Raw genomic sequence first — 72089 nt, 5'->3', positions numbered from 1 at the left:
CATTTTATTAAGCAACCAGGATAGCTTTATAAATGCTTGAGAAATGCGAGATAGTCACGTATTCACAGTGGTCAGGACAAACTGTTTTCTATACTTAGGGCTACACCTTCCTGTGTGATTACAATGGTTAAACTGTCATCATGCGTCTGCCAGAGATCCCCTGTCCCATGCATGCAACAGGCTTCCTGAGTGATCTGGGAACATCTGTCTGGGCCCAAGTCCAGGGATTACTGTGGCACTTTAAAACAGACCAAAAGGGGCTTTTCCCCCAACACCATTGTACTATCTTTCCACCTCCTTAAAACCTTGTTTTTTGAACTGCTTCTTTATTTAAAAATGTGCTGGAAATTTTCATTAAAAATGTAAATAAATTAAAATGAAAATATATTTACTAAAGTTTATTTGAGAGTTTTATTTTCTTATCCCATGTACAGATTCTTCTCATAAGGTTTTAGATCATCTGGGGAAATAATTTAATTAAAAGCCTATTGACAAATTGATGGTCATGGGAAAGGGTAAACAAAAAGAATCCTCTCCTTGGAGTAGTTTCAAACCTAGAAAAGAAAGAGTCAGGAAGAAGAAGCCACTGGAATTTTCAGTGACAATGGAAGAAGTCACTGGAACACAAAGATGAACAGAAAAGGATAGGATCTTTGATTGAGGGTTGCTGCACTGCACAATCCTAAGGATGCCTGGAAATAAATATGCTGATCTCCTCTCCTCCTCGGGGAGAATACATGAAAGCAGTGAAGAAGAATGAGAGAAATGCGGTTAAGTTTAGGGGACTAACACTAAGCCGAACACAGGCCTGTTGTACCAGAATACTGTATTTGTCAGAAGTTCAGAACTAATAGTAATAAAACTCATGATGTAGTAATTTGTAGCAGTTTATTGTGCATACAATACAAGGTGGTATGAAAATCTGAGCATTCAAACCAAAATAGGAGTGAGGCTGAATGTTATTATTAAGCAGTTTCTATATTTTGCAAGAATGGTAGATGGTCCTCTTTGAAGTTCTTTCCTGGCATTTTGCTCCTGCTAGAGCTTTTTTCTCTCAGAGTTGAGTCCCACCTTCTCTGGGTCTCTTACTGCCTTCTTGTGAGGATCTTATCAGGCCTCTGTTCCTATGCTCTCAAGGTGGGTTCTGAGAGCCTTAGGAATATTGGTTTTCATTATTTCTCAGAAATTCTATTGCTCCAGGGTCCTTCCCTGTCTACTTGCCCACATCACATACAACAACAGGTGATGTGAAAATCTGAGCATTTAAACCAGAATTGGGAGGGAGCCTGCACATTATTATTAAACGGTTTCTGTAGTTTGCAATGTCTGTAGTAAGGAGGTAACGACTGTTTTTTCTTTAAAGCATTGGTTACAGTATTTGTGTTTACTTAAGTAGAAAATATTGGTTATGGGTCACCACTTCTTAACAGTTGTAAAGTTTTTTGCTGTTGTTTTTTTTTTCCAAACCCAGTGGTACTTGGGACTCTGTCTATTCCTGGTGATAAGCATATAGGTATGAGAATAGAACCACGATTATGTATGTGCAAAGCAAGCATTCTACTATCGCTCCAATAGACAATTTAAGTTTTGAGTAGGATTTCCATAGGCACAAACAAACAATGACCCAGGTCAAGTTAGTCTTGTAAAATAAACTAAGCCAGGCTTTGTTTGTTTGAGTAAAACGGCTTTGTCTGCTCAGGGAATTGTCAAGATTCAATCTGGTCTCCATAGTTACTTTTGTTTTTAAAACATCTATTGCTTCAGGCTTTAAGGCAAAGAATAGATGTTTGATTCTTTCATTACTTCCTAGGAATCTGGGATGCCTTCCGTAATTTCCTTTTTATTCTTAAAATAGTAGCCTTTTAAAGACACTAAATGCCTTTATAGTTTAAGAACTGAAAGCATTGGTGACTATAGGTTTTAATAACGAGGACTTTGATTTTCCTTTTGGCTCTCTTGAGGAAGTATCTGGTGAGGATGTGAATGTCAAAATAGTATGAGTTGGGCAAGAAATATGCTGTTTCCTATCTTACATTCAGTAATCCGATTAGTGTTTATATTTTCTGGGATTATTTTCTGTTGCTTTATACTAAATGCACAGAAAGGACCCCAGGTACAGTTACATATCAGTCAATAAAGGGGAATATTTTCTAAAATGAACCATTAGATGGTTGGTTTTATTATGTGACTGTTTTAAGGTGAAATTACACAAACTTAAATGGCGTGGCCTACAAACACCAAGGATATGTGGTAGGGCGATTTGGTATCTGCTAGGTTCTGAATTTAAACATCGAGTAACAGGAGCGATGCTGTAGCTGCATTTTCTTTTGCTCACACTCTCTGACTAGGTGTGGAGTATTGAGCAACTCCTGCAGGAAATCCTGTCTTTGATAGTCTGTGGTATCTCTGCAGTTGCCTCAGGCCAAGAAAGCCTGACTGAGTGGTTAATCTGATATGTTGCCTCCAGTTTATTCACATTTTCCACTTTATTATGTTCTCTTACACCTTATGTATTTATCTTCTTTTATTACCATTATAACATTTCTTCACCTATTTATCATTTTACCAGAACTATCTAATGGCAAATTTTGAACATCTTTGCTTCTTAAGAATACTCAAAAACTAGGATTTTTATTGTGTACTGTCAGATCACTCCAAAGCACCTGCTTCCTTTTCTTACGATTTCCGACTTGATCAATAAAATCAAATGTTTATATATGTCAAAGAATTCCACCACTGGATCGTGCACACACTATGGACAGAGTATTGTTATCTACATACAGCCAGAGGTAGCAGAAAGTTTCTCATTGCCTCATGATCATAGCTCTACCATTTTAGTTTTATTGGAGATAGTGACTCTGCTTCTATGTCTCAGATGCATTTATCAGACTGAGGGACTGATCTTCTGATTGGACGGCATGCGAGGGAAAAGGGGGGCAGAAAGGAAAGGATGCAGAAAGCTTAAATGTAACTCACTGTGGCTGCATCACCTTGGATCTCTTAAATAAATTGCTTGCATGGAGCTCAGAGACAAAATCTGTTTCTTCTGTATACCCCAAACTAACTGAATTGAAAATAGCCAAGTCAAAGTAAGCTAAAAAGAGTTGATTTTTACCCCTCTTACCAGATGTGCAGGCAGAGCCTGGCAAGCTCCCCGTGATGTATTTGATATGCCAGATACAGTAACAACAAAGTCTCCAATAGAGACGTTACTGGGCCCGCTCAAGCAAATCGATGATCAACGGGAGGGCCTTTACTTTTACTTACTTTTACCAGATGTGGAACATGCTGAAAGAAGGCAATGGAGAGAACAACAACAACAAAAAGGCTTAACAATTTAACTAAATGAAAACTAAAATCCTATGTGAGTAGGACTGAGGGTTAGCATAGAAAGACATGATTGATAACAGAAATTTTCTAAACCTGTTGACATTTTGGGAATATTTTAACTCACTTAATGTCACTAAAACATAGAAACAATAGGTATGCCATCATCACCCGACAGAAGCCTTTCTGAAATAAAGTAGTAAAGGTGATCAAGAGGATTCTGTTCTCATACCCTGGTTCCTCCTTTATTCCTCTTTCCCACCTTCTCCTTTTTTTAAAAAAATTTTTATTAGTGAAACACCATGAGGTACAGTTATAGACTTATAAATTTTTGTGCTTGGGTTTCAGTTATACAATGATCAAGTACCCATCCCTCCACCAGTGCCCATCCTCCACCACCACGGGACCCACCATCCCCCCCACCCCCCATCCCTCCCCGTCCCACCCTGCCTCTGTGGCAGGGCATTCCCCCTTGTTCTCTCTCTCTTCTTTTTGGTACTGTGTTTTGCAAGAGAGGCATTGAGTGGCAATCATGTTTGGTCTATAGACTACTTTTAGCATGCTTCTCCCACCCTGGGAGGGTCCTCACAACACCCTTTATTTGGTGCTCTCTTCTCTATCTGAGCCTCCTTTTCACCTAGCACGTGTGGCTGGCCTTCAAGTCATGGAGCAAAATTCGTGGTACTAATCTCAGCCATTCCTGGGTGTTAGTCTCCCTTTTTGTTGCTTTATGTTCCCCAGATGAATGCAATCTTTCCGTGTCTATCCAGTTCTTTCTGACTCTTTTCACTTAACATGATACTTTCCACGTAGTACCACTTGTATGTAAATTTCATAACTTCATCTTTTCTAACAGCTACATAGTATTCCATTGTAAATGTACCAAAGTTTCTTTAACCAGTCATCTGTTCTCGGGCACTCAGGTTTTTTCCAGATTCTGGCTATTGTAAAGAGTGCTGCAATGAACAAACAATTGCAGATGTCACTTCGACTATACCTTTTTGCCTCTCTGGGATATATTCCCAGGAGTGCAAGAGCTGGGTCAAATGTGAGATCAAATTCTAATTTTTTGAGAATCGTCCATACTGTTTTCCAAAAGGGTTGTACCAGGCGGCATTCCCACCAGCAGTGAAGGAGGGTCCCTTTCTCGCCACATCCGCGCCAGCACCGGTTGCTTTTGTTCTTGTGGATGTGGGCCAGTCTCTGTGGTGTGAAATGATATCTCATTGTTGTTTTGATCTGCATCTCTCTGATGATTAGTGATGTAAAGCATTTTCTCATGTGCCTTTTTGCCATTCGGATTTCTTCTTTGTGATATTACTGGAAGTACTTGCAATAGCGATTAGGCAAGAAAAAGATATTAAGGGCAATCAAATAGGGAAAGAAGAAATTAAGCTCTCACTATTCGCAGATGATATGATACTATACTTAGAGAACCCTAAAACCTCTACCAAGAAACTCCTAGAAACTATAGGCTTGTATAGTAAAGTGGCAGGCTATAAAATCAATACTCAAAAATCCATGGCTTTCCTATACACAAATAGTGAAAGAGAAGAAAGTGACATGAAGAAAACAATCCCATTCACAATTGTGCCCCAGAAAATCAAGTACCTGGGAATCAGCTTAACTAAGGAAGTAAAGGACCTGTACAAAGAAAACTACAAAACGATACTTCAGGAAATGAAAGAGGACACGAGGAAATGGAAAAATATCCCCTGTTCATGGATGGGGAGAATCAACATTGTCAAAATGGCAATACTTCCCAAAGCACTGTACAAATTCAAGGCAATCCCTATAAGGATACCCATGACATTCTTCAAAGAAATGGAGCAAACACTCCTGAAATTTATATGGAACAATAAGCCCCCACGAATAGCTAAAGCAATTCTTGGGAAAAAGAAAATGGGAGGAATGAACCTCCCTAACTTCAAACTCTACTATAAGGCAGTAATAATTAAAACAGCATGGTACTAGAACAAATGCAGAGCTGCTGACCAATGGAACAGAGTTGAATATATTGTCATTTCCTCCCAAACATATAATTATCTAATCTTTGATAAGGGGGCAAGAAAAGTGAAATGGAGCAGGGAAAGCCTCTTTAATAAACTGTGCTGGCAAAACCGGACGGCGACATGCAAAAAGTGGGCTCATATCTCTTCCTAATGCCATGCACAAAAGTAAGATTGAAATGGATTTATGACCTCAACATCAGACCGGAATCCATAATGTTTATTGAAGACAAAGTTGGCAAAACTCTCCATGATATTGAAGCTAATGGTATCTTCAAAGATGTCACACCACTGGCCGAGCAAGTGAAAACAGAGATAGACAAATGGGACTATCTTAAATTAAGAAGCTTCTGCACCTCAAAAGAAACAGTGACCAAAATACAAAGACAGCCTACAGAATGGGAAAGGATATTCACCAAATACACATCCGACAAGGGGTTGATATCAAGGATATACAAGGTACTGGTTGAACTTCACAAGAAGAAATCACCAAACCCCATAAAAAAATGGGGCGAGGAAATGAACAGAAACTTTCCCACCTTCTCTTGTGAAGCTTTATTTTTGGAATCTCTGGAGAAGTGGATGAAATACCACCCCACACAAAAACGCACATACTGTGGAATGGGAAAGGGAGCAGGGGTGGCAATGGAGATAAACCCCCACCCAAAAGCAGTGATTGGATTGGAGTTGGAGCAATAGCACAGCAGGTAGGGTGTTTGCCTTGCACACGGCTGACCTGGGTTTGGTTCCTAGCATCAGATATGGTCCCCTGAGCATCGCCAGGGGTAATTCCTGAGAGCAGAGCCAGGAGTAATCACTGTGCATCACCAGGTGTGACCCAAAAAGAAAAAAAAAAGCAGTGGCTGGGATTCAAACTGGTTTATCTGTGTGTGTGTTTTTGTTGTTGTTGTTGTTCATTTTTGTGTATTTTTTCTTTTTCAGTGATGAGAATATTAACTTGGAAGGGGACAAAAAGTACAAATTGTGAAATATTCGACCTGCATATCATTTTTTTTAAAGAATCGCCTGAGTGATGATATCTGAGTGTGTATTTGTGTGTGTGTTAGGAAAATAGGCTTGGAGAGGGGGAGAAAGAAATTTAGAATATTAAATTATTTGTTGTTTTTTCATCTGGGGATGGTGCATGCCCAAACAGTTTCCATATTCAAATACTAAAGCTTGATTTTGAGTCCCTGATGTCTTTCAAGTTCTGTAAAATGGTTACTTCTGTGTGAACTTTCCTATTCATTTTCTTGTGTGGAATATTCAAATTTATTGTGTTGGATATTGACACATTTAATTTTTTTCAACAGTTTTTGGAGGATGTACTCAAGGATTATACCTGAGGGTGCTGGAAATTGAACTGGTTTCAGAAGTCTTATCCCTATCTCTGTCCACTCTCCTAACCCCCACTCCCCACCTTAGAGTTTGGTGTGTGTGTGTGTGTGTGTGTGTGTGTGTGTGTATGTGTGTGTGTGTGTGTTGGCTTTTTTGGGTCACACCCAGCGATGGTCAGGGGTTACTCCTGGCTCCACACTCAGGAATCATTGTCAGTGACATTGGCAATCATTTGATATAAGGCCATTTTATAAAAATTATTTTGTATACGTTTTAGTAATTTCTAGTTTGTCAACTTAAGAGAAGATAGAATTTCCACTATGTTCTATTAATTTGTAATATAAACATAATGAAAATTTTTGTTGTAAACTTTCTTATTATCTTAACACATAGATTTAAATCTTATGTACTTTTAATTTTATCTACCATGTAATCTGTGAAAAACAGATTCTATGTAGTTACTGAAAAACAATTGAAAAACATAGATTCAAAAAACAATTCTGTGTAGTTATAGTATTTCAATATGTGTACTGTAAAGAGAAACATATGAGTCATTCTTGCTATCATTCTACTCTATAAAAAGAAAATTATTATATTGGAGAATCACGATCACGATCATCCTGTTGTTCTTCAATTGCCTCGAGCAGGCACCAGTAACAGCTCCTTCGTCCTAGCCCTGAGATTTGAAAAGTACCATATTCAAGGCTGTCCCAGGTTTAGGAGAATGAGACCCATCATTGTTACTGGTATTTGGCATATTGGGTACGCCACAGGAAGTTTGCCAGACTCTGCCATATATTGGAGAATATAAATGAAAAAATATATAAGTAAAGGAGTAAGTTTGAACTGTACTTTCTAACTAGATTTGGGTTCATCTATGTCTTGTATATGTTTCTTTATATAGTTGAATTTTTGTTTGAATTTCATATGACCAGTGGATGTATTCCAATAACACTGACAGATTAAATGAATTTAGTCTCTTCTTCAACTCTCTTGCATTTATTTTGGGAACAAACCTTTTGTTCCAATTTTATACTTTACCAAAGAATATTTGATACTTAGCTGTTCAAATTATGAATACTGCAAATAGAAAACTCATTTTTAATTACTATTTATTTTATCATAATTTTCCTCAGAAGTCAGATTTCTCACTATTCTTCATTTTTTTATTATGTTTCATCTAAATTATTTTCAGCATTTTTGAGTATATATAATTTTGTTTTTATGGATCAACTAACACTGAGAAAAAATGTTTTACTGATGACTAAAATGTGCAGAAGGAATTATTTTTAAAATCTCCCCAGTACTGCTATATGTTGCATATAGAGTAGAAAATTCAGTATGTTGCTAAAAGGGCAAAATTCAAAATATATTAATATTTACAATTTCAACAAATAATTCAATACTATACTATTTGTCACACAAGATTTAGGATTATTAATTGACTGATTTTGACACTTTATTTTGATACTAAATATAACTATTTATAAGTGTTTATAAAAATTGTTCATTGAAAAATGGGCTAGAATATAAACTGTTATTTTCATTGTATTCAATTAATTCAAGCAGAAAAAACTGTTATATGATTTAGGCATATATTAAACTTGGTTAGAAGGACAGACAAATAGGTACGACAACGAGTATGAGGGAAGAAGTTAAAGTAAGTGAGGAACATGAGGGGTGGAAGAGGATGGAAGGAAAGTAAGGAAAGAACATGAAGGGAGAGGGAAAGAGGAAGGGAGAGGAAGGAAGGAAGGAAGGAAGGAAGGAAGGAAGGAAGGAAGGAAGGAAGGAAGGAAACAAGGCCATGTTATATAAAATTCGTATATGAATTTTTATAATATTAAAGATTTGTTTGGTTTGATTGAACCAGACATAACTTTGAAAATGATTTTATACTGATAATAATACCCAAAGCCACCTCTTACTAAGTCTTCGCCCATCACCAAAATAAGAAGTGTGTCCCTGTTTACCTTTCTCCACCTTTTTCCAGACATACCATATGTAGCATATTTTCATTTGTTTATTTATGTGAAATAATGCAGTATTGTGTCATCGTGGTATTAAGGAAATATTATTGGGATGATTAGCATGAGGGAAACTGGGGACATTGATGATTGAAAGTGTACACTGTTGAAGAGAAGAGTTTTGAAACGTATGACAGAATTCCAACCATGAACAACTTTGTAACTGTATCTCTCAGTAACTTGAGATATATATATATATATATCATACATAATAATATACATATATATATTTGATTGCTGCTACCATTGTGGCTAATATTGAAGAGGAATAAAAATGAAGATGAGAAAGTCAAAGACTGAAGAAACTCAATAAATACTGGTAAAATTCTATTCTGATTATGCAGTATTATGAAGTGCAACACGCAGAAGTGATCTATTTTACATGTGTAGTGAGTTCATTCTGAATTAACTCAATGACATAATATTATGATGGAGAAATTACTTAATACCATTCATATTTAATTAGAAAGTTCCATCCAGGTGCTGTATTATATGGGAGAAGAAAGGAAGGAGATTCAAGAGGTACAGAGAACTTCAGGAAATTGAAAAAGAAAAAATCTGTACAGAATATAGAGAATAGTTGCTATATGGACTTAGCTAATCACCCTAGCCAATGTTTTACTTTAGTTGTTACACCATTTTCTTGAACCAGAAATGAGATTTATATAATGTTAAGGCATCAGTTTGATAACAAATACAATACAATATAGAAAACTATAAAGATAATTTTGCAGTTCATAAGTAAACTATTTGGAAAATGTCAGTGACAATGATTTATAAAATACCACTGAACAACAAATGATCTTCGTTTTCTCTTGACTTTTATGATTCCTTGAAGAAATCTTAGCTCTAATACATAAGTTAACTTTAAGACACATTTATTGTACTGCAAGAATGAATAAAAACATTTTTTTCTGAACTATCTTTCAGTAAAATTTACTTCCCTATATGCTATTAAAACAAGTTCTCTGCCAGAATAATGAGAGGTAACAGATGGCTTTTTCTCAAATTGCTCAAAAATACTCTATAACAGTTTAGGTAATATAGTTATAATAGGGTTCAAGTTTGTAGTATGATGTATAAAGTTACTGCACCCCATCACCATGTTACATTCCCACTGTCCTTGTGTTATTTTTGGTATTGTCTTCGTTCTACAGCATCCCTCCCCTGATTGGTAATTAGTTTTATTCATTTCAGAGCTTAGTGCTTAGGATATGGAAACAACCCAACTGCTCACTATAGATGAAAAAAAAAGGAGTCAAAGCAGAAGTACACAACAGAATACTGTGCAACTCTGTAAGAAAAGCAGTATTCGTAGAGTTTTCTGCAACATTGATGAAACTAGAGTGTGTCCTTTTAGGCATAGTAAATCAGGTAGGACAACTAATGGATGATCACACTCATATATGGAATACATTACATTTCCAAATTAAACTGTGGAATTTATTTAACTAAATTTTGGAATTTATTAAACTTATACAATTAAATATTTTGACCAAATATTCCTGTTTTCATAACACTAAGGATCATTTTCTTTTTCTACGGAATGAAAGTTTTTTGGGCCTCATAAAATGGTGCTCAGGGGCCGTTTCAGGCACTCTGCTCAGGAGTCATCCCTTGAAGTTCTCAGGGAACATGTTCAGTGGAGGAGATCCAACTGGATATCTTTCGGATACAAGGCAGCAACCTCTACCCCTATACTATCTCTGCAGGCCTGGAATTCACTTTTAATGACATTTCATGAGACCAGATAGGGAACATCAAAAAATCAAAAATTATTGTCAAATCATTGTTTCTAAAATATCTATTTAACAAATCCCAGTTACAATATCTGACATAATAATTCACATGCTGTTGGAGTCTAGGAATTTTTCTAAAGACTGTGCAAGTTTTTGTCTAATAAACGCATACTCATCCTAGAAAATATGAAATTATACCAGACACTGAGAAATCGATTAATAGAATAGTCATTAAAGAATTGAAAACTTAGTAGGAGAGACTTTCAGCAAAAATGCTCTATAATAGTAAGTGGTATCATATGAAATGTACAGTGGAGCAAGTTTGGAAGACAAAAGAATGTTTAGCAGATCTCTGAGAGTAGAGAAATAACATGCATGTTGACGAGGCTTATTATTTGAACATTGCCAGTCAATATTCAAAAACAAAAATTAAGAGTGCTGTTGGGCCAAAGAGAATACAGAGGATAAGGTGATTATCTTTCATGTTGCAAACTCTGATGTAATCTCTGGCAGGACATATGATCCACTGAACAATGTCAGAAGGAATGAGCACAGAGTCAGGAGTAAGCTCTGAGCACAGTTGGGTGTGACCACAGTGCTCTTTCATCCCCCACAATTATTTTTTTAAGTACTGTAGGAAGCATGAAAAAAAGCAGAGAATGAAGTAAAAGAAATGAAAACATTGAGGGAAAGAAACCTGGGTGGTTGTGGAGAGTAATGTGTTTGTGAGCCAGACAAAAAGGAAAAGGACACTAAAATTAGAATTATGCTAGTAGTAAATGTTAGTGAAGATTATTTTATAACATCCATGGAAGTAATTAATTCAGAGTTGCTAAAAATGTAACAGATAATAATTTATTTTTCAATAAAGCCACATAGTAAATATTGCATACATCATGCAGTTCTATGTTAGAAGCCTTTTAATTCTTTGTGGGAGGTGCATTTTCTCAGGGGATTCTTGGGCAAAAACAAAAAATATACATAATATTGTACTATTTTCTATGACCTAGCAACAACTATCCTTCTTTAGGATGGAAGTCAGAGCTTTTATTCCACATAGCAGTTTTTATAATAAGGTATTAATGAATATCCAGTGTGGAAATTGACTGACAGTTTCAAGCTTGTTTCTGGGTGTCATGATGCTAGCCAGATTATGTGGAAAGCAGTTTTAAGGGAAAATAGTCTCTACACGGATGGTGCAGATCTTTTCCTCAGTAACAATCAGTTTCAGTGACTTCTATTTTAGCCGTAAAAAAACTAAACAAACATTAATTATAGCATCTCAGTAAGATAAGAAGATGAATTGACTTTTTCTGCTTCTCCATACCAGTATCTCGGTGGTAAAATAAAGTATTTTTCCTCTGGTCTCTTTTAAAGGGGATTATTTTGTAGAAGCCTAGTGCTACCAAGAAATTGGTAGTGTTTATTGCTTGTCTCTAATGGAAATTACATTTTATGGGGAATTGAGATTGATTACCCTTATCTTGACAAGTGAAGATTGAGGGCGTATACTATGGAATTGTGTACAGTCTCAATTGCAAAGGGGAAATGTTTAACACCTTAGTTACTAGGTTTTTGAAACCAAGATTATAGACAGAGGCTGCTTGATACAATCATTTACAACTTTTAGCATAGCATTATATAGAATGCATATAGTAAATCATGTACTTACTGATTTACTGTATTAAAAGTAAAAAGTGAAAAGTGTTCCAACTATTCATTAAAATTCCAGTCTGAAAATTTATTTATTGAGAATAATAAGGGAAGAGGTAAAAACATAAAAAATTATTATCATGAGAAATAGCCATTACCCTAAAATCTGAAGTGAAACCTTAAAAAAGTTATGATACCAGTTTCTGTGGAATATATATCGTAATCAATAATCTCACCCTATCTTCTTAAAAGTTAATAGTAAGAAAGAAAACATTTTATAATAGTGCAAAATTATTCTCTCTATTATATACCTAGCATTAAACAATAATGTAGAATTAATATTGTTATTTACATATACTAACCCATGTTGGTGGTGTTGGTGTCCTTGTCAACACGAACTTGGCCATGAACATTGATTCAGTCAAATGGCTAACAACCAAAATCAGACAATTACACTTGAATAGATGTGACTCACAGACAGATGTTTCTATCTTCGTTGTCTACGCACCAATATCTAATTATGAAGAAGAAGAAATTGAGAAGTTCTACATAGAGCTGGAGAAGTTCTATAAAGAAGACTATACCTTCTACAAGATCATTGTCAGTGATTTTAATGCCAAGGTAAGACTGAGAAGATCAGCCGAAGAACTCCACATCAGGACCCATAGACTAGAATGGAACAAACAAGGTGAGACACTATCTGAGTTCATCATCTCAACCAAGACCATCCATGGCAACTCAGTTCCAGAAGGCTGAATCTAAATGTTGGACATGGGAGTCTCCTAGTGGACAATTCCACAATGAAATTGACCACATCATATTCAATCCACAGTTTTGCTCACCGATGTTGCTGTTGTCCCAAAATTCCAAACGGGATCAAACTACCATCTCTTTTGCGCAAAATTCTACTTCATGGAGGGAGGAAAAAGGGCTGCAAAGCTTAAGAAGAGAACTCTCAGAATGACCACCAACTGGGAACTCTTTGGCACTAATGCGGCAACAGAGCTTGCAAAGCAGTGCAGTGAAGCAATCAAGGAAGACCTCAAGGAGAGAAAAGCAGCATTGCTGGCAGATGAGGCGGAAGTGGGGAAAAGCATGTGCAATTCCTGCCTGTCCTTCACCAACTACAAGACCAAGGTGACTGCCCCCCGACATCCTGATGGATGTATCACATATTCCAGAATGGCCATGGAGAAGATTATCTATAACTTGTACTCTGATCACTTCAATAGCCAAGTCCACCTACCCACATACCAAATTCCACAGGATGGATATTTTTTCCCCAATGTTCTACCATCCGAAATCCAACACGCCATTTTGTTGGTAAAGAAGCAAACAGCATTCAGGACAGACAAGGTCAGATATGAACATCTGAATAACCTGCCATCAGTACTCATCAATACACTGGCTCCGCTCGTCACATGCTACCTGTCTGAATGCAAGTTTCCATCCCAGTGGAAAACCAGCAGGACTGTCCTACTGTACAAGAATGGAGGCATCCACGACAATGGCAACTATTCCCCGATCTGCCTGTTGTCTGCCTGTACACTGAGTCATGAATAGGATTGGCAGAACACTAGATGAAGGACAACCATGCGAGCAAGCCAGGTTCCGAAAAGGATTCAGCACAATTGACCATATCCACACAATAACCAATCTCATTGAGGTTTCTCAGGAGTTCAAGATGCTACTCTGTCTAACATTCATTGATTTAAAGAAGGCCTTTGATTCTGTTGAGAGGGAAGAGGGTCATCGAAGCCCTAGCCTATCAGGGTGTTCAAACTCAGTACATCAGGATACTCCGTGAGCTGTATTATGAATTCACTACCAGGATCTCACCATTTTACAAGAAGTGATCATTGATGTCAAGAGATGGGTTCAGTAGGCTGATGCCATTTCACGGAAACTCTTCAGTGCCACCCTACAGAATGTCATGCAGCGACTGCAGTGGGAAGAAATTGGGAGTGAAAATAGAAGGTCGACAACTACATCACCTGTGCTTTGCTGATGACATTGTTCTAATAACACCAAACATTAGCCAAGTGGCACAAATGCTGGCCGACTTCGACCATGAGTGTAGAAATGTTGTACTGCAGCTGAACCATAGAAAGACAATGTTTATGAGAAACTGTGTCGTTCCTGATGTTCCATTCACTCTCAAGGGAACGAACATTTATGAATGAAACAGTTATGTGCACCTAGGTCGAGAACTCTACATGATGCATGACCTGGCACCTGAGTTTTGCAGGAGAAAGAGAGTGACTTGGACTGCTTCAAAAGCATCGAAGAAATAGCTAAGAGGACAAAGAACAGCCAGCTCCAGGCACATCTCTTCGATTCCACTGTTCTTCGTGCATTAGCATATGCCTCAGAGATCTGGGCCCTACAGAAACAGGATGAGAACTCTATTCGGGTCTCCCAAAGAGGAATCGATAGAGCTATACTTGGAGTATCACACTTCACTTATGTGAGAGAAAGAATTGGGAGTTCTGACCTCCATCATTGATTGAGAATCAGGGATACTGTCTCATTTGCTAAGGTGTCGAAAATCAGATTGGCTGGACACATAATGTGATTTGGAGGCGACTGGTGGACTAGAGCTGTTACTGCCGGGATTCCATGGGACGTCAAAAGATCGTGTGGCCACCAACCTACGAGATGGTCAGACCTCTTTGTCAAGACCCTGAATGATCGGTTTGATGCTCTTCATGTTTCTGGAGCGAGCAGACGCCATTGGGCTATACTAGCACAACAGGGATGAATGGAGATGCTACTGGCGCCCTTTTGAGCAAATCGATGAGTAACAGGATGTCAAGTGATCAATGATCAAGTGATCAACCCATGTATGGATATATTTATCAACAAAGACCCTAGACCCTTATGTTTGTTCTCTAATATTGATAACTAAATTATTATTTTAATTTTATTTTTGTATTTGGGTCTGATCTGTTCATGCTCAGACCTTGCTCCTGGCTCTGCACTTGAGAATAGCTACTGGTAGGGATCAGGGGACCTTATATGGTTGACAGGGAGCAAACTCAGTTCAAGTGCATTCAAGGCAAGCAGCTACCCTTATGTACTATTTATGTTCCTATCACTCTTGGGCGAGACACATATATGTGTGTGTATGTCTTTATATGCAAAACTGAGATTACCTAAGCTTTAGAGGAAATGCTGGATTCTATTGACAGTGGTAGAGGGATACTGGCCCTCGATGGTGTCTTTGATTGTTGTAACTTCATATTCCTAAAAGATGTAAATTTTTATTCCCTTATAAAGTGTTATCTCAATAAATAAAACATATGATGTTCATTCATATTGATAATGAGTTTTTGTGTTTTTTATAGTTTCATTGTTGATCTGGAAGGGATCAAATAAAATTCTGAGGATTATCCTTGAGGAACATTAATTAGTAGAGTTGGTGTATAGATCTTACCATCTGCTTTTATAAGGAAAGACTCATGAAGGTATACTACACTGCTCAGGAATCTCTTCTTGTATTATAAAATGTTCTACTAAACCATAAGCACTCTGATGTGTTCTTAGAACAATTTAATAAAGTTTGTATAATTTAATTATCAATATGCTTTCCCACTAACAATTATTGTCTAGTGAGTGTGTACATTTAATAAGGGAGGAGCGATAAGCTTGAAGCACAAAACATTACCCCCAAAGCATTCCCATCTTGAGGCACTTTGCAACCAAAATGTAGCAAAGGGACACTCACCCAGCTGGGAGTGAAAACAAGAATCAATGAGGTAAGTCAGAAAAGATGTGAAAATATGGAAGAAGGATAGTGATTACCTGGGCTATTTCATGATTTTGCCAAAGGCAGGCCTCGACCCCAAGTTGCATAAGTATGTTCCTATCATTGTTGGACGAATCATAATCTATAATGCTAAGTTATTTTATTTTACTTACTGAATAAGATTGCTTCCTTCCTTATCTTTGTAAATATAATATAATACATGAATGTATAACACATAGGGTCAGAGAGAAAACTGAACCTGTGGGAAATCATTTGGCTTAATAGCATTTTATCTGGAAGATCAATGTACAAATCTCTTTGAATTTAAATTATTGACCATGTTTGTGATATTAAATATTTATCATTGTTCGAAAGAGAAGATTTACTGACCATTTATATTATTCAAGCTAGAGATAATTTTATTACACAATATTAAAAGGATTTTCTTTTTTGATAAAGAGATATAGTCTTGAGACAGAGGAAAATATATTTGTAACTACACAGAGCTGGTTTGCAATCAAATTTTTTCATATGTGTATTATTTACTAACTTTCAGTTTTATAAAATTTCTTACATTCAAAAGGTATAATGTCTTTTTAGCAGAACTTCCATGCAAATGTATCTCAATTTTGCTATTTTAATTGCACTAAAATGGTTTAAATACTGCCGCTTTTGGATATATCACCCTACTTATAAAAGTGATACTATACTTGTATGTTGTACTAGAAAATAATAAAATTGATTTAAAAAACAATATCTAGTGTTTTCAAAGTTAACTTAATAACAAAATGTGGTATTTCAAACTGCACACATACACAGAATGCACTCAATGTTTATTAAATGATAGTGTGTAAAATTGGTAATTGAAAAATTTTATCTAGATGTGTTATGTAATGTCAATACTGACCAATAACATTAAAGCCCTAGAATTAGAGTCATATTACATAAAGTTAGAATGCAATTTGATCATGGTAGTGTATGGGCTTAGATATTTTATCCTTCTTTTGGTTACCACTTCAAAACCTAGTTATTTCTTATTTTCATGTATGAATGTGAGTAAATGTAGTACTGACCCTGTAACTATTGCATATTCAACTTTATCCATCACTGCTCCTAGTGATTATTTGGCTCTGAGGATTAAGTGTATCCCCTTAAGTATACCCTTTTCAGTACTTTGTGAATGCATTAGCCCCCTGACCTTTCCATACTGATCAGGGACACAGTTGTAAGTTGCAAATTGGGAGCAATTCTTTATTTCTTTGATGTTTTCAAAGAGATTGAATAATTTCATGCTGAGTGTAAAGTAACTTGAGGTAAAGAATATTTCAAGCCATGAGTACAAAAAGATCTGAGATGCTTAACTAATGTTTCTTGTTAATAATGTATTGTGCTCACCCCAATTACAAGCATTCTGTCTTGAGAAATTCTGTCAGCTCTACTGTTCATGAAATTTTACATAAAATATAAAACAAAATTCATAATAATTTTGTTATAAATTATTATATAAATTGATTCCAGTATATCAGTAAAGAATATTTTTATATGGGAAGAATATTAACACAAAACACACAAAGGCAAATTTTAAAATGCAGGGTTGTTGGGATCAGAGATAATATAGGAGTTAAGACATTAGCTTTGCACATGGCTGATCCCAGTCTTATTTCTGACATCATAAATGACACCCCAAAACCCACCAGGAGTGAACCCTGAACACAAAGCCAGGAGCAGAGCCTGAGAACTGCTCACTGTGACACAATACTCCAAAAAAACAGTTAAGAAAATTATGATTATTAATAAGACATTTTAGTAAACAGGCAGATATTGAAGCTCTAAAGGGAAAAAAAGTAGTAACTTTAAACATTTTATTTCACTTGAATTAATTAAAAAATTTTATTGAAATTCTGCTGTTTGCAATGGTATTAACTATGTTTCTCATGCACATAATTCCAACACCACAGAAATCACCACTTTATCCATATCCCTCTCCAAGGACCCATATCTCTCTCCCAAGGACCCCAACACTTTCCCCAATCCAAATCAACTGTGAGGTTCAGTTCTCACATTCTTATCTTCTTTGCTACCTTGCTGTGTATCTTTAAGTCCTATATATATATGAGAGAAATCATTATCTATCCCTTTCCTTCGAACTGCTCAGCATGAGAACCTTTAGTTTCATGCATATTGCTGCAAATCCATGATTTCATCCTTTCTTACAACTTCATGGTATTCTGTGATATATATAGGTAAAGGTAAAGGTAAAGGTAAAGGCCCTCCCGTTGATCGTCGATTTGCTCGAGCGGGCCCAGTAACGTCTCCATTGGAGACTTCGTTATTACTGTGTCTGGCATATCAAATACTCTCGGTAGCTTGCCGGGCTCTCCGAGAGGGGCGGAGGAATCGAACTCGGGTCGGCCATGTTGGCCGCTTGTAAGGCGAACGCCCTAACCGCTGTGCTATCGCTCCAGCCCACAGTGATATATATATATATATATATATATATATATATATATATCACCAAAATTTCTTTATCCATTCATCTGTAGTAGGGCAATTCATTTGTTTTCTGTATCTTGGCTATTATATTAAGTGCAGTAAAGCACATAGACATGTGTATAGCCTTTTGGATTATTTTTTCTCTGTGTGTGTGTGTTTCAGGAATAGATGACAAGAAATGATATCACTAGACAATATAGTAGTTCTATTCCATTTTTTGAATAGTGCTCCATATTGCCTTCCATAAAGAATCACCTAAGTGACATTCCCACTAATAGTGAGTGAGGTATCCTTTCTCACCACAGTTCTGCCACCACTGGCTGTTTTCAGATTTTCGGATATGTGCCATTCTCACAGGCATGAGATGATATTTTATTGTTTTGATTTGTATTTCCCTAATTGTGAGTGATGAGCATGTTTTCATATGCCTGTTGGTCGTTCACCTTAACTTTTAAAATCATTTTGAAAACAACTTTATGCTAATTAGTCAAATTGACTGTCCATAAGCATAATTTAAATTAATATAAAAGTCATGATTATTTAGCTGTATAGTTTAATTATCATAAGTAATTGGAAAGAAAGCTATGCTCTTTATCATGTATTCAAGTATATCATTGCTATTAAGAATCTGTATTCAGGGGCCAAAGTGATAGCTCAAAGGCTGAAGTGAACATTTTCCACACATCTTTGTTCCATCCCTGACACCACTTTCTCCCTGAAACATTGCCAGGAGCAACCTCCAATCAATGAATAGGAAATAAGCCCTATACATTGTCAAGTTTGGCCAAAAAAAACTACCAAAATAAAAACATATATCATTTCCTATTGCTATATGGAGGTGTTATTGATTTCTATAGAATTGGTAGTGCACTTGTGTTTTAGGGCACTACAAATATTTTTTAGGGCACTACAAATATTTTTATATTTTAAAACCATATATATTTTGTATATATATTTTTAAATTATCAACAAATCCTTAAGCAGAAAAACTCATTTTCTCCATTTAAATTTTAATTATTTGTACCATCCCCATTAATTTGCCACTAACAAGCCAATATTGTGTAGCATATCCATGTTATTTCTCATTTTTTGTAATAATTAGATAACCTAAAATTTATCTTAATTCTTGTCCATATTTATATAAAATATTCTTATTTTCCATAAAAGATTTTAAATAAATATTGGAAAGAATATATTCTTTACTTACAAAGGAATATTTATGGGGAAAATGATGACTATTCTAAAGAAAATGATATATAATTGCTAATGTTTAAAAAAAAAGTGACTGTATGTACGTAAGAGTATTTCTATGGTATCCTGCATAATTTCTAATTTTCCCAAGAATCAATTTTATTTTAAAATGACAGTAATTTATTACCATTGAATCTTGATGGGTGTTAATTGTTTCATCACTGTGGTAATTTTCTTATTTAGCTCTTTTAATGGTACTATGCAGTAACTGTGAATCAATGCTCTAAACTGTTACAAACCCTGACCATAGTACCTAAAACATAGTAAAAATTTAAACTATATGCCATCTGATAATAAAATTGATTTAGTTTCAGGTTCAAAACTCCCTTCATGCAGCAAACCCCTGTTCTATCTCTGGGAGCACATATGAACCTCCTCCTTCCACGAGCTCTATAAGAGTGATCCCCGATACAGATTTAAGGTAAAACCGTTAACACAGGTGGCTGTTTTCCCAACCAAAGAAGAAAGCAAAAGGAAACAAAAACGGAAGTACTTCCCTTTTTCCAATGTCTATAATGTTACAGCTCTTAAGTGTGTAATGTTTTCAACTGTTAGTAATATACATTTCATAGTAAAACACACCCAATGAAATCCATAAAATTAATGCTGCATTATATATTATTTACTGTTACAAATCAAGTAGCATTTCTTTATAGATCTTCTTCATTATTTTCTATTTTAACATTATACCGGGCCAGGGAGATGATTCAAAGGGATGGAATACCTGCTTTGCATATAAAATTCATCTGTGAGTTACATTTAAGTTGTAGTATTTTATTATGCACTTAGTGTTCACAGCGGTAGGGCGTTCGCCTTACAAGCGGCCAACATGGCCGACCCGAGTTCGATTCCTCCGCCCCTCTCGGAGAGCCCGGCAAGCTACCGAGAGTATTTGATATGCCAGACACAGTAACAACAAAATCTCCAATGGAGACGTTACTGGGCCCGCTCGAGCAAATTGACGATCAACGGGAGGGCCTTTACCTTTACCTTTTACTTAGTGTTCATGTTTTTTATTATAAAAATACCTTACATTAATACCCATATTTTGCATTGTGAACTTTCTTTTCACGTTTATATCTATTTTTAATTTTATTATAGTTAAAAACAGTAAATAAACAGTGTTTATAACAATCATGTTAAGTATACAGTTCAGTAATATTAATTATTCATATGAAAAACATAACATATACATATAATAAATATTATTTTGCATTATGAAAAAAGTCACATATAAAACATGGATAAATTTCAAGGGCACTGTATTTTATTTAATGCTGACAATTTACTTTTTCTTATTGCCAATATTTTACTCAATGTTATAATGGACAAATTCGGAAATATCACTGAATTTTCTGAAAGTACTTAAGCAAATTATGTGACAAGATATCTATTTATCTTCAAGGAAGGCATTGCAAGGGAGAGTTGATTGGATTATTTTATTTTCTTGGTTAGGAGTTATAAAATTAGAATGTGTGCCATCAATATAAGAATCTCTATCTGTGTTTCAAAAGCACATTTCCAGAAACTGAAAAATGTAGTTGGAAAAATGTAGTTGGTTATTATCAAATATGGTCAGACGTAAAATCCTGTTGATGGAAGAATGCTGAAATTTCTGACCAGCTGAAATTCTGGCACCTAGATACTTATTTTTTAATAATTACCCTGAAATCATTTTCCAACTAGGATTGTTATGTTTTATACAAAATAGGGAGACAAAACAGTTTCCCAACATTTATTCAGATTTCTATTATTTCCTAAATTTTCTAATATTTAATGAGTAATGATGAAACAATAATGAAATTACGATGAAAAATAAGATTTTAAGCTCATATTTAGGTACTAAATTGTTTTATACAATGATCTTTTCATAAATATTTCATCATCAGCAAGCAACCTCTAATCCAACTTCTATGCATATCATTTTTGTACCTCTTTGGTAGTACCAGAGATATATTTCATAATGTAAATTTTCTAGATTATATTGGACATTTTGATCCAAAAGTCCAAATAAATTTCAGTTTTCTAATAAATAAAAATCCTTGAAAATAATCAAGGACATGCTTTCTCAAATAATGTTATTTATATCGTGTTAAGCTAAGATTAAGGATATTGCAATTTTTATGATTCATTAAATTAGTGAAGAGTTACTATGCTGTTTACATATTTTCATTGAAATACAGTCTATTGAATTCAATAAAAAAAGCTAAAATAAATTATTTATTCAGACATAAAAATGAAAAAAGCTATACCTTACTCCCCCAAGGACTATAAACTACAGACAAATAATTGCTCCAGGAAGCAGAAGTGAACTAAATAAATCTCAGGGCAAAGTGAAAAATGCATAATTTTTGTTAAGGTGGGGATCAGGAATAACACTGACTAGAGGGTAGAAATTAATCCATTACTATTTTCAAAGATTAATGTTAGTTGTTTGAATGTTTTAATGGAAAAATGAAAAATCTGAAAATCAAATGAATATCTAAACTTGAGTAACATTATATTCGTTTTAACAGAAAGGAAAACTTAAACTGAGTTTAGTCTGTGAGCTATCAAAAATATTGATTATTACTCGAAAACTTTGGGAAAGATAGAACTAAATAGTTTTTTCTTTCATATATCAATTGTATTGATATTACAGTTGTATAATTCATATTTTGGCTTCTAAAATTTATTTGAATTATTTTAATATATGAGCAAAGCTTTATTATAAACACAATTGCTTTCATTCTCATTTTTTCCTCATAAAATGTTATGTAAGATTAGTGGAAAGGCTAATGTCATAATCTTTCTATTATTTAGCTCATTACTGTATCACTGACATCTCATTGATAGTGAAAATACTTGAGAGGGTGCCAGTAATGTCTTTATTCCTCCCAGCCCTGAGATTTTAGCAGCCTCTTCTTACTCTCAGGGTCAGGGGAATGAGATCTGTTGTCGTTACTGTATTTGGCATACCAAATACACCACTGGGAGCTTGCCAGGCTCTGTTTGTTGTGGGCGGGATACACTGGGTAGCTTGTGGGGCTCTCTGAGAGGCATATATTTACATATTTTTCTCTATGATATTTAGCTCATAAAATTTATATAAGGAGTGACTTGATGTAAATATAAGATTGAAAATATAACTTTCTATAAAGTTCTTTGAATTGAATCACCATGAAATACTCAGTTACAATGTTGTTCATGATTTGAGTTTCAGTAATACAACATTACAATACCCATCAATTCACTAGTGTAAATTCCCCATCAGTATTGTCCCATTTCCCTCCACTCACCCCTAGCCTGCTTCTATGGTAGACACCTCTCTCTGTCTCTGTGTCTCTTTGTCTCTGTCTCTCTATCTCTCTCTCACATATGATTTGCAATATAAGTACTCAGAAGTTATCATGAATATCACTTTACCTCCTTTCACCACTCAGTTTTTGCCCAGGGTGATTATTTCCAACTATTATTGTGACAGTCCCTTCTTGGTCCTAACTACCTTCTATCCTTCTGCTGTAGACAATTCTGAGACTTCAAATCATGGACCGTTTCTACTGTCCTTGGTTATTAGTCTCTTACTATGTTTTTTACATCCCACAAATGAATGCAATCATTCAATGTTTGTTCTAGTTTCACTGACTCATCCAACTCCATCAAAAAGTGGGAAGAAAAACTGAACAGAAAGTTATTCAAAGAAGAAGTTCAAATGACCAAATCAGCAGAAAAAAAATTACTCTACATCAGTAATCACAAGGGAGATGCAAATCAAAACAACAAAAAGATACCATCTCAAACAACAGAGACAGGCACACATCAAAAACAACAACAACAAAGTGCTGGCACAGATTCAGGAGAAAGGCGCTCTTGTTCATTTTTGATGAAAATTCTGATGGGGCCAGCATTTTTGGAAAATAATCTGAGACTTTCTCACTTTCTCAAAACACTAGAAATTGAGTTTCCATATGACTCAGTAATATCACTCCTGGGAATACCCTAGAGGCCCAGAAACACAATGCAGAAAAGTTTTGCACTTTTAATGTTCATTGCACCACTATTTATGTTCTGCACTTTTATGTTCATTGCAGCACCATTCACAATATCCAGAATCTGAAAACAACCCAAGTGCCTGAGAATAGATAAAAAATATGATACATCTACTCAATTGAATCCTCCGCAGGCACCAGGAAAAATGAAGTCATGAAATGTGCTTATAAATGAATCGAAATACAGAGTATCAAGTGGAGCAAAAGTTGTCTTTTTATAACTTTATATAAATTTACAATATATAAATATAGTGTAACCTGAGTAATCTGAGAAGATATATAAAATTCAATAATTTATATATATACAAAATATATATATATACATATATATTCCGCAGAGCCTGGCAAGCTGTCTGTGGTGTTTTAGATATGCCAAAACTGTAACAATAACGGGTCTTATTCCCCTTGCCCTAAAAGAGCCTCCAATATGGCAGCATTGGGAAAGATGAGTAAGGAGAGACTGCTAAAATCTCAGGGTTGGGATGAATGGAGATGTTACTGGAGCTCGCTCAAGAAAATCAATGAACAATGGGATAACAGCTATAAATATATTCTTGCATGTATTTATACATATTCTGTATTAGAATTACATCAAAAATTTTGGAAACTAGGTTCTTATTTTTACAGTAGAAATTAAATAAATGAATTTACTGAATACATTAATAAATAACATTATTCAGAAGTTCAAAATATCCCTGCCTTCTTTGGTCAATTTAATTCTCTATTTCCATGTTACCCAGATCACAAGGAATCAATAATCTTGTAGGAAAAGGTGGGCCTCTCAAGTGTAGGACTTGTGACATAGATATCTCTCCCTAAAATCTAGTCATGAATATTAACAGTGCTTCAATAACTGACATCAGCTGAAGCCAATAAATACACATTCTTGGAGCTGAAAATAGAATAATTTCCATTGTAATTAAAGACATAAAATGAGAACTGCTCAAATTTCTTACAGCAAAACCAACATCATATGGTCAGAGAGAAAGGAAAGAAAAACTCAGTAACACAAAAGGCAAACAGTATCAATTCTAGTGAACAGCCATATTCTAGTAAATATTTTTCTTCAACTGCTAAAAGGCAACTCTGAGGCTGGAGCAATAGAACAGCAGGTAGGTCATTTGCCTCGCATGTGTCTGACCCAGGTTCAGTTCTCAGCATCTCATATGGTCCCCTAAGCACCACCGGGAGTAATCCTGAGTGCATGAGGCAGGAGTAACCCCTGTGTAAAGCCAGGTGTGACCCAAAAAACACAAAAATAAAAGAATAAATTAAAGACAACTCTGTTGTATTTCATGAGTTTGGCATGTGGAGGCTTGGGCTGATCCATCTATGCTCAGGGTTTAGTCCTAGCTCTATCCTCTGGGAATATTCCTGGCAGTGCTCAGGAGCGCATTAATGAGCCTTCTTCACTTCCGTTTTCACTTATTGAGATTAGAGGGCTTCTGTGCAACTTTCCCATCGAATTTGCGGTGCTCCTACAGAGCTGACAGTATTGGGGAATTTGGAGGTGTTAGCACGACTGCCGCATACATGGTCTTGAGCTCTTGAACTTAATGTCATTTTTTCCCCTCCTGACTGTGCTTGGGGGACGATAAGGGACACTTAGGATTGAAGTCCGGTCAACTTAGTGCAAGGCAAATGCTCTGCCTACTGTACTATTGCTCTAGCCCCTTGGTTGATGTCTCTTGAGGTTATTCATAAAGCTGTGAAGATGAGCCATTTATATGCTGGAGGGTGTGAGGTGCTGGGGCTGAAGCAGAGCAGGACTAAGGCCCCGCTGACCTCCACCACCCCCCCCCCCCCCCCCCCCCGACCACACACGAACTACTCCCAAGACAGTTCCAGGGTTTTGGAAGACTGACTTAGCTTCTCTTCTGAGAGTAGTCGATTTTTATGTTGTTTTTCTATAACTCTCATGGAATAAGGAACTTTTCTTATTTACCTGGATCTATAGTCTCTTTAGTCTTTTTTCTCACAGGGTTTTTCTAACATTCTGAGAGAAATTTCTTGAGTCAAATCTTATTTTAGATGAATCTAGATGGAATTCCAAATTTGGTCCACAAATGAAAGACACACTGTTAGATATTTTATCTTGCTGTTGTTTAAAGACCTTTTGTTTTTCCAGTATAAATCTTCGTTTTCTCACCGGTCAACTTTCTGGGGTTGACACCCATATCCTCATACCTTGAGATTATTTAGATATTGCTTATGAACACATTTATTATGTCTTGTTATTTCTAGAGGTTATCATATAAACTGCAGAGGAAGTTTCCTTCAAACATTTATTAGTACCTTTCCTTTCCTCTATAAAGTAGTGAAAGCTATTAGCACTCTCTCAAGATATATATGCACTCTGGCTGGAGAGATAGCACAGCGGATAGGGCATTTGCCTTGCACGTGGTCGACCGGTGTTCGATTCCCAGCAACCCATGTGTTCCCTTGAACACCGCCAGAAGTAACTCCTGAGTGCAGAGCCAGGAGTAACCCCTGTGCATCGCCAGCTATGACCCAAAAACCAAAAAAAGAGAGAGAGAGAGCAATATGCACAAATTCTTGTGTCTTTCTTAGATTCCCACTGTAAATGGTTCCAAGTGATGAGAAATACATTCTGATTTATGATATTCCCACTTTATTCTTTCTATTTCCCATTGCAACATTACTTGTTTCAAAATAATTTTAGAATTTTAGTGTCAACTGTTAACTACATCTGTTTAAAATTTTCTACTTATGCTGTAGTTAGAGCAGCACTGATTGAAAATAGCAGGACAATGAAATTGAGGACCATTCTCTGCACTATTTCTTACATTCTAATTTTCTGTCACATGCAATACATGAGATCAGATCCATATACTAGATTGCTAGTTAGGTAAAAGGTAAAGGCCCTCCCGTTGATCATTGATTTGCTCGAGCGGGCCCAGTAACGTCTCCATTGGAGACTTTGTTGTTACTGTGTTTGGCATATCGAATACGTCACGGGGAGCTTGCCAGGCTCTGCCGTGCTGGCTAGATACTCTGGGTAGCTTGCCGGGCTCTCCGAGAGGGGCGGAGGAATCAAACTCGGGTCAGCCATGTTGGCTGCGTGTAAGGCAAACGCCCTACCGCTGTGCTATCGCTCCAGCCCTAGATTGCTAGTTAAAAATTGAAGTTTGTTGACTACCCTGTGAGTCTTGTCTTGTTTGACAAATTTTAGTTTTCTTTGTCTTTTTGAAGTGACTTATGCCTATATACTAAAAGTGCTTTAGCCTTACAAATGAGGCAATGGAGGCACAATAATGTTAAATAACAATTTAAAAAATCAAACACATATGGCAAACCTCAGAGTTCAATTTAGACAAAGGGCCAGAGTGATAGAATGGTAGAAAAGGTTCTTGCCTGGCTTGCAGCCAACTCCATTTACATCTCCTAAGCACTTCTAGAAGATATCCCTAAATACAGAGCCATGAATAATCTCTGAGTACTGCTGCATATGTACCCAAACTTCACCCGCCTTCCATTTCATTTCTTTTAGACAAAGAAAAACATAAATTTGGGCCTATGTTTCCAGAATCAAAATCTTATCCAAGAGTATTGCTTCCCTCTAAATGGTCTAAAAAAACTATATTTCTCGATATATTTCATGTCATGTAGAAATAAACATTGCAAGGGAGTGAGTTTTGTGTAGTAGATAAACTAAAGTTCAGCAGAAGAGGAAGTTTATTTATGACCTCTTTTTATATTCATTTTAATAATCATAAAATTAACCTTTTCACTTTGAGTTCCACAACATTCTAGCTAAGAATTTTACCCTGTAATTTAGACTCAAAGTCTTGAAGGCTGATGCTATAAGAGAGAATACATTCCTAGTGAAAATGTAAGGAATGACTCCTGAGTTTCAGCCAAGCACATGTGTGACAGAGACTCATCTTAGAAGCAAGACGCTCCACCTATTATTTCCCATGACAAGAAGCATTGTTTGATTAGTGATAACTATGTGATTTAAAAGTTCTGTTCTTATGAAGTGAAACGTTTAAGTAAATACAATTCTTATCATTCTGAAGAGTTCAGGGGCTGGACATTCTTTTCTCCTGTCACACAAATAAAATGTATGTCATGTAACATGAGCATCTCTTGTTCTCCTTGCACACAAGTTGCAATTAGGGTCATATCATGTCATATTCTGTACGCAGGGACTGTTTAATGTTGTACTCCAGTGCTGCGCTAAGTACCATATCATTCATCCTAGATGACTCCCTTGAAAATTGCTTCTAAAAGTTTGTGCCAAAAATGCTCATGAAGCGAACAATTTACTATCCTTTAGCTATTAAGATACTGGAAACTGTCACTTCGGGAAATTGGGTACTGTACCTTGTAAAACATGTTGTTCTAAAGCTTTGCTTCAACAATTACTACCTAGCATCCGTCAGTCTGGGAGTGTTCTGTTTAGTCAGTTGTTAAGTTTAATACTATAATAACATTCAGATGTCAGGACAAGAGAAACACTAAATCTCATGCAATGTTTATCATCTGAAAAAAAAAGGAAGTTGCTTTTGGGCTATTGCTGAATTTTATCTTTTCTTCTTTAAGTTATTGATTTGGTCAAGCTGTTTAAAGGTATCTGCAGGCTTGTTTACATTTTTAGTTTTTGAATTGTAGTGAATGCTGTGTTCAAATCATGTACAGAAATTATTTATTGATAACTAAGTTTTTTATTAACAGGTTGATGATACAATTCAGTTGTGAAGTGTCTACCTTGCTTTTAGGAGACATGGGTTTGATCACCAGTATTTAAAAAAAAGTTTTTATTGGATTCTTTAATATATAAAAATTTATGAATTTTTATGGTATAAATAATTTTAAGCAAGAGTTCACCAAGTTTATTTTCTATCCAATTTAAATGCAAATATATGCTTATAATAAGCAGTGCAATATATATATACATATATCAATAATGCTAATTAATTAAAAGGTAGAATAAAAACCTTATGTACAAGGATAATATTCAAAGTTAAATTAAAGTTCTGTTCAAGCTTTACCTAACTTTTTTACCTAAAAACCATAGCACTTAACTTCTCATCTGATAAGTACTCTGGTAATTAAGAACAACTACTGACATATTTTGAAGTATGGTATTTCCATTTACCGCATATATAAATATTTCATATTTTAAACACAATAATGAACATACTTAAATTGTAGCTTTTTACAAACTCTTCTGGAAAATAGAATTATATGATAGATATAGCTATGGCTCTGGATAAGTCAATTAAAGTCTGACTATTTAGAATAAAAAATACTTTTTTTAGTAAGTCAATAAGCTCCATATATGTTAATAATAATACTATAATAATAATAATAAGCTCATATATGTTCAATAATATGACATTAATGTTAATTTCAATGAGTCTTAGACATTTTATAAATTTCTCTAAACATTTCTGTAATCATCAATATTTGTGTATGTCACCTATAGAAATCCCTCATTTCTTTTTACAGCCTGTTCATGTCACTGTCCCATCATGTGGGGCACCAACTCTATGATGGCGACAAGAGAAGACAGTTTCTGCTTCCTCTTGACTTCACATGAAGAATCTTTAGAATCTTTAATGACTATATTATTTTCATAGTATAGCATCTTTAAGATTCTTCTGTTTTTCATATATATGTCTTATACATCTGTTTTACAGGCTGATTGTCGATTTATGTTTGCCAAATTAAAGTAATTTGTTGATCCCTTCTAACTTAAAATTATTTTCCATATTTTATGACATTTAGATGTTTATTTTTTATATTAAATATGCAATTTAACTTATCTTCAGTAAATTAGTGCATTTACTAAGTCTTGGGTGAATATACTATGTTAATATTTACAACAACAGAACAGAACTGTTTATTGCTTATGTGACTTTGCTAAATCTCATTCTTGGAATTCTATAGGTAGAACCATAGGGATTTTCTTTTTTTTAATGGGTGTGTGTTTGAGCCACACCTGTCAGTGCTCAGGGCTTACTGCTGGCTCTGCTCTGAGGGATCACTCCTAGCTGTCTTGAGAGACCATATGGCATGCAAGGAATTGAATCCAGGTCAGGTACCAGGGATCACAGTCAGGCACAGCAAGCAACTTATCCACTGTACTAACAGTCTGGCCTACATCTTAGGAATTTTCTAATACCTTTTTATTTTAAAATGGAAACTTTTAGTTTTTCCTTATGCAATTTATTTGCTATTTAATTATTTTATCAGTTAAGTATTTCTAGTGCACATTTATTGTGGATAGAATTAATGAAATATTATGTTATGTTTATATTGCATTGTCAAGTATGATACTAATTATAGACATTTTATATGTAGGTTTTCACTACTTAGAAAGCTTCTATGTATCTAAATCACTGAGTGCTTTCTATCATAAAAGTTTGTTAATTTTTTCTATATTTTCTGAATTATTAGAATAAATTTTGTTATTTATTGATCACTTCTACGCAGACTCTGGGGAACATCTACAATGCTGGGAACTGGACTCAAGAAGAAGATTGCACTGTACTCAGCCCCCAGGCCCAGCAGTTTGAAAACTGAAGTGACCTCTGGATGTAAATTGCAGATGATCTTATTCAGGTGACAATAGATGCATTCTCTGATGTATATTGTTAATTAGCATAACTGTGCAACACTCAGAACAGAAAGAATAAAAAAGTAATATGAATTTTTATTCAAGAATTTTAAATTTCAGAAGGAAAGATACCTAGGACTGTGAAAAGCATAAGGGTGTTTTGAAGAAGTAGTGGACATAACTACAAATTGTCATCATCACTTGTGTCAGCCTGATTTTTAATTTCTAGATTTTACCACTGATACAAATAATTTTATAAAAATTAAAATAGTCATATTTTCCATAAGTATCAAATGATGCAGGCAGAGGACAGAGATATCAATTAATATATTTCTAAGAGAAATAAAGGAGCATTAGATTTTAGTTAGTCCTAAAAAATGCCAGTAATGAATCAAAATAAAAACTGTATCTTTGGAGTATGTAGTATTCCTTTGCAGGAAAGTTTTGTATTGTGTTTGGAAAGAAGGATAAAATGTTTCTTCTTAGATAAATTATTTCAAATTTTAGAAGAAAGCAGTGGGTTATAGAAAATGGTATCTTATGCCTTTCCCCATCCTGTACTTGCCTGACCTCCAGTGAATATTGAGGCCACACAGGAATGTCTTTACTTCAGATAACATGAGTGCAGTTATAATTATACTTGTTTATTTATGATGACCCTGAAATTTGCAGAGAATTTTTCTTTGCTATCAGAAATAACAGTTACATGAGTCACTGTCCAGTCTCAGGGAAATAACTGTAGCTATTTTCAGTTTGAATTTGCTGCTTCACAGACAGCCGGGGGTATATTGCTCAACCATGCCTCTCTTCCAGGGTTTGGTGTATCAAATAGAGGCTGCAAGAAAAGCAAACTGGATCTAGTATGTTACAGTTGACATGTTTCCGAGTTTAGATAGTATTCACTTCACTGATTCAGAGTCATCCAGTAGAGGAAGGAGGGGAAAAGTAAAGAAAGCAAGTGGGGAGAAGTAATTGCTTCCCTTAATTGGAGGTGATTTCACTGTGCATTAGACCAGTAGCACGTACTAGAGTCAAAGAGCAAGGTCAAGGATGCTCATTGTTTGGAGCACATAGAAATGCAGCACAATAATAATAAAGACAGGAATTCTCAGGTATGATGCTATAAACGGCAGACAGAAATCAAGTCTCTCTATTGAATTTGAGCATCTCAGGCAAACGTGCTTTGAATCCTCATAAAAATGCTCAATAATTCATCAAATGTAGATTCATATGATTTAAAATATAGAACTGAAATCCATATGAAGTACCCAGCAAATTTTCTGAAGTATTGCTTTTCAACAGAAAAGTACCACGCTCTAGTAAATTTCTGAAAATTTGTAGGAGCTATTTTATTTTTCATAATGGCTGGGTGTGCAAAGTAAGTATCTTACCACTGAACTTTCTGGCCCCTCCAAGCAGTATTCTGAATAAAAATCATTGCTGTAGTACTGGTGATAATTACATAACCTTAAGGAAAATACACATTTGCTCTTTTAAGGAAAATACACTTAAAATAGGGTGCATCTTCCTTTTCTAGCAGAGTGACAAAAAATTGAAATTCAAAATGAGAGAATAGAGGTAATTGAAAGGAGGGAATATTGAAAAGTATAGTAATTGCCTGGAGCGATAGCACAGTGGTAGGGCGTTTGCCTTGCATGCAGCCAACATGGCCGACCCAAGTTCGATTCCTCCGCCCCTCTCGGAGAGTTCGGCAAGCTACCGAGAATACTCTCGCCCGCACGACAGAGTCTGGCAAGCTCCCCGTGATGTATTCGATATGCCAGACACAGTAACAACAAAGTCTCCAATGGAGACATTACTGGGCCCGCTCGAGCAAATCGATGATCAATGCGAGGGCCTTTACCTTTACTTTTTTATAGTAATTGCCAAGCAGTAGAATAGGAAAATAAGTCTATGTATTTCTTAATGGGACTACAGAAACAAATATACTTGGTACAGCTAGAAAAGAGAAGTAAATTATAAATAAACAATTATTAGATTAACAATTGTTTAACTTGTGAACAGAAGCAGGGGCTCATCTGATTGGAAGAAATTAAATCACATAAGAAATTCTGGGCTGTAGCAATAGCGCAGCAGGTAGGGCATTTTCCTTGCATGTGACCGACCTGGGTTTGATTCTCCCCGCCCCCCCCCCACCTTCGGAGAGCCCAGCAAGCTACTGAGAGTATCTCACACTCCTGGAATAGCCTGGCAAGCTCCCCATGACGTACTTGATATGCCCAAAACAGTAACAGTAAGTTTCCTAATTTGTTGTGAGACATTACTGGTGCCTGCTTGATCAAATTGATGAATAATAGGAGGACTGTGCTACAGTGTTAATGACTGCTGGGAGAGGTGTCGGGTGGCACAATAGGACAGGATTAATATGAACAATTATCTTAAGTTTAAAATCTCCCAAAGCCTATGAGTGATATAAAAATCCCATCTAAAATGTACTTTATCAGAGGCCAGAGTGGTAGGGCAGTGAGTAGGATACTCGCTTTGTCCACAAGCAACCCAAGTTCTATACCTGGCATCCCATGTGGTTCCCTGAGCACTCCCAGGTGGGGTTCCTGACCACAGAGCCTGAAGTAACCTGAGCTTTGCCAAGTGTGACCCCCAAAACAAATAAAATAAAATTCAGCTGATACAAACAAGTTCTGATTTCTAAAATATTTTTTGATTTTGAATAGGATCTTAAATTTTGGAGTGGGATATCACAGAGATTTTTTAATTTGCATAGCAAAATAGATCAATTTTGTAATTATTTGTAGAACTCCCAAGAGTTAGTGTTTATTTCAAAGAATACAATATGTCAAAGAATCATGTTACTTGAATTCAATACAATACCACTATGACAGCAAGCATTTTTAGATTTTTTGATGACTATGTCTTCAGCCTATCTCTCTGTCTCAATCTCTGTGCTTTGTGTGTAGTATGTGTGGTATGTGTTTATGTGTGTGTGAGTGTGCATGTATGTTTGTGTGTGTAGTAATCACTAGTAGGTCTTCCACTGTAGTCATGTTTAGCCATTCATAAGAAAATTGCTACACATTAAATTATGTATTCTTTTTATATTAGAATTAGTATATTTTTAAATTGGGTGCAATGAAGTAGGTCTGATTATTTGCTAGTAAGATGGATATTTGTTCTAAAACACTTGACTATTTTCTTGTGCATGTATTTGACTGAGCAATTTACCCGTCTTGTCATCCACACAGTCTCCCCCCATGGTTTCACCCACCAAAGCAACCATATATCTGCATACTAGCTTTGTATTTCTAAGCCCTCTGAAAGTGATAACAAAAGCACACAGTACTTTTTTTACTAAACTCAGTTTATGGTCTTGATGGATGGAATGTATCTGTTATTTGTTATTTTTCAATATTCAAATAGATCCCTTTCTTCAACTTCAACTTCTTTAATTTGAAACACTACACAAACTCCCCTTTCTTGTTGTGGTTTTTTGAACCACACCCTGCAGTGCTCAGTGATCACTCCTGAGGTATACTGGGAACTATATACAGTACCAGTGTAAGAATCAAAATCCAGGGACTGGAGCGATAGCACAGTGGGTAGGGTGTTTACTTTCCTGTGACCGACCTGGGTTCGATTTCCAGCATCCCATATGGTCCCCTGAGCACCGCCAGGAGTAAATCTGAGTGTTAGAGCCAGAAGTAACACCTATTTGTCATCAGGTGTGACCCAAAAATCTAAAAATAAAAAAGAATCAAATCCAGGAGGTCAGCCACATGCAGAGCAAGTGCTTTGCCATACCCACTGCATTATCTCTACTGCCAAATTTGAACTGTCAGATTCTCTCTCTAAATTTTGCTAAATTTTGTTAATATATCCACAGCCAAATTAATTCAGTTTCCTTTAATTGATTGCTCATTTTAAATAGGAAGTGATTAAAAAACCTTTGTAACACTGTTTGAAAAATAATTAGAATTAATAAAATTTATGTAAACACACATTATTAAAAAGCCATATTATGTATATGCATAGCAACTCTTATTATCATAGTTTTTACTCCATGAAATATTCCCTTAAGCATTGTTGGAAATCTCTATTTATATGCCTGGCTAAATCAGTAATATGTATTGCCTCATGTGATAAGCTTTTGTAAGACAGGAGTTGTGCTTGGATCACCTTGTGTAGTTTTTAATAAGGGACCATCAAAAATGCTTTAGATGTGTTCTTTAAAAACAGGCTAGATCTGATAGCATACCTTTATCTTTCTCTTTCTCTCTTTTATTTTCCTTGTGCCTTTTTGTTATTTGAAAGTTGGCTGATTTGAAAGCATATCTGTTAATACAAGAGTGGTTTCAAAATACTGTATTAAAGAGACCGTTTAAAGAAGCCACTCAAGAAATCATTAGCAGCTCATATAAATAGGAAAATGGCGCATAAGCTACACTTTCATAGCTGAGACCTGACATTCACAACCGAGAGAAACGAGGGAAAGTCTTTCTTCATAAGCAGCATGACCAAAGCACTTAGAGATTTCACTCTCTCACATCCATTATTTCATCTATTGTCCTAATTTAATTTTGCATGATTTTCCTGACAGTGAAGGTTGGCAACTCTTAAGTACAGTACAAAAGGTTTGCAGCACTCATGTTAATAATTACACAAGCTGTTGAAGCTTTTTGCTGAAGGGTGTATTGTCAAAAATATCAAATTTAGACAAAAGCAGAAGCTACAGATGTGAGTAGAACTGGAATCCCTGAGTGCCTTTGTTTTTTTATCCACAGAAAGAAGCCACCTCGTGAGGTCTAAATGTTAATAAAGCATTCATGCCATTTGGAACCTTTTGAGAATCTAAACAAGAAAACAAGATCTTTGGAGACTTGCCATCAAACTGTTGCTGCCATTGTCTCTGCTGTCATTTACCCGGGTTCTTCTGACAACATAAACCTAGGATTTCTACATTCTTTCTTAGCAGAATCAATTAGTTTTCTAAAGTATATATTAGCTACTTTTAGAACACCTGATCCAAAAATACAGCTCCCTAAGTATGGAGGAAAAGTAAACTTCAGCTCAAAATTCTTCTGTTTCTTTCTATAAGGATGCAATAATGTTAGGCAAAGGAAGAGAGACTTTTGTGCTTTCTATTTTGTTTCGGAAGGGAGCAAGGGATGTGCAAGGGAGGCAGAGGAGCTCCACCTGTGATTCTCAGTCAAAATAGCCAGTGGTTCAAGGCAAGACACCAAGGATGTGATGCTGCTCCAGAGCAGCTATGTTGGGAATTACCTGAGCTACCCTACAGTGCAGGGAGTCTCCGAGGCCACACCAATGATGCTTCTGGACCTGCAAAGTTGCACTGAAAAATGCTGGGGTACCATGTTGTACTGAGAACAGAGTTCACATACTCCATGCTGGATACCTCCCAGTTATGCTGCCCCAGATTAGTAAATTGGAATTATTCTCAATTAATAAATTACTTTGTGTTATTAAAAATAGTTTAAAGAATGAATCAAATATTGCATTTAATAAACATAAATAACTATAAAGTTTTACTCTTATTAAAAAATGAAGCACATCACAGTGTATTAATGTATCATGATTATGTAACTTTATAGATTATGACAACTGTATTATTTTGATTATCTATAATCAGTTCATTGTTATCTGAAATTAATATAATAGCTAATATGATACATATATTCCCTTATTAGATAATGTAAAGGACAGAACATCAGTTATGATTTTATAACATTTGAAAGCTGAAAAATCATGAAATAGTTTCAGTAGAATATAGTTTTGCGTCAGCTTAAACAGAAAGGAAATTCATATTAAAGTACTTTTATTTTATTAAAAGATATTAATTATATTCATATTCATGCAACTGAAAAAACTATCCTTATGTAGTTTGCAGTAATATAATAATCCATTATAAATGCTTGTGTTAGGAAGAAAAGACTAACATTGACTTTAATTCCAAAGCATGTATGATTCAACAGCCATTGTGTAAGCAGGAAATATCTGAGAGGAACATTATCTATAATAAGGAGAATGGGCAATTTTATTTTAATTTCTATTTTTCTAAGGATGGTGTGGGAAAACTAGGGAATTGGACAATGACTGCTATACTCAGGGCTTAATCCTGGCTTGCTATTCGTTTCTTTTAAAATGTGTTTGCATCATGTGTCATTTGCAGTGTTTGTACATAACTTGTGACACTGCTAAATGTAAGTGTTTAGAAGCACTTACTAAATTTGATGCTGGCATATTAATATTGTGCAGTGACTAAAGCAGATTATTAGAGCAAGGTACAAAGAGGACAATTAAATAACATAGCCAAAGTCATTCACAAAATTAAGGTTATAGGCCAGAACAAAAACAAACAAAAATGTCTTTAAAATTATGTAATTTTAAAATTATGTAATTGAACAGAAAATAGTTGAAGAGGAAAAACACATGGAGAAAGCGGGGCTTTTAACTTCAGTTCATTCAATTTTGATACCTGATAGAGAATTTCAGGAATAAAGTAAAAGGACAAAAACAGGCTGCAATCATCTGTTTAATGTGGGGTACCTTTCACCCTCTTGATGGCTGCAATGGCAGGGATTCTCAGGAGATGCAGTATTTTTGTTTTAAGGTTTTTTGCAGAAAACATTAGCAGAGAACACATACTGAAAGAAATAGAGAGCCTCACCTCCAGCATGTAATGGCAGAAAATAGAACAGTCAGCAAACAAAATACAGTCTCTCTGAAATCAAGTAAAGTTCTTACTCTCTCTGACAAAGGATTTCATTTTGACTATTTCCAAGAGTGCTCCCATAGTATAAGTGCTGTGTGGGGTCAAAATTAGGGGACGTCACTCAGCAGAGACAACAGACCTTCTGTCACCGTGCGCTTAAAATCTGGAATCCTGTACCTCCATCCTTATGGACCCGAGTCGGCCTTCTGTGAATGCCTCATTCCATTTTCCCAGCACTTCCAGGGAGTAGATATCAGAGTACCATAGAATAGCTAAATGGGTATTTTTTCTGGGTCAAAGTGATTCCATAAAGCTTCAATAGACTTTTAAGCTTTTTCCCATGTTCAATGGAGTAAAACATAGGTTAAGATGCCCTAGAGTTGTCAGCTTCCAACAAACATAAACAAAGATAAACAACTAGAATTTTATGTCTCTAAGTGAAGACGTCCATGTCATTGTGATTGTTTAATTTTAAGGTTTAGACTGTGTATGTTTACATAATGGTTTTGAAGGCTTGGCTCATGCTTCATAAATATCAGGGTTGGATTTGTCTTGCAATAATTACATGTATAATTGTAGATTAAAATTCATTCAGTTTTATCTTGATTGCAATTCAGCATTTGATTCTATAAATTGATAATATTTCTCTATAGAGACTGATTATTTCTGTTAACAAATGTTTTAAATATGGTATTTCCATCCTCATTTCCTTCTTCTAACTCTGGTTTCTGTCTTGCTGACTAAACACATTTAATTAAAATCAATTAACAGAGACCTGTACATAACATTTATTAACTAAAAATAACTATATGATCTGCTTGTTAATACATTAAATTTCCTTAGCATGGGACAAAAAAGACATACTTGGATTTTTCGTACTTAGCCATTTTTTGTGGCCTTTATTTCCATGCCTTTGCAACTATTTTCTATTGTCTCAGTCTGAATAAACCTTGCTCACGTTGCTTCAAAATTTAGTTCATATTTGTTTTCCTTTAGGACATTTTTGCTGTCCCTCAAGCTGAGGTAGGTGCACTTTTTTATTTTTTTGTGTGTGTTTCCACCTGTGCATATTTCCATTAACACTCTCTGCTGTTATTGATTTTTTTGTCTTCCAAGTCTAGAGGCAAAGCAATTTGAGATTGGTAGCTGCTATTTCACTTTATTCAAGAAATCATATAAAAACATTTGTTCAGATATGCTTCAGTTCATATACTGTGCAAATCACCAACAATGTGATGATACATTGGGAGTGCAGCAGTAAAGTCTATTTACAGTCTTCAGTCACTGAAATGTGGAATTAGATGGAATTATGTATGGGTTTCCAAGGGAACTCACAGGAAGGACACAAAATTTTCTCTATCTGAAAAAAAAAGAGGTTCTATCACATGAATTTGGGCTGAGACCTACATATGGTGTTTGTCTGCATGTCCAGTGCATCCTGTCATTTAATAGCATACAGGATAGAAATAATCATTGCATTCATACTAGTCGAAGAATATAAACAATTTCTTGTGTCCTGGTGTAGACTTTAGAAATTACAAATAAGACCGAGCAAAACCAAACAAGGATGAAAGAAGATGTTCTGATGAGAATTGGACAAATTTCAGCCACTTTAAACTGAAAAGTACAGTCAGAATTAATGTTAGCGCTAATCAAATATATAGACTTTATCTCAACACTCTGGAGATTAGGCAGAGTCTCTGCAATACACTTTTCAGTATTTGCTCTTATTTAGAAGACTTTGGTTTATAAATTAATTAAATATATATGTAAGTATATAAATATAAAAACACACATAATAAGTCCATTTTATATTTGGTGCATTTGTCAATTCAGCTTTTTGGTTCATAGGAATAGTAGTTCATCTATTTCTTGCCTCTGGAATATGGTAGAAAATGATGCTTGAAAAATTAAACTCCCCAAACTGTAATTGTGACTGAATATTGTTTTAATTAGTTATACATTGGAATAAATTAGCAATTCGTAATGTCTATTTATTCACAGAGATTTATGATAACTGCATGCAACTTTTTAAAATTCATCCCATATGATGGATTCAGGTTTTCTTAACCATTTCTTGATTATGTTTATCGCATTCTGTATCAATTAAAAGTGTCAGTTTTTAAGAGAGGCATACTTATTAGTTAAAATTAACATAGATTCACAACTGAAGTTTTAATTTTTAATTTTCCTATAAGAATTAAGAAATCAGTAAGTAGAACCATGTACTGAATCGACAATTTGATTTAAATGTACTGAAGTTAGATGGTCTCATTCCTTTATGAACAAATCACAATTTGAGTACTTATAAAATGTGGTCTTGGCAAACCTGTGAACAAGTAGATTCAGACCAAAACACAAAATGAACAAAAAACTCAGACTTCGAAAATTGTATTTTATCTACTTTGCTATTGCTGATTTCAGAAATATTTTCTGGGAAGCACCATTAATAATATTTATACTTGTGATTTACGTTACATACTAGATTTATTGAATAGCTTGGTCACATTACTACAGGTCACAGAATAAACTAAAGACAGATATTCTATTGGCATAATTTAATAAAGACACCTTGAATTAAAAATATAATCTTTCAATAAATTTTCTCTCTATATATACATTTATATATAGGAAAAATCTTCAAAATGTTTAAAAATGAATCACTGAAAATTGAAGGATATAAAATCACAGGGTATAATATGCAACATGGTCACTTAATTTAAATAGTGTGCTTAAAGTTTTCTCAGTGGTTATATTTTAAAATTTTAACACAAGAAAAATATGTAATAAATAAATGTGTAGCAACTAATAAGTGAACTAAATATGCTAATGGTCATTGCCCACATATATAAATATTGAATCATTTTATTGTACACCTGAAACTAAAATGTTCTATGTTAATCAGTAAAAAGAGAGAGTAATATATCAGGGATTTTACTAAGTGGTAGAGCACATGTCTTCAAAGTGTGAGGTCATCAGTTATACTTTTGTGCAATATGTTTCCTGAGCACAAAGTTGGAGAAATCCCTCTCTCTAAGGACACAGATCTGGGATTATCCCTGACCATTACTTTGTTTTGATCCAAAGCCAAAACACAAAGAAAAAGAAAGACTTAGAGAAAAGGTGGTTGAAAAGGATGACAGAAAAAAATGTCAAACCCTGATGAGGTCTATTGGTGTTGTGAATAAGGAGAGGATCTTAGGTGGATTCACAATACTTAGGCGTAAAAGAGACCCTATCTGTTAATTGCTGGTTGTAAGGAATGAATCGAGGGAGGAGTCTATGTTGAAATCATAATTTCAAGGAGACTTTGGGTAGAAACTTCAAACTATAATGTATATTAGGTAGCACTTAAGAATGGAAGTCATAATACTCATTTGGGACTTTGGTATAAACAAATTAGGTTAACAGAAAAGCCAAAACTTAGAAATACCGTACATCATTATTCTACTCTCTCCCCCCAAAGACATCAATCTTCTCTTTATAAGGGTAGGCCTCATATTTTGCTCTATTCTGGATAGTGGCTCTATCAGTGCTAATCTTTTGATAGCAGAAGGGGAAACAGGTGAACAGTTAGTGACTTAAGAAGAAAGGGCCATGAGGTAGCTTCAATGGTTGGGGTACATAGTTTGCATGCAGACCTATATTCAATCATCCACACCACCCGGTCCCCTAGAACCTGCAAAAGTGACACCTAATTACCTTGCCAGTCACAGCACCTGAGCACCTCTGAGCGTTCTCCCTACTACTAAAAGTAGGAAATTGTGAATGCACTATGAGGACAAGAGCCAATACATATGGAAAAGTCTATAGAAGTTAGAACAAAGCAAGGAAACCAATTCTTTTCCTAGAATCTCAAAGGTAATTAATTGTTGTTTGACCCATTTTGAAATTACAACATATAGAAAAGTCAGAAGACTTAGGCTGCTCCAAGAGACATAGTACTCATATGAAAAATTGTCACAACAGAAATAGGAAGGAAACCAATACATTTGTGAATTATACAAACAAGTTGTTGCCGAATCCCATTATTCTGCCACCGTTAGTGGCTAGTGACTATACTCTGGATTCAGAGACTGTACATGAAGGTCATGTGACCTGGGATATGGTGAGCAAACCTAATTATATTATCTCTCTGTTTCTTTGATATTTCAGATCATTCACATATACTATCCAAACTACAATGAATAGGGGTTGGGGACATCATACAGTGGGTAGGGAATTTGCCTTGCACGCAGCAAACATGGGTTTGATTTTTGAACCTTATAAGGTCTCTAATCCTTCCTGGAGTGAATCCTGAGTAAAGCACAGGTTGTTTTGTTCCATAACAGACAAACAAACAGTACCAGTCGCAGAGGTGGGGGGAGGAGGAGGGGGATCAAGGGTGTTGGGGGGGTGGGTAGAGGGGTACTGGGGACATTGGTGGGGAGAATGGAGACTAGTGAAGGGATGAGATTCGATCATCGTATAACTGAAATGTAATCACGAAAGTTTGAAACTGTATCTCACAGTGATTCATTAAAAATATATATATAATTTTTTTTAAGAAAAGTATAGTTAACATGAGACTGGAGCAATAGAACAGCAGGTAGGGCGTTTGCTTTGTATATGGCCAACCTGGGTTCGATTCCCAGCATCCAATATGGTACCTTGAGCACTGCCAGGAGTAAGTCATGAGTGCATGAGCCAGGAGTAACCCCTGTGCATCACTAGGTATGACCCAAAAAGCAAAAAAAAAAAAAAAAAAGACACAGTTAACAGTGATGATGTGGTTGTAATTTTTTCAGTTAATTTAATGCATCAACATATTAGTATGTAATGTATATAAAGGGTCTATCAGCAGGTTATTAACTAAGTTGTCCTTAAATTTTACAAAGTTAATTTCTTTAATAAAATTTAAAAAAATGTACCTTAAATTAAATAAGTAAACATGATAATTTATTGTGTTGTGTTAATGTTAATTTACTTTATTATGACTTTCCATATCTACCCATTTTGCTTCTGTTTAAAAAAATCTTATTTTTGTGTCAGAGTCAAAATCTACATAATTTGAATAGGCAAATTGACTTTGTCTTTCTAATTATTATTTGTACAGCTCTCTGTACGCACATTCAATTTTATAACCTATTCTATTTTATAGCCTACAGTATAATAGTTCAGTACTAAATTACTGTGTTTTCATAGTAAGATTCAACCTAGAATTTAACATGCCTCTATAACTTTGACAGGTATTAACAATTTAGTGGTTTCTTAATGTCTTCATATAAATAGGAACATTGAAAATTCATAGATTAAATTATAATAGTTTTTATTTGAAATAATATAGTTTTGCTTGTATTACATTTTTGACACTGTTTTCAATCAATACATTTTTGTCTAAATTTTAAAAATGCAATCTGGAAACACTATTTCTCAAAGCTTTTACACAAAGAAATAAGCAAAAGAGACTAAGACTCAATCAGAAATCTATTAAATGTTGCAAAACAAAATCTTCCAGTGCAACATTACTTATAGAGGCTGTTTTTGAAGGAGTTGCATTTGATTTTCTGCTAGTACTACATTTCTAGGAAAAATTATTAAATATTTTTATGAACAACTATTCTTTTTTTCCACTAGCAAAATTGTGATTTCATTATATTTTTGTATCTGAACATCTGAATTTAGGTTGCAAAAATCCATTCATTAATAAGTAAGAAATGTTTGCTTGTCAGTTATGCTGGTAAATGAGCAACATAAAAATTAAATATGTGAAAATTTTTTCATAGATGACTAAAATTATTTTTACAATAAGTTTTTGTTCATTAGCTGTGTCAGGTGTATTGTACTAATCACTCATAATCATTCATTTTAAAAGTTTGATTGGGATATAATATACTGCATATTATTAATGATCAATAGATCAATAATTAAAATATGAAGTACTAACTTTTTATTGGAACACCAGGCTTTAAGCAATAATAATATGCAACATACAAACTTAATGAAAAAAACATTTTATTAGCTTTTCCCATGAGAAGCACTCATTATTCACTGTCACTAGAATAAATAGTTGCTTACTAAACACCTGGAAAATTATTCCTGCATATAGCATGGAGATTTATTAATGTGCCATGAAGTCATTGTGTCCTTTTCATAGCATTATGACTGTTCCCCTGTTATGTTCACTTTGATGATTTCTAATGCTGATTGCATGATCTTTATATTTTAAGTCTTATAATGTCAGTATCCAGTTTTAGGTATCACTTATTTGGGGATGCTATTCTAAATTTGCACAGCATTAGAGCAACTAATCTGTCATTCTCATATTCTGCCATTTGTATGTTTGTTCATGGTTCTGATTCTTTGCTCAGGATGATTCCTGAACCTAGGAAAAGTGTCTATCTCCGTTGGCTCTTGTGCATCCTTCAACACTTGACTAATGTGTCATTTTCTCTGGGAAATCTTCCAGTTTTAATCCAGTCAGTTGCCCTTGTTGTGTGTGCCCAGAAGCACTCAGTGGAGTTTGAGGTGAGAAAAAACCAGATCTAAAAAAAAAAAAAAAAAAAAAAAAACCTCTGGGAAAATATCGGTAAGTTCCCAGAATGTATTCATATTTCTAGACATCTTGGTTCCTCAAAAAAGACTTATAGGAATAATTGTTATCGGTGCCATAGACGCTTCTTCTCTAATTTCACTGGCAGATTTGAACGGCATTCCTTGAAGAGAAACATGAACTAATTCTCAAGTGCATTCTTGCTTTGACTCTTATAAGCATATAGTTGAGCTGAAGTGGTCCAAGCCAGTACCTCCTCCAACATGAAATGGTGACTAGGAATACCAAAAAGATATCGCTTTTTTTTTGGCTTACATTTTTGTTCACACTGTTATTAAGCTGTTTTTTATTCCCTTTGTGTATTATTTTCAGGTAGAGAATGAAAGCAAAAATATTACATTTATTGCCATTTCTCCTTTCTCACTCCCTTCTTCCTCCCTCTTTCCTCTCTCCTACCCTTCCTTCCTTCCTCCCTCTTTCCTCTCTCCTACCCTCCCTCCCCCCTCCCTCCCTCCCTCCTTCCTTCCTTCCTTCCTTCCTTCCTTCCTTCCTTCCTTCCTTCCTTCCTTCCTTCTTTCCTTCTCATTTTCCTCCCTCCCTCCCACCCTCCTCCCGTCCTCCCTCCCTCCCCCCCCTCCCTCCCTCCCTCCCTCCCTCCCTCCCTCCCTCCCTCCTTCCTTCCTTCCTTCCTTCCTTCCTTCCTTCCTTCCTTCCTTCCTTCCATCCTTCCTTCCTTCCTTCCCTTTTTCCTCCCTCCCTCCCTCCTCCCTTCCTCCTCCCTTCCTCCTCCCTCCCTCCTCCCTCCCTCCTCCCTCTCTCCTTCCTTCCTTCCTTCCTTCCTTCCTTCTTTCCTTCCTTCCTTCCTTCCTTCCTTCTTCCATATCTTTCTTTCCTTTTTTCCTCTCTCCCTCTCATACTTTTCTTCCCTCCCTTCCTTCTTGCATATATACTTTACCTGGTTTACATCCCTGACACCCAGTATGTTCCTTCAGCCTTGCTGGAAGTGATCCCTGAATGCAGAACAAGGAGCATGCCATATGCATAACTGGGAGTAACCAAAATTCCACACTCCCCCAAGTTTAATTGCTCATACTTTGTACAGGAAAATATGATTCTTTGACTTTTTAAAACTCCTTTTTGTTTAAAGAATTCTTTGTATAGCTATTGCATTTTGTTGTTGTTTTATAAATCCAACATATCCAACTACCCCAGGAAGTTTGTGTTGTTTATCTATTTATGAGTCAGGTTTGTTGTTTGTTTCTATGTCTAATAATTAAATCTAAATGGTAGATTTTGTAACAACTTTTGCTAATGCATTCTTTTACTTCTACAAGGGTTATAGTTGTTATTTATTTAATTACTTGACGGGATAATTTTATAGAGGATGTTTCCCCAATATAAAACTTCTGATGTTATGCCTCATATGGCCATCTTGGCCTACAACAAGGTTACTCTAGGATAACCCTGTTCTAGAAAAGCTTCCTTTGTTTCTTTCTGATAAATCTATTAAGATATCTGTTACTTTCAGTAATTTGCTCAATTGACAGTCTTCACTAATTGGTATCATTTTTAATAAATCACAAGAGGATAAACTAAAGTTTGTTCCAATGACATTTGGATAAGAAGCTCAAATTCTTGGCTCTACCTTAAGAGATTTTGTTTTGACTCTCTCCCTTCAGCTCTACCCAATGATACAAGTTGCTTTTTAATTGTTACTCTAAAGATCTTCACTTTTTTTCAGGGAGCAGGTAGACATAAACTTCTCTGTTAGTATCAAATAAAGTTAGTGTCCTTGTGAATAATTTCAATGCTCCCCTCTCTGAAGTATTACTAAGGACATACTCTGTACTACAAGTTTTAGAGTTGAAGGAGGTCATCACTATTTCTTTGGGCTACATTTCAAGTATAAAGGTTATGCCTTACAAGTTAACAAGTGAAAATGATTAGAAGCTCAATATTTTTTATCTCTTATGCAAGTGATAGAATCTCTACAATAAAATGGGTTTGTTGGTTGGAGAAAGAAACCTGGGTTCCTACCTGTATTAACCAAAAATATAGACTCATATGAAGAACCAGGGATGAAACTGCACGCAAAGCAAGTGCTCAACCTACTGTACTATCTCTCTGGTGCCAGAATAGAATATTTTTTTGCTGCTTTTGGATCACTGCTTAGTGAGGCTTAGGGATTACTTCCAGTAAAGTGTTCTGGGGTCTGTCCCAATGGTACTTGGAGTCTTGCACTGGAGGCGATTGAATCTTAACTTCTCATATGCAAAGCATTTCATCAATCTCTGGACATAGCTATGACCTGGAAGGGTACATTTTATAGGAGGCCATTCAGTATTTTTTTTTGAGTTGGTTATTATGCCCTTGTCATCAGTTTATATATATATATATATATATATATATATATATGAATGCTTTTATCCCTTTTTCAATTTGAATGAGATCCTAGCAGAGTAAAGAAATTTAGGTTAAAATTTTCTTCATTCAGTATTTAATTATATAGGGAAATGCCATTTAAATGAAGCTTTCGTTTCAATACGCTACCATATTTCTATATTTGGAACTGGAGTCAAGTAAACAGAGCCATTTGGACAACACTTGCACAGACAGAAATCCTATCATGAATAACATGTTGCAAAAACCAGTGACACAATTTTGCTATTGTAAGTTTTGGTAGATTTTCTTGAATAAAAATTTCTCATTTTCCATATAATTTTGTGTCTAGTTCTAGAGATTGTAAATGGTATATTTTTAAACTAAATTCCAAAAATTATGATTGTTTCATTGAAAAACAAGATCATAGGAATTCTCATACACACTTTCTAGACATTGATATTCGTCTATAGTTTAAATTGTGAATAAGAGAAATAGAAGTTACCTATCTAGAAATACATAAAGGAACATATGCAGAGTAAGTGAATAAATATAAATCATAGTAAAATCTCTTGGCCCCAATAAATATTTTTAAATAAATATTCCTTATTATTGTTTGAATTAATGCTATATGTAGTCATCTAAAGGTAGCACTGTAGCACTGTCATCCCATTGTTCATCGATTTGCTCGAGTGGCACCAGTAACATTTCCATTATGAGACTTGTTGTCACTATTTCTTTAATCAAATAAATAGGAGTTAAATCACAAAAGATTTAAAAGCCAAATAGTAAGGGGTAAGGATTTGAGGATGAGCAACATTTATTTTTTGCTAATAGAAATTCATTTATGAAATAATTTTAAAAATTTCTCTTAATTTTCTGTATTTCTAACAAAATTCATTTTACATTGATTATTTATTAGGTATATAAACTTGGAAATATTGCCTTAATTTTCCTTTCTGTAAAATAGATATAACAGTATTCTTCACCAAATAGATCTGTCATGAGAAAGAAACAAGAACTGTACAGTATTTTTAAACAACATAGTAAATATTGAATTTGAGCCTATTTTTTATCAAACATAAAATAGTTATAATAGGACCAGAGAGATTTTAAAGGGGTTAAGTTATATTACTAGCATGTGAATAATAACAATCAATCAATCACAACCATCCTGTTATTCGTAGATTGCCTCGAGCAGGCCCCGGTAACGTCTCCTTCGCTTAGCCCTGAGATTTTTTTAAAAAGTGCCTTATTCAAGGCTCTTTCAGAGTTAGGAGAATGAGACCCTTCATTGTTACTGGTATTTGGCATATTGGGTACACCACGGGGAGTTTGCCAGACTCTGCCGTGTGGACATCTTACATCCAGTAGCCTGCCAGTTTGTCCAATGTAGGAATGAGATGATAAGATGTCGCAGGGCTACGACTGCGGCTGCACGCTTCCGAGAGCTGGGTTTTATAGTCTCTGAGTCTTGGCCGTTGATGGGATAACACGGCACCAGGGGGCCAGTTGGTGGGTATTACCCCTGCCTACTGGAATTTGGAGGATCTGGGTGGAGGATGCTCAGCCCCGATCCAAGTAGGCTTGGAGATCTCAGCCCCTGGTCCCACGTGCCTTTGTTCCTCTGCCGGTACCTTCATGTGTGCGGAGAGTGGTCTCAGCATGGTGGTGACTGGTTCTAGAGGTCTTCGGCTGCTGGAGCCCTGGTCAGGGCGGGGAGGAAAACTCAAGCCGCTCCCCTCCAAGGGGCCCGGGTGAGGACAGCCAGACGCAGGGGCAGGAGGCTGCACTGTTCTCTTCCGGGAGCTAGTTTTTATAGTCTCTGAGTCTTGGCCGTTGATGGGATTACACGGCGTCAGTGGGCAAGTTGGTGGGGGTGACCCCCGCCTACTGGAATTTGGAGGAACAAAGGCACCTGGGACCCAGGGCTGAGATCTCCAAGCCTACTCGGATCGGGACTGAGCATGTGAACAATTTAGGTTTAATCCCCAACACCACATATGGTCTGATGATCAAAACTAGGCATAATCCCTGAGCACAGCTGAGCACAGAGCCAGGTAATCCCTGGGCACTGTCAAGTGTGGTCCCTAGAGAAAAATGAAACAAATCAAAAACCTCAGTCCAAAAACAATACAGAATTGGAAATATTAGGGCCTAGAAGATAGCATAGGATGATAGTGTATGCTTTGCATATATGAGGCCCAGGTTCATCTCGTAGCACTACATGTCCCTATCTGAAGCACTGGTGGACCCTGGTACAACAGGGCCTTAGCATTGGACCACCAGATCCAATGGTCCAGTATTCTACGGAGAAGACTAAAGATATTCCAGGACTCCCAACAATTGCTTGGGAACCCCCCAAATATAAATAATTGCTTTTTTCATAGATATTAAATATTTATTTATATAGTATGTTTTGAGTTCACTTGATCACTTGACTTCCCATTAATCATCGATTTGCTCAAGCCAGCGCCAGTAATGTCTCCATTTGTCCTGTAGTGTGCTAGTTTAGCCCAATGGTGTCTGTTCGTTCTAGGAACACGAAGAGCCTCAAACCGATCGTTCATGGTCTTTATGAAGAAGTCTGACCATCTGGTAGGTGGTCAGCCACGCGGTCTTTTGACATCCTGTGGAATCCAGTCGGCAACAGCTCTAGTCAAGCGGTCATCTCTAAATCTCATTATGTGACCAGCCCATCTGATTTTTGATGCCTTGGCAAACGAGACAGTGTCCCTGATTTTTTTTTTATTAAAAAAATTTTAATAGTGAGACATCATGAGGTACAGTTGCAGACTTACACATTTTTGTGCTTGGGTTTCAATTAGACAATGATCAAATACCATCCCTCCACCAGTGCCCACTTCCCACCACCACGGATCCCAGTATCCCTCCCACCCCTCATTCCCCCATCCCACCCTGTCTCTCTGGCAGGGCATTCCTCTCTGTTCTCTCTCTCCTTTTGGGTGTTGTGGTTTGCAAAAGAAACATTGAGTGGCAATCATGTTTGGTCTATAGTCTACTTTCTGCATGCTTCTCCCATCCTGGGAGGATCCTCCCAACACCTTTATTTGGTGTCCCCCTCTTTATCTGAGATCCCTTTTCCCCTAGCACATGTGGCTGGCCTCCAAGGCATGGAGTAAAATTCCTGGTACTAATCTCGGCCATTCTTGGGTATTAGTTTCCTATTTTGTTACTTTATGTTCCCCAGATGAATGCAATCTTTCTATGTCTATCCCTTTCTTTCTGAGTCATTTCGCTTAACATGTAGTACCACTTGTATGTAAATTTCGTGACTTCGTCTTTTCTAACTCTCGTTGGAGGTCAGAATTCCGGATTTTTTCTCTCATTTGAGTGAAACATGATAATCCAAGCATAACTCTTTCAATTCCTCATTGGGAGACCCGAATAGCGTTCTGATCCTGTTTGCATAGGGCCCAGGTCTCTGAGGTGTATGTTAATGCAGGAATAACAGTGGAATCAAAGAGATGTGCCCGGATCCGGAGGTTCTTCATCCTTTTAGCTATTTCTTCAACGCTCTTGAAGGCTTTCCAAGCTGCTCTTTTCTTCCTGCACAGCTCGGGTGCCAGGTCGTTTGTCATCTTGTATTCTCAACCTAGGTACACATAACTGTTGCATTTGGAGATGATCGTTCCATTGAGAGCGAATGGAGCATCAGGGACAAGGCTGTTTCTCATAAACATTGTCTTCGTAAGATTCATCTGTAGTCTGACCTTTCCACACTCACAGTTGAAGTCGGCCAGCATTTGTGCCGCTTGGCTAATTTTTGGTGTTATTAAAACAGTGTCATCAGCAAAGCGGAGGTGGTGTAGTTGCGGCCATCTATCTTCACTCCCATTCCTTCCCATTCCAGTCGTTGCATGATGTTCTCGAGGGTGGCACTGAAGAGTTTCAGTGAAATGGTATCTCCCTGCCGAACACCTCTCTTGACATCGATGGTTACTTCTTTGTAGAATGGTGAGATCCTAGTAGTGAATCCGTAATACAGCTCATGGAGGATCCTGATGTATTGAGTTTGAATGCCCTGATTCGCTAGGGCTTCAGTGACCGCTTCCATTTTGACACAAAGACCTTCTTTAAATCAATGAAGTTTAGACAGAGCAGCATCTTGAACTCCCGAGAAACTTCAATGAGCTTGGTTATCATGCGGATATGGTCGATGGTGCTGAATCATTTGAGGAACCCAGCTTGCTTGCATGGTTGTCCTTCATCTAGTGTTCTGCTAATCCTATTCAGGATGACTCGAGTGAACAACTTGTAGATGACAGACAATAGGCAGATTGGGCTATAGTCACCAATGTCATCGATATCTCCCTTCTTGTACGGTAGTACAGAACAGGATAAACGGAACTCTGAGACCTTGGACTCCAGGCTCAACGGACCCAGAGACAGAGATTCTCTGCTTGCTCCCACCAACCACAGGTGACGAAGGGATTGAAATCAGGAGCCTCACTCTACCCTGCCCTGTCTGCTTCTACCAACTACCAGAACCCCAGGGATTGGATTGCCCACAGAATACCTACCCTACCTTTACTGGTACCAGATAAATACCACACCAGCAGACCTCCACCACCTCCACTACCTCCACTACCCAGCCGCTGCCACGCTCCAGGACACTTTCCGGACCCTCTGGCTGAGATTCCCACACGACTGAAGCCCCACAGAACAGGATGTTTTGAGTTAGTTTTTGTAAAAATTATTTCTAATTATTTCTATTAATGATGTATAAAAATGTAATAAAATGTAATAAAAGAGTTTCTGCTGGATAAACAGGAGAAAAATAAAAATTGTTTTTAAATCACTCTTGAACTTTTAAGGTCATTGTGTGATCATTTTTCCCTAATTTAGAAAGGAATAGAAATCAAATATCGACAAAATATTTAAATATCTTAACCTTCTAATTTTGTTTAGCATAAAAATTTACAGAGACATTTTATGTTAACTTTAATTATAAAAACTAATTAAACTTACTATATTTTGAATATATGATAACCCATTAAATATCTTGCTCATATAGTATAATATAGGCAAGTACTAAAAATGTAAAGACAAAATATTATATGCTTCTGAAATATAAAGTTTTCTAAATGAGTTGAAAGTCCTGACACTTCATTAATGCAAATAATCATATTCTTTAAATATTTTTTGTTTAGATCATTTATTTTAATCCTTGAGAATGGAGGAAACATATATAAATCAAGAGAAACTTTTCCATGATAGATTATGAAAAACATTTGATCTTTTGATCTTGAAACCACAGCACCAAAATGCTTTTGCTTCCTGGCATGAGTCCCAGACTCCAAGTGTCATTCAAGGAAATGATACTATGATATAGTGATTGGTATTTCACATCCTTTTATAAATCTCTATATTGCTTACTTGTAGTTCTTTATAATTCTTCTTTCCAATAAGTCTAGAATATGTTAATTCCCCATATTTTAAAAATAATGAAACTGTGATCTATTTGCTATATTTTAGTTGTGAAAATAGCCTAAGACATTAGCAGGAAGGAGTGAGTGAGAACAATACAAAAAATTGGAAAAACTGTGTATGTGTTTGTGAGAAAGAATGAGAGATTTCTAACATTAAACATGAAGCAAAATTATTTGTTACTCCTAAAACAAAGATTTATGCCTATTATCTGAAAATTATCTGAGTACACCATAACTAAATATCAAGACTATTGGTAATACCATTATTGTAATACTAGAAAAAAGATGTGACAAAGGTATGAATGTTTGCCCAATCAGAACTTCCCCAAAATTTTAATAGTTCCAATCACAATTACTTAATCACTTAATCCCCGTTATTCATCGATTTACTCAAGCAGGTGCCAGTAACGTCTCCATTCATCCTGGTTGCGTGCTAGCGTAGCCCAATGGTATCTGTTCGTTCTAGGAACATGCAGAGCCTCTAACCGGTCATTCAGGGTCTTGACGAAGAAGTCTGACCATCTTGTAGGTGGGTGTCCACGTGATCTTTTGATGTCCCGTGGAATCCAACCAGTAATGGCTCTAGTCCAGTGGTTGTCTGTAAACCTCATTATGTGTCCAGCCCATCTGATTTTTGATGTCTTGGCAAATGAGACAGCATCCCTGACTCTTGAGCGTTGACGAAGATCAGAACTCTGGATTCTATCTCTCATTTGAGTGAATCGTGATATTCCAAGCATAGCTCTTTCGATTCCTCTTTGAGAGACCCGAAAAGCGTTCTCATCCTGTTTTCGTAGGGTCCAGGTCTCTGAGGCATATGTTAATGCAGGAAGAACAGTGGAATCAAAGAGATGTGCTCGTACTGGAGGTTCTTTGTCCTTTTAGTTACTTCTTCAACGTTCTTGAAGGCATTCCAAGCCACTCTCTTCCTCCTGCGCAACTCAGGTGCCAGGTCATTCATCATGTGGATTTCTCGACCTAGGTACACGAAACTGTTGCATTCGGAGATGGTGGTTCCGTTGAGAGCTAGTGGAGCATCAGGAACAAGGCTGTTTCTCATAAACATTGTCTTTGTAAGATTCATCTGTAGTCCGACCTTTCCACATTCACGGTCAAAGTCGTTCAGCATTTGTGCCGCTTGGCTGATGTTTGGTGTTATTAGAACAGTGTCATGAACAAAGCGGAGGTGGTGTAGTTGCCGACCATCTATCTTCACTCCCATGCTTTCCCATTCCAATCGTTGCATGATGTTCTCGAGGGTGGCACTGAAGAGTTTTGGTGAAATGGTATCACCCTGCAGAACCCCTCTCTTGATATGGATGATTACTTCTTTGTAGAATGGTAAGATCTTGGTAGTGAATCTGCAATAGAGCTCATGAACAATCCTGATGTATTGAGTTTGTACTCCCTGATTGGCTAGGGCTTCCATGACCGCTACCGTCTCAACAGAATCAAAGGCGTTCTTTAAATCAATGAATGTTAGACAGAGCGGCATCTTGAACTCCCGAGAAACCTCAATGAGCTTAGTAATCATGTGGATATGGTCAATGGTACTGAATCCTTTTCGGAATCCTGCTTGTTCACATGGCTGTCCTTCATCTAGTGTTCTGCTAATCCTATTCAGGATGACTCGAGTGAACAGTTTGTAGATGACAGACAATAGCCAGATTGGGCGATAGTTGCCAATGTCGTGGATGTCTCCCTTCTTGTATACTAGTACAGTCCTGCTGGTTTTCCATTGGGATGGAACCTTACATTCAGACAGGTAGCGTGTGAAAAGCCGAGCCAGTGTATTGATGAGTACTGATGGTAAGTTCTTCAGGTGTTCAGGTCTGATCTTGTCTGGGCCAGGAGCTCTTTGTTTCTTTACCGACGAGATGGCATGTTGGATTTCGGAAGGGAGAACATTGGGAATGATATATCCATCATGTGGAATGTGGTATGTGGGCAAGTGGATGTGTCTATTAAAGACATCTGAGTAGAAGTCATGAATAATCTTCTCCATTGCCCTTCTGGAAGATGTTATAGATCCATCATGATGTCGGAGGGCAGTCATCTTGGTCTTGTAGTTGGTGAAGGACAGGCGGGTATTACAAATGCTTTTCCCAGCTTCTGCTGCATCTACCAGTACTGCTGCTCTCCTGTTTTTGAGGTCATCCTTGATGGCTTCTCTGCATTGTTTTGCCAGTTCAGATGTTCGTTTGTGGTTGCCTGAGGCATGTGCCAATAGTAAATAATATAATAGTTCCAATACTAAAATCAAAATATAAAACACAAGAATCACTTTTATCTAGTGACCTGCAAAATTTCTATTAATAGTTAATATTTGATAATAAAAAATTAAAATATATCTTAAATTAGATTTGCTTTTGAACCAGTGATTTGTATACCATTTGCTCATATGTAATGTATAAACATTATAAGAATATTAAATAAACATGCTAGCAACTACGTTGAATAAATATTCTTTTGGGGTATTAAAAAAACTTTATTTTAAATTACACAATTTAAATATACATTAAAAAGTATACAAAATTATAGTGTGAATCTGCTTATTTTTATATAGCAGATATTTGACATGTCTAAAATATGCACATAGAGCACTTATTTTTCAAATATGTTTCTACTCACTATTACCTATTTTATTAAGAATTTATGTTAACTTTGCATACAGGATTATAAATTATTCAAAGTTATGTGAAATAGCTTTATCTAGAATGAATCTTACATATGTTTTAATCTGAGAATATTCCTTGTCCTCCCATTGCTCATGGATTTGCTTGAATGGGCCCAGTAACGTCTTCGTTATGAGACTTGTTACTATGTTTGGCATATCGAATATGTCACAGGTAGTTTACCATGCTTTGCTGTACAGTCGAAATAGTCTTGGTAGCTTGCTGGTCTCTCCAAGAGGGGCGGAAGAATCGAACCTGGCTTGCCCAGGCCAGCCACGCAAGGCAAACACCATACCACTATGTTATCACTCCAGCCTAAGTCACAAATTATTTAAAGTTATTTGCAACAGTTATTTAGAATGATCACTTATCACTTGACAAGTTATTTAAAATGATCACTTATCACTTGACTTCCCATTAATCATCGATTTGCTCGAGCAGGCGCCAGTAATGTCTCCATTTGTCCCTTTCACGTGATAGTATAACCCAATGGCGTCTGTTCTTTCTAGGAACACAAAGAGCCTCAAACCGATCATTCAGGATTTTAATGAAGAAGTCTGACAATCTGATAGGTGGGAGGCCAAATGGTCTTTTGACATCCCGTGGAATCCAGTTGGTAACGGCTCTAGTCCAGGGGTTGTCTCCTAATCTCATTATGCAACCAGCCCATGTGATTTTTGACGCCTTGGCAAAGGAGACAGCATCCCGATCAACCGAGGTCGGAACTCCAGATTCTTTTTCTCATTTGAGTGAAACATGATACTGCAAGCATAGCTCTTTCGATTCCTTCCTCTTTGGGAGACCTAAATAGCATTCTCATCCTGTGTTTGTAGGGCCCAGGTCTCTGAGGCGTATATTAATGTAGGAAGAACAGTGGAATCAAAGAGATGTGCCCGGAGCCAGAGGTTCTTCGTCCACTTAGCTATTTTTTTTGATGCTCTTGAAGGCATTCCAAGCCGCTCTCTTCCTCTTGAGCAACTCAGGTGCCAGGTCATTCATCATGTTGACTTCTTGACCTAGGTACACGAAACTGTTGCATTCGGAGATGGTCGTTCCATTGAGAGCGAATGAAGCATCAGGAACGAGGCTGTTTCTCATAAACATTGTCTTTGTAAGATTCATCTGTAGTCCGACCTTTCCACATTCACGGTCAAAGTCGTTCAGCATTTGTGCCGCTTGGCTGATGTTTGGTGTTATTAGAACGATGTCATCAGCAAAGCGAAGGTGGTGTAGTTGCCGACCATCTATCTTCACTCCCAGGCTTTCCCATTCCAGTCATTGCATGGTGTTCTCAAGGGAGGCGCTGAAGAGTTTCAGTGAAACGGTATCTCCCTGCCGAACAACTCTCTTGACATGGATGATTACTTCTTTGTAGAATGGTGAGATCCTGCTGGTGAATCCGTAATAGAGCTCACCGAGGATCCTGATGTATTGAATTTAAATACCCTGATTGGCTAGGGCTTCAATGACCGCTTCTGTCTCAACAGAATCAAAGGCCTTCTTTAAATCAATGAATGTTATCTAGAATGAATCTTAAATATGTTTTAATCTGAGAATGTTCATATAAGCTGGTAGTGGTATGCTATTGACTTACATTTCTCACTTACATATTTGACTTTCATCTGTGAGGCCTGGGTTTGACTCCAGAATCACAATAAAAGTAGAAAAAAAAAGACTACAGAATCATACCTGTTGTTTGCTTTTTAGTTAGATATATTTATTATAATGCAATCTTATAGAACAAGAACGGGTATTTCCTAGGATGTCTAGTCTTTATTTTCTTTATAATGCTGTGGTAAACTGATTTAACTGGTTCTGGTATTTGACTGAGTGATTTGATTGAGCTATATTCCTCCTACTTATATAGGTGATTTCTTACTTGGCATCATGGTCACTATTGTAGTAGAATCCTATCTTTTGAGTTCAAGCAATGATATTACATTCTCTATACACTAATTGTTGATGAAGTCAATTGTTGGTCATATTGCAAAGGAATTCACATTGTCATAGGTCAAGACTATAGCAATATTTGAGGAAGATAAATTGTGCTAAGGCATGATAAGAAATAAAAGCAAATTATTTGTCATAAAGCCATGCAATATAAAGCTATATAATAAGAATAATTTCGAGTTTTGTGGTCAATACTCTTGGATTTCCCGGGGCAAGTGAAAAATGCTGTTTTCTAGAAAAATTATACTCTCTGAGGTCAGAGTTAATCAATGCATCTTAGAGATAACAAATTTTTTGTCTGTGCCCTTGCCATTCATAAACAGCTGTGAAATCAGAATCCTGTCACTGATCAAAAGGAAATCTTCGAATTTTTAAATTAAAGGCAGAAGACTGAGAAGATTCTCAGAAGTAATTAGTAGATTATGTATAGTCATGGTAAAAGAGGTGAATTACACAGCCAGTGAAAGATTATTGGAAGCTGAAAATTTGATCATTAGATCTTAGAGACTATGACCAAATTTTATACCATTGACCAATATTTCAATCATTATTTCTGTTTGTTTCCGGTTCTTAAAATAGCTAAACTGCATTATGCCCTGTAAACACTGGCACAAAATTAAAAGCACATAACAGAATTTTGAGAGAAGTTGAAAAGTGTTGTGGAAATTTCAGCGGACATCCAGGGACTATCAGTAGCATAAAAAGACATAAATATCTGAGGTGGAAAGGGAAAGAAGGAAAAAAAAAAGCAACTCTGGTGTCAGAGATAGTTGAGAATCAGACAGCGGAATGAGTATGACTTGATAGAAGGTTTCACCTAACATAGAATTATTCAAACATTGCTAGATGATGGAAGAAATAAGAAAAGTCTGAATCGATGATATGACAGAGCATGAAATATCCTGAATTTTTTTTCTCAAACCCACAAATCTTTATTCTGAGCATTTTCATGGTGAAATCAAACTGGAAACCAAAGCATAAAAAAAAAAACCTCGCTTCTAAGAAACACTATTATCCATTAGAGAATAATGATGTTTCTTTCCCTTTGAGAATGGAATTGGGAATGAAGGAGCAAAGACGGGCATATACATATTCAAGGCAACTAGAATTATCTTGGAATAATTAATTTCCTGAATCATTAAACTTCTCATTTAATAAACAAAATTGAGAATTTCATATTTTCATTCCACTTTGATGGATTAAATTAACAAGAACTTTAATAAGATTTCAAAAGATATAAGGTTAGTCGTAAATTTTACATATATAAATATGAAATTTAATTGTTTATAGAAAATTAAATTTTGATGCATATAATCATTTAATTATATATACACACTATGTATACTTATAACATGTGTATATGGCATTAATATCCCAGGAATTAAATTATTCTATATATAATATACAGTGGGAATACAGTGACGAACTTCATGCCAGGTTGTGGGGCAGGTGAGCGTCCTCCACACCCCAAGGGACCCAGCCCTGGCAGTCAACCTCCACTACCCAACCACCATTACACTCCAAGCCGCTTTCCAGACACTTATAAGAGACTTTGTAAGACACTTTCTACCCATTTTCCACAATTACCACACCATATCTGATGGGGTTCAAATAGTAGGCAACGAATTATAGAGAAAAATATATAAATATATGCTTCTCAGAGAGCCCGCAAGTTACCAAGAATATCCTGCCCACACAGGCAGAGCCTGGCAAGCTCCCCGTGACATATTTGATATGCCAAATACAGTAGCGACAACAAGTCTCTTTCCCCTGATCCTGAAAGAGCCTCCAATCATTGGGAAAAGACGAGTAAGAAGAGGTTGCTGAAATCTCAGGCTGGGAGGAATAGAGACGTTACTGGTCCCACTAGAGTAATTAGATGATAAACGAGATGACAGTGAGACAGTGATGTATAATATACTTACTACATACACATCTAGAGGCTGGAGCGATAGTATAGCAGGTGGGGCATTTGCCTGGCTCTCAGCCAAGCAGGTTCAATCTCCAGCATCACAATATTATCCCCTGCACTGCCAGGAAAAATTCCTGAGTGCAGAGCCAGGAGTAACACTTGAGCACTTCTGGGCATGAACCCAAAAAAGAAAAGAAAAAGAATAAAATCCCCACGAATATAGTGTATACTCATCTAGTGTAGTGGAAGTTTTAAAAAATACTTAAAAAAAAACATGGTCTACTTTCTATGGATATCTCCTATAAAAATATAGTGAAATAGACTTCTTGGGTTAAATGCCTTAAATGAAGGGCTGAAGCAACAGTATCATGCTGCAAGTTTAAATATATTATCTAATTTGAGTATGAATGCAGAACCGAAAGAGCCTCTAGTCATAGATGAAATAATTTCCCAGGGCCCAAAAGGTAGGGACAAGGACTAGTGATTCTTCTGCTAAAGATTGATGTTGTTTATAAATCAAAAGAGATTTATTGACTTATTTATTGATTTGATTTATTGGTTTGGAATGATTTTTTTCCCACCTACCGAAGCATTCATGAATGCACCACAAATACAATCAGAGAAAATGCAGCGTCTGCAACTTGGTGGAGAGGGAAGCTCAGCAGGCAGCTGCAAGGAAAGAGATTTAACGAAGAAGAATGATTTTTTGCAGCAGAGATATATTACACAGAACGGCACTCTTCTGAGTCAATAATGATGACTAACCAAGACGCAATGAGAATTAGAGTAGCAAACGATGCCTGTGGAGTGAATACAGTAAGAGAGAAAATGAAAAGTCATCATGTAATTATAGTCGTTTTCTTTTTCCTCCATCTATGGGTATTATAGAATAAAAACTGTTGAATGGAGAGGAAATCACACCAAGTAAGCAAAATCAATATAATATGCTTCAGTTTCAACAGATAGGCAGTATTCATTTATATTTAGAGGAATGAAAATACTATCTACAAACAATATAAAATATGCATGCTAATGATGACTCAGGATTGATTTTGATAGTACGTAGTGGCACAGAAGTGAAACTCAAGCTGTATGTCATTATAGAAACTGGAATTTATTGGAAAAGTATTGAATAATTTTTCAGATCTCTGGAGATCTAAGAACCGCATATAGAGAGTCCATAACTAAAAGAGTGTTCAAGTTCTGTTGCTGATCTGATCAACCAATGACCCTGCCTCGAAAAACCAAGTATTTGTTTCATGGAAAACTGCTGAGACAGAGTTGAAGAAATCACACATAGAAATTGAAACCACTGTGAGATTGGCTGCTATATTTCACTGCCGTCATGCGGTCATCTACCACAGAAAACAATCTTTTATGTCCCTTCTTTAGATCACTGACTTCTGTTTCAGAGTCTGTGTTTGAAAGGCAGGTGCTTATACTATATTACACAGGAATGGGAAAGGAAAGATTCAGTTTATTTCAGTATGTTGGATTTTTAAAGGAGACCCAACCTACGTATACCTGATTAGAAAATTCATCGTATGGAAATTCGGACACTAGGTGAACAAAGGAAATGCAAATACCTTTGAAGCTAATCATCCATCACAGTGAATGAAAATACCCCCGGATATTACTACTCTTGATGCAAAGACTGTATAGGTGAATAACTCCTGTGCCATGATAAAAGTTATCATATTTTTCTTATTTTCTTATTTTTCTCACCATGGAATTCTTCTGGATAGATTTGACTGCAGTTTAGATATTTCCAAAGACTTTTATTATCCTGATTTGATCAAATCATATTCTGTTCAACACAAAAGTCACACAAGCTAATTTTTGCAACTTAATTTTTGATTCTCATTAATCAGTGATTATTACTTTCTTAAAGAAAGCCAATTATACCTGACATAATCCTTGTACATCTTTCATCCACCTTCTTACCAGTTTCTAGTGAATAAATATACAAAATATCCGAAGATGTCTATTTCTAATATTGGCTATTCAATAAAATACTTCTGAATACATTGACACAACTATATGACCACTATATATATTGTATTTTCAGAGGGGATTCGTATCATTTATAGTGCAATTCCCCTATATACCCGGAATCATTTCTACCCCCTACATTCTATCTGTTCTCATATTTGCTTTCACACCTCTGTTGTCAACTAATTTGTTATAGATTTTATTTTCTGTTTGTAAATCTTTTCTCAAATTATTACCTTTTTCATTTTCTCCAAAATGCACCACAACCTTTTAGTAATTCATATCACAGAATAGTCATTTACATTCTAATCTGGACATGTTATTCTGAGATATGCATCTTTATAACCATTTTCTCATCTAAGACCCATGTTAAAATTTATTATTTTTAAGGTCAGGTTCTCCCCATCTTCTCCAAAAGGCTATTATCAAAGTTGGTGTTAAGAAGTCTTGTTGCAGGAAATTACATCAAATGCCTTTCTTTTGAATTTTGATGTCTCTTCACCAGAGTCAAGAATTCTGTGTGTAGGGGGAGGGTGTGGGATGAGGGTATACTGGGGCTTTTGGTGGTGGAGACTGGACACTGGTGAAGGTATTGGTGTTTCTTTGTATGACCGAGACTTAAACTTGAAAGCTCTGTAACAGCTCTCACAGTGATTCAATAAATAAAATGATAAAAAAAAAATGAAAAAAAGAATTCTGTGTGTCATTGTTATGTACGTTAAAATATCTATGCACAATCACGATCACAATCGCAACCATCCTGTTGTTCGTCTATTGGCTCAAGCAGGCTCCAGTAACATCTCCTTCGTCCTAGCCCTGAGATTTTTTTTTTTAAATTATTTATTTATTGAATCACTGTGGGAAAAGTTACAAAGCTTTCAGGTTTAGGTCTCAGTCATGCAAATATCAAACACCTTTCCCTTTACCAATACTTATTTTTTACCACAAAGAACCCCAATAAAGCCCCACCGCCCACTCCTCCCAATGCCTGTGAGGCAGATGAATTCTAGTTGACACTCTATCTCCTTTGATTAGATTCATTGTTTCAATAAAAGATGCACCACTATTATTTAGAATTTACCCCCTGCCCCCAAATCAGACATGCTGAAAAAGCATTGTGAAGTGATTCACTTTCTACAGTTGGGTTCAAGAATTAAATGTTGGTTTTGAAAAAAGTGCCATATTCAAGGCTCTTTCAGGGTTAGGAGAATGAGACCCATCATTGTTACTGCTATTTGGCATATTGGGTACGCCACAGGGAGTTTGCCAGACTGCCGTGTGGGCAGGTTACATTCGGTAGCCTGCCAGTTTGTCCAAAGTAGAAATGAGATAATAAGATGTCGCAGGGCCACGAGTGCGGCCACGCACTTTCGGGAGCTGGGTTTTATAGTCTCTGGGTCTTGGCCGTTGATGGGATTACACGGCGCCAGGGGGCCAGTTGGTGGGTGTGACCCTGCCTACTGGAAGATGGAGGATCTGGGTGGAGGATGCTCAGCCCCAATCTGAGCAGGCTTGGAGATCTTGAGATCTATGCACAGTAAACATTAATTCTTAGAGAAGAATATAGAATGTAAATAGATAAATGAGCCTCCTACTAAATCTTTATCAATAAGAACACAGTATTTTATCATTTTTATTTGCTATGAAAGCATATTTATATATCAAATAAATTTCAGACTATATTTTTTGTTATTTTTATTTAAAAAATGATGGATTGGTACTCTTTTTTAAAATCTGGCAATTTTAAAATTAATTTCCAAATATAAATTTCAGGAACTGGAATGATATGAGAGTATGCTGCTTGCCTTGTACATGACAGGCCCAGTTTCGATGCTCAGTATCCCATGTAATCCCCTGGGCACTGCCAGGAATATATTCCTTACCACAGAGCCAAGAGTAATTCCCAAGTATTACCTAATGTGGCCCCCACAAAAAACCTACAAAACCAAATATGAAGTTCTTTTATTGGAGGTCAGAATTTATGTTATAAAATTTATTCTAGTAATATTTCCTAATATTTTATAGGGGAAGCTCCCCTTTATCATTTCTTGATGCTTCCAAAATAGTACACATACTATAGAGACTACCATAATTATTCTCTGGTGTCTTTATTGATCACTGTACATTTGTTTGCCTTCTGACAAGAGTTATAAATGCAATTATTAATACACATTCATTATAATGAATAATTTACAACTTTATAGATATTCAATATTTTCTGGGTTTCCTATGTTAGGCTAGCTATATAAATATATCATTTCAACTATTTTCAAAACAAAAGCTGTCTAAATAAAATGTTCTAACCAGGTTAAACTCAATTTAAACGTTGACCAACTTCTGCTCTAATAATTTCATAAAATAATTAGACTTGGTCAAGATTTTGTCAAGTATTCTGCCTTTTACCAATACTAGGTAGGATTAATCACTAAACTGCTTTGCCGAAACCTAGATGTGGAGATGTAAAACTAAATATGGAGATTTGCAAAAACATATAATATTGTTTCATTCTACTTGTGTGATAAAATTTTAAGAAGCAATGGTTCTAAGTACATTTCTTAATAATGAATATGAGGACAACATTGTTGTTACTAACATTTCAGAACGGAGAATGAGAGGTACTGATGAGTAGTCATGCATAATTAATTAGACAAACTGATTGTTGACAGATGTGCACAAGAATTGTTGTAGGAACCCGATAATTCTATTACATATTATGTTGAGAACTCCAATTTCCTCTAAGAGCTAAAAATATAGAATTTCCATTAGGACTAGATAGCTTTTAAGTAAAGAACATTAGGTTCTCTGGAATTGAATAAATAAGTCAAAACATTGGGTTCTGATAGATTTATTTTTTTCCAAGAGAAGCACAGAATTGTGGATATAAAAAAGAACTATGAGACTAATATCCAAGGCCAGGGAAAACAGGGGCCAGGAGGACTGGTCAATTGTGGGAAGCTTGCCACAAGTGTGTGTGGGGCAAAGGGCAGTTAGGGCAGAGATGGGACCATTATGACAATGATAGTTGCAAATATTCAGTTTAGATTGGAACTGAGTGTTGACAGTAGGTAAAGGAATATGCCTAATAACCTTTCGGTATCTGTACTGCGAACTATAACGTCTAGGAAGGAAAGAGAGAATGCAAGAGAGAGAAAGAGAGAGACAGAGACAGAGACAGAGACAGGACAGAGAGAGACAGAGAGAAGAAAAGTACCTCCTAAAGAAGCGAAGTTTGGGGTGTGGAGGGAAACTGGAGACATTGGTGGTGGAAAATGGAGAAGGAAGATGTGTTGGAACATTATGTGCCTGAAATCTAATCATGAGCAACTTTGTAACTTGGTATTTAACAGATTCAAATAAAAAATAAATTTTTTTTAAAAAAGAGAGGAAAAATAATAAACTTAGGAGTGGTCTTAATCACTTAATCACTTAATCCCCATTATTCATCGATTTACTTGAGTGGGTGCCAGTAATGTCTCCATTCATCCCGGTTGCGTGGTAGCGTAGCCCAATGGTATCTGTTCGTTCTAGGAACATGCAGAGCCTCAAACCGATCATTCAGGGTCTTGACAAAGAAGTCTGACCATCTTGTAGGTGGGCGTCCAGGTGATCTTTTGATGTCCCATGGAATCCAATCAGTAATGGCTCTAGTCCAGCGGTTGTCTGTAAACCTCATTACGTGTCCAGCCCATCTGATTTTTGATGTCTTGGCAAATGAGACAGCGTCCCTGATTCTTGAGCGTTGACGAAGATCAGAACTCCGGATTCTATCTCTCATTTGAGTGAATCGTGATATTCCAAGCATAGCTCTTTCAATTCCTCTATGAGAGACCCGAATAGCGTTCTCATCCTGTTTTCGTAGGGTTCAGGTCTCTGAGGCATATGTTAATGCAGGAAGAACAGTGGAATCAAAGAGATGTGCTCGTAGCTGGAGGTTCTTTGTCCTTTTAGTTATTTCTTCAATGTTCTTGAAGGCATTCCAAGCTGCTCTCTTCCTCCTGCACAACTCAGGTGCCAGGTCATTCATCATGTGGATTTCTCGACCTAGGTACATTCGGAGATGGTGGTTCCGTTGAGAGCGAGTGCAGCATCAGGAACAAGGCTGTTTCTCATAAACATTGTCTTTGTAAGATTCATCTGTAGTCCGACCTTTCCACATTCACGGTCAAAGTCGTTCAGCATTTGTGCCGCTTGGCTGATGTTTGGTGTAATTAGAACGATGTCATCAGCAAAGCGGAGGTGGTGTAGTTGCTGACCATCTATCTTCACTCCCATGCTTTCCCATTCCAGTTGTCGCATGATGTTCTCGAGGGTGGCACTGAAGAGTTTTGGTGAAATGGTATCACCCTGCCGAACCCCTCTCTTTATATGGATGATTACTTCTTTGTAGAATGGTGAGATCTTGGTAGTGAATCCACAATAGTGCTCACGAAGGATCCTGATGTATTGAGTTTGTACTCCCTGATTGGCTAGGGCTTCCATGACAGCTTCTGTCTCAACAGAATCAAAGGCCTTCTATAAATCAATGAACGTTAGACAGATCGGCATCTTGAACTCCCGAGAAACCTCAATGAGCTTAGTAATCGTGTGGATATGGTCGATGGTACTGAATCCTTTTCGGAATCCGGCTTGTTCACATGGTTGTCCTTCATCTAGTGTTCTGCTAATCCTATTCAGGATGACTCGAGTGAACAGTTTGTAGACGACAGACAATAGGCAGATTGGGCGATAGTTGCCAATGTCGTGGATGTCTCCTTTCTTGTATACTAGTACAGTCCTGCCGGTTTTCCATTGGGATGGATCCTTGCATTCAGACAGGGGGCGTGTGAAGAGCCGAGCCAATGTATTTATGAGTACTGATGGTAAGTTCTTCAGGTGTTCAGGTCTGATCTTGTCTGGGCCAGGTGCTCTTTGCTTCTTTACCGACGAGATCGCATGTTGGATTTCGGAAGGGAGAACATTGGGATCGACATATCCATCATGTGGAATGTGGTATGTGGGCAAGTGGATGTGTCTATTAAAGACATCTGAGTAGAAGTCATGAATAATCTTCTCCATTGCTCTTCTGGAAGATGTGATAGATCCATCATGATGTCGGAGGGCAGTCATCTTGGTTTTGTAGTTGGTGAAGGACAGGCGGGCATTACGAATGCTTTTCCCAGCTTCTGCTGCATCTACCAGTACTGCTGCTCTCCTGTTTTTGAGGTCATCCTTGATGGCTTCTCTGCACTGTTTTGCCAGTTCGGATGTTTGTTTGTGGTTGCCTGAGGCATGTGCCAAACCACGTTGGCGAATAAGTTCAAGAGTGTTCGAAGAAAGGCGGTTTTTTGTGGTTATCTCTCTCTTGGCATTCCTCGCACAATCATGGAGGTGCTGAATCATTCAATCGTATTCCTCATCAATGTTGTCAATGATGGCATCTTCCCATGTTGCCGCGACATAGCCAAAGAGCTCCCAGTTGGTGGTCGTTCGGGGAATCCTCTTCTTAAACCTTGCATTCTTTTCTCCTCGTTCTGTGAGGCAGAATTTTGCATGAAGAAGACGGTGGTCTGATCCCGTTTGGAATTTTGGGACAACAGCAACATCGGTTAGGCAAAACCGTCAATTGAATATGATGTGTTCTATTTCATTGTGGAACCGTCCATCAGGAGACTCCCATGTCCAACGTTTAGATTCAACCTTTTGGAACTGTGAGTTACCATGGAAGGTTTTGGTTGACATGATGAACTCAGACAGTCTGTCACCCTGTTCGTTACATTCTAGGCCATGGGTCCCGATGTGGAGTTCATTGACTGATCTTCCTGGTCCTATCTTGGCATTAAAGTCACCCACAATGATCTTGTAGAAGGTGTGATCTTCTTTATAGAAATTCTCCAGCTCCATGTAGAACTTCTCAGTTTCTCTTTCACCATAAATGGATGTTGGTGCATAGACAACAAAGATAGAAACTGCCGGTAGTGAGCCACATCTATTCAAGTGTAATCATCCAATCCGTGTTGTTAGGCATTCTAATGAATCAATGCTCGTGGCTAAATTTGTGTTGACAAGAATACCGACACCACCAACGCCTCTTTTATCACATGTTCCAAGGAACAGTTCTTCTCCAGTGTCGAAAACGGCATGATGTGATTGATGTCTTCTCGTTTCGGTCAGACCAATGATGTCGTACTTGATCTTTCGTGCTTGTACCATAAGGTCTTCAATGGATGCAGCAGATGCCAGTGTACGAGCATTAAAAGTACAGACAATCATTTTTGTTTTTCTTCGTTTTGGCAGCCTATTTCTGCCTTGGTATTTTATCAGCCTTTCCTTCCATATCCTTCTCGACTCTGCCATATTCAGGGTTAGGGGAATGAGATCCATTTATTACTGGATAGGAGTGGTCACCAATGACTAAATAAGCAGTGGTATTGGGAAAATCTAAAGACATTTTCTACTTTTTCCTTCATCCATTTGCTCGAGCGGGCCGAGTAACGTCTCCATTGGAGATGTTGTTGTTACTGTATCTGGCATATCGAATACGTCACGGGGAGCTTGCCAGGCTCTGCCATGCGGGCGAGATACTCTCGCTAGCTTGCCGGGCTCTCCGAGAGGGGCGGAGGAATCGAACTTGGGTCGGCCATTTTGGCTGTTTGCAAGGCAAACGCCCTACCACTGTGCTATCGATCAACGGGAGGGCCTTTACTTTACTTTACTTTTTCCTAATGTTTTGCTATCAGATAAAATAGTATTAAGTATAAAGCTGTCCTTAATATTCAGATAAAATTCTTCATTAAAAATAAACTTCATAGGGGCTGGAGTGATAGCACAGTAGGTAGAACATTTGCCTTGCATGAGGCAAACCCAGGTTAGATTCCAGGCATCCCATATGGTCCCCCGAGCACCGCCAGGAGTGATTCCTGAGTGTATGAGCCTGGAATAACCCCTGAGCATTTCCGGGTGTGATCCAAAAAGCAAAAATATAAATAAATAAATAAAATAAACTTTATATTAATCAATGTTTTGAGAACATTTCCAACAAAAAACATTAGGAAATCCGCCTCCACCCAACCAAATCATCCTGCTCTTAGCAACATCAAAACATTTTGTACTGTTTTTATAGTTTTCTAATTTGTAGATTTTAAATTTGACACAGTGAACATTCAATGGTTTATTTATTTATTTATACATTTTGTTATGCACCATCTTAAATAAGTATGGTACTCAGAAAAAAAGACATCCTGGAGCTAGAGCAATACTACGTCAGGTGGAGTTCTTGCTCTGCACAGGGCTGATCAACACCTCTCCCTATCAATCCAGGAGTGAGATCTGATCACATTGCTATGAGTAAACCCTGAGCCGCCACCTCCACTTCAGGATATCCAAAACACACGGATGAAAGGACGCCACCACAATTTGACTCAGAAAAACATCAGGCAATTGTGGACTTTTTTAAGAAAAAAAGGAAACACCTTTGAGTATTTTTTAAAGAAATACTTTAGAGGGTATAGCGGGTGCTACCTTTTCATGTAGCTTACCAGGGTTAGATCCGTATCACCCAATATGGTCCCATGAGGAGCCCCACTAAAAGTGATCCCTGAACTCAAAGTAAGGAATGAATCCTGAGCATTTCTAAGCTGGTGGCCTCCGAGTTAAACAAAACAAAACAAAATGTCATTTTCATTGACTTATCTAGATCAATTCATATTTATTTATTTTGTATTTGAACCATGGCTATATTTGGTGGGGTTTTTTGGTGTCATTTTAGATCACTTTACTCTTTTTTCCATTCACTAAATTAGCACTGCCTAAACCACATTTATCATTCATTTTGGGTAATAAAATCTAGTTTGTTATTAATTCGTCGATTGCCTCGAGCAGGCCCCAGTAACGTCTCTTTCATCCTAGCCCTGAGATTATATTCAAGGCTCTTTAGGAGAATGAGACACATCATTGTTACTGGTATTTGGCATATTTGGTACGCTACGGGGAGTTTATTAAAGGCATTCTTTTCAAACTCTTTGGATTCCTACTCTGCATTAGACTGATTGCTTCTCAAACCACTACACAACTGCCACCTTGGACATTACACTCAGGTAAATTAAATTGTTTCTTACCTCATGTACTTGTTTTGAATTTAGTTCATTTGAAGCTTTTTGCTATTTTTTAATGATTTTTAGAGTAACTTAACAAATTTGCATATCTATTTTTCTGACTTCAATATCTATTTTGCCATTCTAAACACAAATAATTACTGATAATTTAAATTCATTTCTTGATTGACACTTATAATTGAGGATTAATAGTAATTCTGACACATGTCATTGTGTTCCTTGGCCTTTTTCTTTATTTATAGGCAATTAATTATTTTTTTCCTTTTGTTTTTTATCTCTGAAGTTTTTAAAGATTTATTTTGTGAAGAAAGTTCCTTAAGAAAATTTTGGGGGCTGGAATTTTGAAACTTTTTAAGAAATAATTTAGAGGGGCTGGAACGATAGCACAGCAGGTAGGGTGTTTGCCTTGCATGTGGCCAACCTGGGTTCGATTCCCAGCATCCCATATGGTCCCCTGAGCACCACCAGGAGTAATTCCTGAGTGCAGAGCCAGAAGTAACCCCTGTGCATTGCCAGGTGTGACCCAGAAAAAAAAAGAAAAAGAAAATAGAATTTTAAAACCTCATTGAGTTGTACCCAGATATGCATGTTTAAATATTTTCTCAACTTTTGTTTATCTTGGGGAATTTCCCCCACTATAAATCCTTCAATCCTTTAATTCTTATTTTTATTTCCTTTAAACTTCTGTTAGGTGTTCATGTGGATTCATTCTGAAAGTTTCTATTTGTCTATCTGTCTCAGTTCTCACTATTTAAAAAAATTTCCTCATACTTATGGTCCATATGTTCCACTGATAGATTTAATTCAAGTGATAAATCTGAGTCAAAAGCTGTTAAGCAATCTTTCTATGTCTATCCCTCTCTTTCTGACTCATTTCGCTTAGCATGATACTTTCCATATTGTACCACTTGTATGTAAATTTCATGACTTCATCTTTTCTAAGAGCTACATAGATTGCATTCATCTGGGGGATATAAAGTAACAAAGTATGAGATTAATACCCAAGAATAGCTGAAATCAGCACCAGGAGGATTACTCCATAACTTAGAGGCCAGCCGGGTATCCTAGAGGAAAGGGCTATTCAGATAGAGAAGGGAGCACCAAATAAAGGATGTTTGGAGGATCCTCCCAGGAGGGGAGATGCATGTCGAAAGTAGACTATGGACTGAACATGTTTGCCACTCAATGCCTCTTTTGCAGACCACAACACCCAAAAGGAGAGAGAGAACACAGGGGATTGCCCTGCCACAGAGACGGGGGGATGGGGGGATGGGGGTGGGAGGGATATTATCCATGGTGGTGGAAAATGGGCACTGGTGGAGGGATGGGTATCTGATCATTGTATAATTGAAACCAAAGCACAAAAAATTGTAAATCTACAACTTTAAAAAAAAATAAAATAAAATAAAGGGGAAAAAAAAAAAAAAGCTGTTAAGCAAAAGCATGAGTCAGTATTTTACACAACATTCAAGTAGATGCAACCTGATCTCGGAGTAGACATGGACATTTTCAGTGCTATAAATTAGATAAGGATTGGAAGCTAGAAAATGAGGACATTTTAGAGTATACAGAAATGTATGGAATTAAGCCAAGTCAATAGGATCAGTCAATGTATAAAAAATGTGTTCTACAGTCCATGTTGAATCTTGATCAATTTGTGCAAGTTCATTCTTATGATTCATATAATTATTACATAGACATCCTAATGACATTAAATATCTTGAAAATATCTTGTATTTTTAAGGATTATTGACAAGTTATTTTAATTCAATTAATTTGCAATTTCTGAAAGAATACCCAGAGAAGTTCTCCCAGACACCCTAATTAGAGGTTCTACACATGCTGTCTTTCCTACAAAGTATATCATTCACTTCGAAAAGGTCTTAAAACGTGAAATCTGCTGCTGGTAGATCAAGCACCATGATTGCCCTTCCTAATAGTGGTTGCTGAGCCATACAAACTAACAAACAAACAAACAATAAATAAATAAATAAAAATACAACTGGACATAATTCTTTTTTATCTCAGAATCAGTTGATGGGTGATTAAAGCGGATCGTCATGATAATTCATGGACCATCATCATGTTTGAATCCTCTTGTCCCCCACCCCATCCCATCCACACTTTGGTTTTCAGTTTTGTTGTTGCTATTTGGTTTGGGGACCACAATCAGCTTTTTTGGGAGCTTTTTTTCCTGGCTCTGGACTCAGAAATTACTCCTTGTGGTGTGCAGGGACCATAAGCAAACATCAAGCCCAGGCTGGCAATATGCAAGGAAAACTTCCTACATGCTGCACGGTATATTTCTTCCACCCCGATTATTCCCTTCCTCTCCTGTATGAATTCTTGAGTATAGAAATTAATAGGCATTGCATTTTAAATAGAACAATAATAAAACAACAATATGTTATCTCCTTTACAGTGACCATGGATTGTGGCATCCTGGCTCTGAGACCTGGTCATTTTTTCTGCAGTGAGCTCCAGGTCAGAAACTAGCTCAGGACTGAAAAAAAAACTGTGAGATAAACTGGCTTTTTTTTTTTTTTTTTTTTTTTTTTTAGAGTAAATACATTCAATTCCTTGGTCCTTCCCTTTTGCTGAATGCCAATTTATTTTGTACCCCTAGGCATGTTTTCAATTAACCATTTTCATAATACATTGCTAATTAGGCATCTTGACCACCCTTTGACCTCATTAGGAATAATGTATTCACTGGGCTTCTGACTAGCATTTGGCCTCATTATTTGGGAAGCCTTTAATCTATCTCTGTTGCTATCCATGAGTGCTGTCCTGTAATCACTTCTACCATCTCCTTTGGTATGCAAAGAGGAGCAATCACCAATCACTGTCTCTTAAGGATCCTCCAGCCCTTTATGCAGCTGCCTTTTAAAAATATTTTAAAAAATAGAGGCCACACCCAGTAGCGTTGGGGCCATTAACTCCAGATGAAATTTCATCAGAATGTTTGGTCCTGAGGTTTAGGTGCTTCACTGGTAGCAGCTAAATTTGATGTTTGTTTCTGGCAGTGCTGGAGTTTCCGGGGCTGTGGCTGTTTGTGTTCAGATAGTCACACAAAGCTCAGAATTGAAATCAAGACCTCATGCACGGCAGCGTGTGCTCCATCACTTGAGACATAGTCTCAGCCCTCAGGTGTGAATTTTATATCCTTCAAACCTGGCATATCATTTATCTTACCCTCTTAAACTGTGGTTTTCAAACCCATAAAAATAAATGTAGGAGGGTCCTGATAAACTTGGTGAAAGTGAAAGATTTCTCAGTGCACTGAAACAAACAATTAATATATCCCTGGCAGTGCTATTCTGTTGGACTTCTCTGGCAAAAAGAAAAAGTTAAGTTGGAAAAAGTTAAGTAGCCCTGCTTGAGATTCCTGGACTTGTTGTCATTTTATGTCCCCAAGGAAGAAAGTGTACTTCTAAATAATTTCTCTTTATTCTTTCATTTTAATTTTCTTTCCTTTATCTAAATAAACCCCTGAAACCAGACCTAGGTCTAGGAATAGCCTCTTGCTCCTGATATTTATGACAAGGTTTTGAAACTAGTTTAAATATAATCCCTTTCTTCTTTTATTTAGACCAAGAAAATTTCTGAAGACATTATTTAACCCCATATATATATATATATATATATAACAAAATTTTAAATTAAGACATTTAGCTACATTACTTTTCAAAAAGTAAAAGATACATTATTTTTATTAGGACACCATGATTTATGAAGTTGTTCATAATTGTGCTGGTTTAGGCATTTCAATTTCCAACACCAATCTCATCATCCATGTCCCTATCCCTTCCACCAATGTTCTCCAGATTCCCTCCTACATCCCCCTACCCCCCATCCTGCCTCCTTGGCAGGCGTTTAACAAATTTATTGCATGTTGCTTGCTTCAACAAAACTTAAGTGAATGGCGAATGAAATTATCAGAAAATAAATCAATAAAAGTCAGTTTGTGTTAGTTGATTACTATATGATTTTAACCTATGTAAATAAAGGTTTATGGTGGCGAATCTTCTAAGTTCTTCTTAGGAGGCCCACAGGACCCTTCCTCTTTGTGGTTCAATGTAGTGATGGGAGAATGGTGTATTACTCCAGCTATAGAGTGTTGGGGATTACCCAGCCCAGGCCACTTTGGTGGTACTCAGATGCTCAGACGTTCCTGGGCCACATGCATTGTTGATTGGGG

This window comes from Sorex fumeus, unplaced genomic scaffold (genome assembly GCF_029834395.1).
Source record: "Sorex fumeus unplaced genomic scaffold, SorFum_2.1 ptg000115l, whole genome shotgun sequence".
Taxonomy (NCBI): Eukaryota; Metazoa; Chordata; class Mammalia; order Eulipotyphla; family Soricidae; genus Sorex; species Sorex fumeus.
The sequence above is the reverse complement of the archived record's forward strand: the minus strand, read 5'-3'. Positions refer to the sequence as shown.